This window comes from Hydra vulgaris, chromosome 02 (assembly GCF_038396675.1).
Source record: "Hydra vulgaris chromosome 02, alternate assembly HydraT2T_AEP".
NCBI lineage: Eukaryota > Metazoa > Cnidaria > Hydrozoa > Anthoathecata > Hydridae > Hydra > Hydra vulgaris.
Window position 1 is genome coordinate 41,460,520 of NC_088921.1, and position 60,948 is coordinate 41,521,467.

Genomic DNA, 60,948 nt, shown 5'->3' on the forward strand with positions numbered 1-60,948 from the left:
TTCTGACGACACTCTTCTTCTTTATACATATTTATTTTCTGACCACACTCTTCTTCTTTATACATATTTATTTTCTGACCACACCCTTCTTCTTTATACATATTTATTTTCTGACCACACTCTTCTTCTTTATACATATTTAGATTAATCTATTTAATTTTTACTGACCTAAAAAATCAAACTTAAAATAATTATTGTAAACTAATTTACTATTACAACAAATGGAACCGTTCAATTGTTCCTTGAGCTACTAAAGCTGGGTCTCGTCAAATCTCCACCTTATAGAAATTACTAAATTTTATTGTAGATTTACATAACTAAAAAAGTAAAAAGTATATTTTTTGGATATATAGTTATAATCCTTTGTCAGTGACATAAATATGGTAAGTACGTTATCAAATATTGTTATTTTTTCAAATCTAAATATAAAAATATTTTTTTTTGAGAAAAACTACAATACCATGTATTTTTGCTAAAATATATAGGTAAAAATAAACATCCCAGAAAAAAAAATTTCAAATTTTTTTCATTTAACTTTACCCCTGGACCTGCAAAATCGGCTGTTTTTGATGGTTTTTGAGAATTTTTTTTCTAAAAAAGTGCTTTAGGGGGTAAGGATAGTGTGGACCTGTTGAGCTCAAATTTTTTGGGAGTTGTTTTTCCAACATTTGCCCCAAAGCTAGAGTGTATGGTATTTTAGATTTGAAAATTTCCTCAAACTGACTACCCCTAATATATATATATATATATATATATATATATATATATATATATATATATATATATATATATATATATATATATATATATATATATATATATATATATATATATACATACACAGTATCGGACAAAACAAGTGCAACCAAATAATGCTAATTTAGTTTCTTTATATAAAAGTGCTGCATTTTTTCAATTTAGAGAAATAACTATGTAACTGTTTAGAGACAAAGTTCTTCAAGTTTTATTCATCACAAAGTTCATTATTTGTACACAAAAATTAATAAATTAATCAAAAGTATTAAAAAAAGTTGATTTCCTTCTGGATAAAACAAGTGCAACTCGACAAAATGTTGACCAAGCTGTATTTCGCTATCAATATTTCGTGGCGAATCCTTTGTTGTCGATCACAGCCTTGCATCTTCAAGGCATAGATTCGATCAGGTGATCAATGAAAATTTGTGGAATCACTGCCCAGGCCTTTTGGATTTGTTCAAACAGTTGATCTTTATTACGAACACCTTCACGATTAATTCTGATTAGATCTCCCACAGGTTCTCGATAGGGTTGAGATCCGGAGATTGAGGCGGCTAATCCATCACCGATAAGTGGTTGTCGTGAAACCACTGCTTGACTACTTTTGCAGTGTGTTTCGGATCGTTTTCTTGCTGAAAAACCCATTTTATTGGCGTATTCCATTCAGCATGAGGTAACATAACATCTTTCAGGACATTTTTATACATGGCAATAACGTAAATTGAGGCGTTTTCCGGCCGGTCGACGTACACGGCAAATGTCATCGCTCCCAATGATGTTGAACTTCAATTCATCACTGAACAGAACAGTTCGCCATTTCTGCACATTCCAGTCAATATGAGATGTAGCAAACAGGAGTCTTTTCTTCTGGTTTTTTAGTGAAATCAGCGGTTTCTTTGCAGGGCGTCGAGAAAACAATCATGTCTCTTATATAGTAAAATGAACCTGTGTGAACCTGTTCTGGAAGATTCTAGATGCTTCTTTTCGATGCTTCTGGAAGCATCTGGATGCTTCTGGAAACTTCTGGATACTTCCTTTAATTATTAAAAAACTTCCGTGACGTTGGCACGGACCAGACTTAAGAAAATGAAACAAACCAAAAAATTTGCACTTGTTTTGCACAACGAAATTCTGCCTGTTTGCTGTCACCTGTCAGCTGATTGCTCATGTCATGGCATGCTATGACTCCAGACTCCTGAACTGTTTGCTGTGGTAATATAGTTCGTTTCGTTTTTAAGACATGTAAAATTAGGAACACTTATTAGCATTGTTCGATGTTAGTTGCAAATGTTTTGCAACCAACATCGAACTACAGTGTGTATATATATATATATATATATATATATATATATATATATATATATATATATATATATATATATATATATATATAATATATATATATATATATATATATAAATACTGATTAATATTGATTATTAAAAAAAAGATTTAAGCAATAGTTTTGGGTATATTAATATAAACTCGACTGTAGTTAATTACAGAACTCTTGTGTAGTATTTTGAATAACAGGTAATGAGTTGCTGTCTGCTACAGATGAGTAAAAGTTAAATATTGTCAGAATCCTCGCTTTCCTCGCTTTCTTTTTTAATAACTTTTCCTTCACCGAAATGGCACTAAAACTCGTGCAGCAATTTCAAATTTCCCAAAAAAATTTTCTTGGAGTCTCAAAAACGCCTTTTATGGGGGATTTTCATATTCACATAGCATGGTAAAACCGGCCCTGCTTGAGGCTGTAATATTCTTAGACAAGGCGTTACTTTAAATTTGTTCACTTTAAACATATTTTTTTAGGAAATACGTGCAAATATCAAAAAACACGAACAGGCAGTAGCAAAAAGTCTTGAAAAACGGAAAAAACTTGCAAAACGATTAAATAAAAAAACTTCACGAGGACAACCTGTTATGGCCACACGGATGGAACTGCTATACGAAAAGATTTCAAAACGCTAAAGTTTTTCGTAGTTTCTTAATAAAATTATTTAAGAATATAAAACCGTTAAATAAGTGATTTTTTTTTTCTTTTAAACAATTAATTTAATTTTTTTACATTTTTAATTAAACAATATAACTTGCATTTTTTTCATAAACAAGTAAATTGAACAAATACAATATAAACAAGTAAATTGAACAAATACAATAATTTTTCTCTAACCGAACAAAATAAAAATGATTTCATAAAAGCAGCCTAGAAAGTTTATCTACACAATAGAACAAGTTATTTAACTTGAATATTTTCGAGTGCTTGGTTAAGATATAATCTTTTATGAACTTAATTATGTGATTGATTTACTCTATAAGTTTCTGTAAAGGTACTTTTTGTCTTACGTTCAAAATACGTTGGGTCGTTTGATTTCTCACAAAATTTACAAATCAAATTTTAACGCTTTCCCGTGATCAGTTGCTGTGCTCCCAACAAAAAGATTATAATGGTCTAAGATTTCTTCATAACTAAGGTTATTATCGTTGTTATCGTCTGCACCCTTTATAAGGTGATTTGCTTCTTCCTTTGTTTCACTGAGTTTAGGCAAAACCCAATTGCGCATTTCGTCTCTGTCTAATTTTCCATTTCCATCTAGATCTAACGTTTTGGCAAAGTGTTTGCGATCTTCGACAACCCAATCCGGTGGGTTAGTTCGATCGTCTACATATTGTCCTAGAAACTCATTGAGATCAACCAATCTGGTTCAAAATATTAAAAAATAAAGATTTTTCAAAATTTTTTTTTTTTTTCAATAACAAATATTTTAACCGTAACGTTTTGTTAACAGTTATAATTTTACCTGTCCTTATTAACATCCATTTCGTCGATAATTTCATCTATTGCAATTTCTTGTAAACTTACACGAGTACTTTCTTCCGGATGTCGAAACATCATGTATTCTTCACGGTTAAGCTTCCCGTCAAAGTCTTCGTCAGCGACATTGAATTTATGCTTAGCGCTATTGATTTTTTCTCTCAGCTTCTAAAAAATTGAGTAAATTGTTTTTTACTACACTATTTTACAATTATTTCAATTTTTCCATAAATAGTAATAAAATACTTTATCAATCGAGGCTTCGTCGTCCCATTTTCCGTAATGAGCGTACTTGTATTCTTTCCATGAAATTTGTTTATCTTTGTTATCATCATCTCGATCAATGATCATATCGATTGATTCTCTCATAAAAGATTTTCTCTGATACTCGATCCATTCATGTAGTTCCGTTAATGATACAAAACCGTCGCCATTTTTATCAACCTAAACAACATGTCAAAACATTACCACTACAAAATCACACACACATTCACGCAAAATTCTTATTTTTTAAACAATTATTCCAAATACTAATGCCGCATATATTAAAAATAGTATTAAAAGGTTTTCACCTCTTTTATCATTATTTTTAAGCGTCTTTTAGCTTCACTTGGCTCCAATGTATCAAAGTCGTGTCCGTGGGATTTTCCAAGAAATGCATCGTGATCATAATTTATATTATGCCCTCCTTTTTGGTAATGTTCACTTTCAGAAACTCCGTGTTTATGATCTTCGTGACCAAATACTGCTATAAAAAATGATAAAATGAAAATAGATAAATGCATCTTGGCTTTGTCGACTATTTTTACAATTAGTTAGGTAAGCAGAAGTTTCTTCTGCCACGTTTTTTTTTAAATTATCTAAATAGTATAAGTTATCATCTGTGTAAACACTGTAACAAATAGTATATAATGCAAACAAAATCAATAATATTAAACATTTTTAAGATGTTGGTGTTTTTGTTATTCTAGTTATTGTGGGTGAATGAAACAGTTTTATTCATTCCTAACAATTTCAAATTGTCACTAACAACTAATTATACTGTTGCCATTGGTGATTAGTAATAAAAGAAATGATAACATTTTTTTATTTCTATACCATTGATATACTTTGTGTAGAAGTAAAGAGTAAAAAACAAACAGTTTTAAATAAAGCTAACAATGAAAATAAGAATAGTACCAATAATCAAATATATACATGTGTATGTATGTATGTATGTATGTGAATATATATATATATATATATATATATATATATATATATATATATATATATATATATATATATATATATATATATATATATATATATATTTATATATATATAATGCCAAAAAAATTTTTATGGTACTTTAACAAATTATAAGTTCAATCGTTTGCACAGTAGATGAACAGATAGAAAAAGTAAAAATTCAAAAATATATAAATATTTTCATTTTATTGCATAGTTAAATAAAACATTATCTTTTAAGCGAGCGACATTATTTTGCAAGCAAACTAAGCATTACTAATTTAATATTTTTATGGTCCAAGGCCAGTTATTTAACATTTGATATGTTTTGGCCAATATTTTCCCTTTTATGTTTGTTTTACCGTTAGTAGAAGTCTCATCTCTATTACTGATTTTTAAAAGTTATATTACGTAATTAATTCTATGTAGCAACATCAATAATATTTTATGTATTTTTTATGTACTTTATTCTGACTGATTATTTAAATAATTACGCCTCAGTAATACTTAGATTTATATACTTATATAAATATATGTACAAATTAAATTATTTATTTATAATATTTTTTGTAAATGTATACATGTAGTTCATTTTTTTAATATTGGATTTAAAAAATGAAACACATTGGTTATTTTTTTATATATTATACAAAAAAAAGTTAAATACACTAGGTTTTAATACTTTTAGTTTAGTTGCAAATGTAATTAATTTAAATTTTAACAATAAGCTATCAATTTTCACTTACCACCTTTGCCATATATGTAGGTGGCATATATGTAGAAACTCTAAAGTGTGTTTGAATAAAAAAAACAATGGGTGCAAAAAGAACTGTTTCTACAAACTGCATTAAATAATGAAGGCAATCCAGTTCTTATTCCAAATATAGTATCTGACAGATTCTAATTGATTTTTGATGATTTATGAGTAAAACGAAAAGTAGAAGATTTGCATCACAAGTTCATAATTTTCATCTTTAGAACTATTGTTTGCTACTGGTTGTAGTTTTCATCAAGATGGTAGGATAAAAAAAAGTTAAAGCTGTTTTAAATTTATCAGAATACAAACAGCCAATGCTTCTATTGTTCTTTATTCAACAGAAAAAATATTTGCTCTCATTCTTGATTGAGGATTTTTAAAGCTGTAAACTGTATCCTCTATCAAATGTTGTTTTAGATGCAAAAAAACATATTATTGTTAAATATTATTGTTATTGCTTATCATAAAAAATTTAAACTGCACCATGAAATTGATTTTGATAAATATAATAGGTCAATCGCTTTTATTTAAAGGATATCAAACATGAAACTTTTTCTTTTGCAAACAAAGTTAAGCCGTTTGCTAATCAAGAGAAGCATACAGACATAATAAACTGTATCATTATTTGAACCACAAAATTCATATATATTGCATACAAAATTTATATTACGTATTATATACAAAAAATTTGTTTCCAATTTTTTTTTCTAAGGTTTACTTTTTTTTTTATATATGAATAATGTCTATAAGATAGTAACTATAATATAGTAACTTCAAGAAATAAGCTAGTTTACATGGTTTATGTAATAATTCAAGAAATATAAAACAACTGGTTTCTAAAATTTCTATATAAAAAACCTAAAGTTCTATGTAACCATAAACAAAAACAGAACACATAAGTAACCATAAATCTTCATTAAAATATAAAAGCTCAACTTACTTTAAAACATATATACATATGCAAAGATGTAATAATATTTAAAATGAATAAATATAAAATGATAGGAGGTATAAGATAAAGAAAAAACATTACTGCTTTTGTGTAGTCATGATTTTTGTAGTGGTGGTAAAAACTTTCTCCTCAGAATCGCGTTTATTATTACCAGCGTTTCGAAGGGGTTCAGCACCAATACCTAGTTTATACGGTCAGATCAAAATCATCGTTATTTATGCTTTACCCTGCAATTGACAGAATTTTATGCTTTACCTCGCGAAATGCAGCAAATATATATTATTGCAATGAATAATACTGCCTCTCTTGTTTTTTTTTCTACAAACATAACATTTTTTGTTTAAAGAGAAATGTTACTTAAAAAAGAATAGTACTGAAATAAAATTTACAAAACAATATCTACGTTGTTTTTTAATTTGTTCAAATTTAGGAAGTATTGAGTTGGATTTATAAAAAAGTGGAAGTAACAAGAAGTTAATAAAATTCCTTTGATAATAACATAACAAAAGGAAAGAAACTCTCCGAAGAAGAACTCTCTCAAAAGGAAAGAAACTCTCCAAAGAAGAACTCTCTCAAAACGAAAGAAACTCTCCGAATTTTTTTTGTTCTTAAAAGGTATATTTTTTAAATAACTTGAGACAGTAGAGGATAACACAAATTGTTAGAGGAGAACACAGATTGTTTGAGGAGAACACAGATATTGTTCGTTGAAAGAACTTGAAAGAACAAAGCAATCATATTGTGCTTCAAAGAGAACACTCGTAAAATAATCTTATAAAGATTGAAATTGATAGTGGAGGATGAGTTTTATTAACACATCAAAAGAAATTGATAAAATATCTAGCTCTCCACAGAAAACTAAAAAATTACTCAAGATCAAGAAAACTAAAAAATTACTCAACAGATCAAGATACTAGAACCAAGCGCCTGTTAATCATGGCAACTCCAGAATCCTACAAGAACATAAAGCCATTGCTAAATTTAATAAGCACAAATAATTTTAGGTTTATAATTTCATGCGATCTTAAAATTGTCAATCTTTTGTGTGGGACTCAATCACATTCAAGCAAAACATCCCATATTGTTATTGCAACATTGACTCAAAAAATCTTTCTAACAAAGGAGTTTTAAAAACAATTTGAAGTCTAAAGACAAATCACGACAAATTTGTAGCGTCTGCTACAAACTTGTTAAATAAAAGCAAGTACAAGGAAACGTGAAACTTCTTTGATCATAGCTAAAGATTCTGAACTTGTTTTGGATACCTCTAATGGAGCTTCATCTTCTTTTCGAGGTTGCAAATCAACTTTTCAAGAAGCTTCTACAGTGATGGCCAGAAACAAGAAACTGGGCTGCAAAACTAAATATTGATGCAATCATTTTACGGCGGTCAATTTTCAGAGATTGAATACAGTATCCTAAAAAAGAATGTTAATATACTTCAAAAAATGCCAAAAAAAATCCTGGGCATTCAAGCTATAAGCTTCGTCGAAACACTCTTCAGAAAAGTTTTCATGTTTTGTACTAGCTTTTCTGAAAAAACCGTTCAATCAATCTTGCATGCAATCATGCAATCATGCATCTTTTTGTCTTAATCACATACTATTTTCTATCATGTTCCAGAATTTATTAAATGCCACAGTATTTCACTTATATTATTCAGCGAATAGACGACAAAAGTAATACATTCAAAGTTCACTGGAAAATGTACAAATGATACAAATTCCATCCTGATAATGGATCTAAGCTTTTTTCAGTGATTTTTTGACTTTAAAAGCAAACATTAGTAAAATCATTGAGGAAACCTTTTTAAAAAAAGGATTGGAAGTATATTTATTTTAGTACTTCCTTTTTTTTGGTTTATTTAACATTTGTTTAAAATAACATTTAGAAAAATGTAATGTTTAAAGAAAAAGCATTCTTACTTGAAACTTACTATTTTTGCTAGTTTGAAATGTTTTAAGTAAAGACTTAAAAACTGAATGTTTTCCTAGCAAAAATGAAAAGGTTTGCCAAGTTAATATACCATATGTATACAATCAGCCCCTCAAAAAGTTTTCTTGGCAACCACTTTAAACATTAGTTTTTCATTGCATTATTAGTTTTACCTTTGATGACAGTCTTAACTAAGTCTAACGGTCTAAACTAAACTGAAACATTGGATGCACAAAAATAATAGTTTCTTTGAACCCATCTGCGTAAATATATGTATTTTTTTTTAGTTGATATCTGAAACTTATCTACAACTTTCGGAATTAGTAGGAATACTAAACTTGTGTATTTCTACGGGCATTTGTTTTTAAAAATTACGCTCTAAATATTTTTTAAATCTTTATTTCTTCTTTCTAACTTCTTCTAAACGTTCGTTACGCCAGAATGTTTAAAAGACGTTTAAAAGATATTTAGAACGTAACTTTAAAAAAAAAAAGAAGCCTGTTGCGGTGTTTATAAAAGTGTAAAATACAATGATATATTAAGAATATTCCTTATATATCATATTAAGAATTTTTCTTAATATATCATCGGTTTCTTAAAAGAATACGGTGATTAGAATCTGGGAAAAACCTTTGGGAATCTGGGAATACAAAAATCTTTGGAAATCTGGGAACACAAGGTTGACGGAAGTAATGAGTGCAATAAAGTTTTGCTTAAACTTAATCTATTAATCTAACAAATTTCATTCAATTACAATTTTTAAAGTTATATCTTTAAAACGCTTTATCAAATTAAAACCTTACAACGAAGGGTTTTAAATTGAGCTGTCAAAAAGTGTAAAAAAGCCTCTCCAGATACCCTTTAAACAAATGGGCGGGTACCCGTTAAAAAAATACTTTTTTTAAGTTGTTCTTATAAACAGTCAATAAAAACTTTTAATTCAATGATTTCATTTATTTAGAAATGTTCTTTTTCACTTATTTCGTTGAAAAATTCTACAATTACGTTTTTGAAACTATAGCGTGTCCACTGTTTTGGGCACCAAAGATGCACGCCGTTGATTGAGCACATGCGCAGCAGTCGAGAAAGCTCATTCTGATGACAATGATTTGCAACATGCACATGTTCTTCCGTACTAAGCATAAGTTTCCGTAAAAGCATAATTGTGTCTTCTTTCTTCCAGGTTTTGAAAGATTTTTGTCTAAGAGACAATATAATAAGCAAGTTGAATAAGCTCTGTTTTATGTAAAGGAAAACAACGTATACAGAGTAATATTAATAATTGACAAATAATAAGTAGTAGGGTGCATCAAACGCTCCGTACTTTCAAAAACTGATTTTTCCCTTATTCTTAAAACTTTCTATAAAAAATTTTTTTTTGACAAAAACCATGAAAAATTTTTTTTATAGTTTTTATAAAATTTTGCTTCTTTTGAGACCCAATATAACATACATTTGAAAAACTTTTTTTTCTTCTGTTTAGGGTCTCATTGCAAGTTTCAGACTTGAGGTGGCCCCCCTAAATCTCATTCAATTTTGAAAAAAATTAACAGAGAGTGTCTTGTGAGAGCCAATAGAAAGTTTTAAGAATAAGGACAAATCAATTTTTGAAAGTACGGGGCGTTTGATGCATCCTAATAAGTAGGTATCTGAAACTTAAATAACTTTTCGAACGTGATGCTGAATGTTTTCAGAAACTCTGATAGTGATAAAAAAATGGTAGCTATTGAAATTTTTAACAACAAGATCTTCAAGATCTTCTTTTACCCACCAAGTTAATGAATATACCCGTCGACAGACTTAGTTATAAATTTGACATAAATTTTAATTTTGTCAATAAATTTTTTTCTACTTTATTTTACTTTTTCAGAAACATTCTTTAGAGCTGTCCATTTTTACGTCAACGATTATTAACCTCCCCTACCCTCTCCTTGTCAACAACTTGCCAAACTTCCAGAGACCGCCCTTCCCCCGATGAAATTACGTCAACATTCGATCGCCTCTCACCCCTTTCTTCTCGCTAAATCAAATTAAAAAAAAAAAAAAAAAAAGCAATACTTTAAATAGACTAGAAGTGATTAAAAAGAAAATGTTGAGAAAAAAAAGTTGTTCAAATTTTTACTTATGAACTCATTTTAAATGAATGCACTCATTTAAAACTACAAATGCTTGCTCTGAACAAAAAGTGAATAAAAGCAAAAGGTATATAAAAATAAACAAATAATAATATTATGAAAATAATATTTTTTTATAGCTACAAAGGTTTACTCTAAACAAAACAAAACAAAAAGATTAAAGGGTTCACAAAAAGGTATACACCTTACACGTTTAAATTATAAACATATTTCAAATTAATGGAACATTTCAAAATGTTAATCCATCTCACTTTAACTGTTGACTTAATCCAATTTCATAGTGAACACTAATTATTTTTAATAGTCTATTATAACAAAAAATGCATTTAACAAATTGTATAAACCAGGGGTCGGGAGCCTTTTAAGACGGAAGAGCCAAAAGTTACAATTTACAAAGTTTTTCAGTTTTTAAAGAGCTAATTACAACTATTTCAATATTATATTAATATTTGTGCATGGAGCTTAAGAACAGCATCTTGATATCGAAAGAATCACGCGAGGCTTGCGAGTCGCAGGTTGCCGATCTCTGGTATAAGCGTTTAAATAATATAATGTAGACTTTGACTTACGTAAATCTTTTTTTTCTGCGCAGACTTTTATACAACTTTGGAAAAATATTAGTGTTACGAGTAAACATTTTGTGTGTGCTTATTTAGTTCTGTATGTGTTGAGTCTTTTTAAAGCACAACACGGCTTTTTGAAAAAAGGAATATAAATAGCTTTATTAAACAGTTTTTTAATTTTAAGGTTGAGAGAGTACAGGAAGCTACCTAATTTTCCTTTTTTTTAAGTAATTAAATTTATTAAAAAAGTAACTTTGTTGACATCAACTTGTCTTAACCTCCCTTCCTTCCACTTGTTAACAATTGTCAAAATTAAAAAAACTCTATTTTTAGTTGACGTAGTTAGATTAGATTAGATTAGATTAAAATTTATTAGAACAGTGATACATGTTCTAAAGGACACGCAGGTCCATAAAATATGAAGGACTCTGACAACGTGCCCTACAATCATATGACACATATGCGAGATATTTTACAAAATATATATATATTACAATTATATATAAGACCACAGTTATAAAACAAAAACAAGTTAGCCAGAACAGTATTTTTCAAAGTCGATAGAATTAATTTTAATTTTTATGCTCTTGATATTTTTGGCGTTTACGACGTCAGACGGCAAGTTATTCCACGTATTAACAACCCTGAGTGAGAAAGAGTATTTACGGACATCGAGTTTACATTTTAGTTTGCGTAATTTGAAATTATGTCCTCGAGTGTAAATATAGTTGTTAATTAAAAGAAACTGGATTTATTTAAGTAAATTAAATTGTTCAGAATTTTGTAACAAGTAATCAAGTCTTGCTTAAGGCGACGAATTTCTAGTAGTTCCAAACCAAGAATTCTAAGTTTATTTAAATATGAAAAGTTATTTAGGTTAGCGATTCTCTTGGTAAAACGTCTTTGTACTCTTTCCACTGTTTTGTTTATTTCAGTGCGGTATGGCGACCAAACCGGAGAGCAATATTCTAAGATCGGTCTTATATAGGTAGTGTAGGCCTTTACGATAACACGTGGATCTCGATTTTTAAAACACTTAAGAATTAGATATCCTCGAATGTTTGATGCGCGGACGATATTTGAAATATAATTATTGTAATTTAAGTGAGAACCTATGGTCACACTAAGATCTTTTAGGTTTGTAGACCAGGTTAAATTATGATCTCCTAATTGATAGTTGTAATTTATATCTTTACAAAATGAAGTAGGCGCTATTCTATGAGTAAAGCACTTATTATTGGCTACTTTTAACTGCCATTTTTTTGACCAGAGATAGACTTTATAAATGGCAACAGCAAGATCGTGATTGTGATCGGCATCCTTAAATTAACTAGATAGCTTGATATCGTCAGCATATAACATTGGAGAGCAATTAAGATCTTTTACTATAGAGGGTAGATCATTAATATATAACAAGAATAACGTTGGACCCAAAACGCGACCCTGTGGAACTCCACTAAGGATGCTGGTCAGATTAGATAGTGAATTTCCAACCAGAACTCTTTGATATCTGTTGGAAAGAAATACTGATATCCAATGAAGCAGGTTATCTATTATGCCGTACATTGCAAGTTTTTTCAAAATTTATGGATGAAGTACAGAGTCAAATGCTTTTTAAAAATCAATGTACACCACGTCAGTAATTAAATTGCTGTCTAGAGCTTTATTCCAGTCATTAGTTGACTCTAGAAGATTTGTGCACGTTGATCTTTTTGATAAAAAGCCGTGTTGATTAGGTGTTATTAGACTATTTATATTAAGATAATCAGCGATACATGAACTTACAATATTTTCCATTACTCGACAGCTAGTACATGTGAGGGATATAGGTCTATAATTGTTGGCATCTGATGATGTGCTAGGTTTTAGATTTTTTACTTTTTAATTAACGGACTACCCATTATTTTACATTAGTGTGAACATACACAAGTATTTTTACCATTTCAATTTATTACCTTTTTTACCCACCATAAAAACTGATTTATGCTCATGTATTTTTATATTTAAATACAACAAAAAGCTTCATTAAAACAGTTGACTAAGGCGGCCCAACATTCCAATTACAATACTAGTAATAGCATAAAACCTAATGTCTCACTTTAGCTTTTATTAATATATGAAATTATTTTATTATATGAAATTCTTTTTGTTATATGTAATTATTTTTAGGGCTCTTTAACGCTACAAGACCAATGATATAACAAGACTAATAAATAAACGACATGTCGTTTATTTATTAGACAAGACAATAAATAAAATTTACAAGACAATAAATAAACGACATGTCGTTTATTTATTGTCTTGTAGCGTTAAAGATCCCGAAAAATAATTTCATCGTGTAACTTGGCTTTTATATGCTATTGTTTGTTGAAGTGGTTGTTGAAAAAAAAAATCTTTTTCGTTTGATGACACAATATTTTGGTTTTATAGCTAATAAAAGCGCCCTGTGCAAGTTTTCGGTATATTACAATACCTTTTATTTCAAGAAATAAAGGAAACAAATATTTATTAATTTAGCGATTATTTAACAAAATTTTCTGCATTACAGATTTCTTTCTCATTTGTTTGTCACAACTATTTAAATCTAACAGGTATTTATTTTATAAAAGTATTATTGAGAATAATAAAAATAATAAACAAATATATATCCTACATGGCATGTATTTGTTTTTATCATTATGATTATGCATAATCATGAGGTTATGATATACAATTGTTATAATATAACTTTTTAATAGTTTATTTAGTAGTTGTGTTATGATTACAAGTGCTTATAATATATAGGAATTTGTATTTAGCTATGCGATTAAAAATGTTAAATGTTTAAAACTTCAAGGCTACTTTTTTTTACATTGTCAGTATCTAATATTTGGTCATATGCATACATATTTTACTGAAACTAATATATAAAAAAATATGATAATATTAAAGTCTTGTTTTGTCTAAGTTTTATTGTGTTGTGTAGCTGTTTAAGTTTTTGCAATATAGTACATTGTTGCCTGTCTTGTACCCGCCTAATTGAGCTTTTTTATTTGCACCTAATTCTCAGTTAAGCTTACCCCACTAAATACAGTTTATTTTTAAAGCTAATATAAGAAAAGTATTGACTGTAACACATCAACTTTTATATTTAAGCATATTGAAATATATTTGTTATATACCTTTCAATATGATTAAATATATATGTCAATATTTTTATTGACAAAATATTTATGTTTTTAATAAACATGCCAATATTTTTATCTTTATATATTTTAATATATTTTTGTTTCATATTTTTTTATGTTTATATATTTTAATATTTTTTTCTGTTTTGCTCATTATACTTTTGGTTGTTTCTGTGTTTGTTTGTTTTTCTTTATATTATCTATATATAATTTTATTGCTTCCTTTGAATCACTGTTGAAATTTTTGTTGAATATTTTATTTGTTGTTCTAAAAATTTTTTTATTTTAATTTTTTTCCATGTATAATTTTTTTTTATTTATGATTTTTTTTTTGGTTTATATGTCGTTTTCAAACCATAATAAAGCATTATGAATCATTTTTCGATACTATAATAAAGGCACCTATGTTTTTAAAATTACAGATAAACTTAAAAAGCCAAAATATTATACACCGTGATTTTAAAATAGTAAATTAAACCAAATCTGTGTAAGCAAATTACCTTTTATATTGTTGCCCTTGTCGGAATCTGATTTGCGCTGCCTCCCTATAAAAAGAACAATAATTGCATTTATCAAAAAGCTTAGATTTAGGATTTTTTGAATTTAGATATTGGGTTATTTATAACTTGATTTTCAATCGCAAAAAATTGATCTTAATGCAACATTTTAAAGGTTTATTTTTCTAGCTTTTCTGTTAGCATCAAAGAAAATCATTTATCAATTAGTGCACCACACTATTCCGTGGTGCTCTTTGATAAGACTGTTAGCATCAAAGAGAATCATTTATCAAAGTGCACCACACTATTCCGTGGTGCTCTTTGATAAGACTGTTAGCATCAAAGAGAATCATTTATCAAAGTGCACCCCACTATTCCGTGGTGCTCTTTGATAAGACTGTTAGCATCAAAGAGAATCATTTATCAAAGTGCACCACACTATTCCGTGGTGCTCTTTGATAAGACTGTTAGCATCAAAAAAGAAAATCATTTATCAAAGTGCACCACACTATTCCGTGGTGCTCTTTGATAAGACTGTTAGGAAATTTTGGAGCACCTAAATAATTAATAAAAAATAATTTAAAATGAACTGCATTTCAAATACAAATATAAAATAGCTTTTATATTTGTATTTGAAAAAATTTTTTTTTTTATAAATGTTTTTGTAAATTAAACTTTTGCATTTGTAAATGATATAGAAAAATATCATAAATTTTTTTAATTATGTTAATTTAATCATTTTTTTTTTGTTTTATGCAAATATAACATAAATAATATGTTTCTTTGCAAGTTTTATTTTTGATTTACTTGTTGTTGTTATCAGGCATTGTTTTAAATAAAAAATTCTTAAATACAATAGCCTAATATGAATTTGAGGTCTTTATTTTTTTATTTTTTAAAGACTAATTTCTTTAAAAGTGCAATAATATTAATTACTGCGAAATAAGTTAAATGCTATTTAACTTCTTTTTTATTGCTATAAGAAAATGTTTATTATTTTTTTAATAATAAATAATTAAGTTGTTACATTTTTAAAAATGTTTAGTATTAACAAATTTCAATATTTTCTTGACATAAATAAATTAAAATATGTTAAATTTTTGAATTTTTAAATGATTATTTCTTAAATTTCCAATTGCAGCTTTGCAATTACAAATGATTTTTTATTTAAAAAAAAATTAGCATTTAAGAAATAAAAAATTACGTTAGTTTATTTACTTTGTTTATTAAATGTTTATTATTCTAATAATGATTTTGTTGTTAAAGGGATCCCAAACCTCAGAGAAATGTTGTGTTCATATTAAAGAGAATGATAAAAAAAAAAAATGTTTGGGCTGAATTTTTTTGATTAAAACAAGAGAATAAATGCACACCAAGAAAAACTAACTTTTTTATTTTAGTCAAAGCTTGCCTTCTCTATTTTGTTGTAGGCCAAGAAGTCTTCAGAATATACCTAGCAATCTACAGACTTGATAATTTATTCAAGCGTGTTTTATTCCTGAGAGTTTTAGTACATGATGTCATTGATTTTTTCGTTCGTTTTTAAAAGATCCATTATCTAAACATTTTTTAATCATTCTCTTTAATATAAACACAACATGTCTCGGAGGTTTGATATCGCTTTAAGTCTTTTTTTATCGCTTTAAGTAAATTTTTAAAATTTTTTTTACTATGATCTTTTGAATCTTTTTGAATTTTTAACCAATTGTGTTATACGTGGTGTTATCAGGTTGGCTAACACCCTGAAGATGTTAGTAATTAGCAAAGTGTAACAAACTAACAAAATCTAAATTTTCCATGAAAATTTGTTGTATGTTTAGATCAAATTAATAAACAATATATCAACTTAAAAAATCAAAATAGAATAATAGATAATAAACTTTACCACAAAATTATGAAAAATATAATCAAACAATGAGTTTAACAACAACAAAAAAGTTGAAAATTATAGATTCAAATACCTTAAATAAATATAGTATAATTCTAAAAATAAACATTTAAAAGCGTTATTTTTTATTATAAATGTTAAACAATATAAGTAAATATAGTTAGATATTTTTAATAATTAATTTATAAAAAAATGCTGTTTAAATAATTGGTATTTTAAAAATAGTTAAAATTAAATCTTTTTTTAGACACAGTTTCATTAATTCGCTAAGCTGGACCGATCTAGTTCAGTATTTTTGCAGTCTTATTCAAAGGAGAGTTCTCCGCAACAATATGAAGTGACATCTACATATCAAAACGGATTTATTAAGAAAGGGTTACTAATTTTAATTTTGCATTTATAAATTGGATAGCTCAAAAAAATTATTTTGGATCAATAATTTGTATAAGTTCTCTTGTTTGCATTTTTTTTTAGATATAAACAGTCTTTATTAAGTTCAAAGCATGAAAATCTGTTAGATGACAACCAGAAATTTCCAGTAAATAAAGCAAGCAATTCTAAAAAGTGGGTTTCTCAACAATTTCTGCATGATGTTACTGATCAAAATGAACTTATTTTACGCAGAGTTAGAGGGTAAGTCATATGATTCTATGTAATCTTTTTTATATATTAAAAACTTAAAGTTATAAAAAAATTAACTTTCTCAAAAAATATGATAATTCATAATATTTACATGTAGATATAATTTCTTTTTAAAAAGATTATGTTTAAAAAAATCATGTGAATGCATTTTTTAAATGTCTGATTTTATGTTTTATTCTGATTTAATATTATGTTTCAAATCTTTCAAGTGAAAGTTCTACATACAGAATTTTATTGAAGTTTTTATGTTTAGTAATTTTAATTAAATAATTAAGAAAAAATAATTAAGTTTTTTTGTTGATATCCTAACTAGTTTTTTGTTCTTTGATTTAATAAACCATGTGTATGCTTTGTTTTTACTTTCATTTTGATTATCATTTTATCTTTTTACACATCATTTATATTATCATTTTATACATTTTTATCATTGCATTATAATTTATATTCAGCCTTATTTATTAGGCGGGGTCTAATGGTATTTAATGGTTTCTAGCCAAATATTGTTTTGTATTATCTCTCTCACTTTGTATTGTTGAATGAGTTATGGAACTGATTATGATTTTTTTGGTGTTTTGAAACAAACACAAAAACATGAAAGTTATCAAGTCCTATGAAAATGCATGGTTCAAAGAGTAATAAAAAGAAAATGCATGGTTAAAAGTATAAAGTAAGATATATTGGCTTTCTCCAAAGAAGATTGGATTTGAGTTGAAACATAAATTTAACTCACTTTTTTTTTAGACTTTCCATTATCATTTTTTATTTAAATATGACATTTAAGGATGATCTTCTTGGTGTTAACCTGTTTTACAGATCAGAACTTTTTTACATGGCATGTATATACTGTATTAATGATCCTAATAAAAAAGAAGAAATTTTTAAAAGTTTTAGAAAGTTAAACAAAAGCCATATGCTGCATTGTTACCTAATGAATAAATTACTAAATGTAAAACTAAACAGTGCGCTATTAATTAGTTTTTTTAATGGTTCATTGTAACAACATCAGTTTTTGCTATGTCTAATAAAATCTCTCCCACAACATCTGTAAATATAATGATGTATAACTATATCTGTCCAACAACATCTGTAAATACACTGAAGTATAATAACATCTGCCCAACAACATCTGAAATTTCATCGATGTCTAATAACATCTATGTAAAAAGTAAATGATTACTACAGATGTAGTTGCATTTTTTAATTATTTAAATATAGCAATATCTGTGCAACTACATCTGGAAATTTTAAAGATATAGTTAAATCTTTTCAATTGTGTTAAGAATAACTATATCTGTACAACTATATCTGTTTAATTACATTTGTGAATTCTACAGATGTAGTTATATCTTTTCAACTATACTAAATATAACTACAGGATTTTATAAAATTATTAAATAATGATGTATTATTTAAACCAGATGTAGTTTTATATATGGTTTTTTCAGCTGTAGTTACATCTGGAAAAAATTATTAAATAATAATGCATTATTTTAACCAGATGTGGTTACATATAAATTTTTTTCAGATGTAATTACATCTGGAGAAATTTCTTCAAGATGTTATTGGAAAAGTTACCAAATATAGTTACATCTTCCTAAAGATGTTGTTAGGAGTCAATGAATTTCCTGATGATATTAGACAGGTGTTGTTGGAGTAAAAATAAAAGTGCAAATAATCTTGGACAAAAGTGTACAGATGATCTTAGACTACTCTATTGATGTTGTGGGACAGATGTAGTAATCTTTTACCTTTTTAATTAGTTCAGTTTTTTTTTATTTTTCGTAAATGTTTTCATTTTTTTCATTTTTATTTTAGAATATTAAATAAGTTAACACCAGAAAAGTTTGATAAGTTAAGTCAGGACTTGGTACATATTGGAATTACTAATAAAACTGTTCTGAACAATATTATTATTTTAGTAAGTGAGCTTTAATCTTATTTTAGTTTTAGAAATAGGATTAAAATATTGTTTAACTAAATTTTATTTTTAATTTATTTTTTGTTTTAGATATTTGAAAAAGCTATAGATGAACAAAATTATTCAAGCCTTTATGCAAGACTTTGTCAGAAAATTAATAATGAATTACCTAATTTTGACGATCCACCTACTAAAACCAATGTATGTATTTTTAGGACCTTTAATTATGTTTGTAATAAAAAAAACATTTTAACTTTTTCAACAGAGTTTTGAATATAAATTTTTTAGAGGTTTTTAAAGTTGGAATTTAAGAATATTGTTACCTTGAAAATATAATCTAATAGAAAAATCTTGTTGAGGCTCTCCATCTTTTGTATTGCACTTAATATATTAAAATCTTAAAAATAAAATATTTAAAGTGCTGAGTTAATATTAAAGAAATTGTTTAAAAAAATGTTTGAGCTAAATTTTTTTGATTAAAATAAATAAATGCATATCAATAAAACTAAAAATTTTTCTTGGTCCTTGGAGTCTTTAAAATATACACCGCAATCTGCAGACTGCATAGTTTGTTTTATGTGCGCTTGGTTAATAACATTTTCAGTATATGTTATTGTGGATTTTTTTCTTAAAATATTAAAGTTTTTTTTTCTTCTATTTGCCACAATCAGCAAATTATATTTATTTGTATATTTTCTTACTAAATCCCACAAAGTTTTTGTGGTTCAATCAAGAATAAAGTAATATATTTGGTTTTGAGATTTCAGTAGTGAACTCGTTTTTAACAAGTATAAATCTTTATCTAGATTTTTATATTATAAAGTTACTTTCACATCCAAATGAAATATATTTGTCTGTGTAAGAATCAAGTTTATTTTGTAAAATTCGTATTACTTATTTTATCTACTTAAAGTTTTTAAAGTGAGAAAATTTTGTTTTACTTACCTTTTAATTATTATTTGCGCCTATCCAGTGCCATATCCAGGCGTAATTCTATACCATTTGACCGGTATGGGCGCCCAAATAAAAAACTACAATTTTAATTTTATTGATATGCATATGTTATTTAGTTTTAATCAAAAAAATTTAAAACATGTTTTTAATATAAACACAACTTATCTTGACACGTAGAGATCCCTTTAAAGCCAATTGTTTATAAATATAAAAGATAGTCTTAAGAGGCTGTAAGTTTTAGAAATCTTTAGACGCTGTAAGTTTTAAAAAGTAAAACTTGGTTTTTGTTAAGTCCTAATTTTTGAAAACATCTTGAAAGTTGTTAAATAAAATAATTGAAAATTAATTTTTATTTTGCATTTATTAGACATTTTTACGTCTTTTACTTAACCGATGTCAAGAAGAATTTGAAACAAGGTCTAAAGCTTCTTCTGGTAGGTTTTTTATAATTACACTATTACTATTATATTCTATCAAAAAAAGTTTTTTTCAACAATTAGTTGTTATTTTTTTCAGATGTTGAAAGACATTTTAAACTATTTATGAGAGACCAAGTAAAAGAGATAAAATATATATATATATATTTTTTAAAAGAGATAAAATATATATAAATATATATATATATATATATATATATATATATATATATATATATATATATATATATATATATATATATATATATATATATATATATATATATATATATATATAAAGGTGGTTCTAAAAACAACTTTTTTCGAAAATGACTGCTGGCACCCCCTGAATATGTTGTATATAATTAAAAAAATGCTAGATTTAAAAAATTTTTGAATAAAAAATATTTTAAGAGGTTGCTACCGACCCTCGAACATTATATAGGTTCCGAATATTATTAAAAAAAAAGTTTTTTTTTTTTTTGTCATGTTGGGTCTCAAATTATGTCATGTTGGGTCTCAAATGAAGGAATTAAAAGTGACGTATGTGTTGGCGTAAGAATCACTTTTTTCCTTCCGCTCTTCCCAAAGACAACAAACTATAGATCTATATATATATATATATATATATATATATATATATATATATATATATATATATATATATATATATATATATATATATATATATATATATATATATATATATACATATATATATATATATACATATATATATATATATATATATATATATATATATATATATATATATATATATATATATATATATATATATCATAAACATCTCCAGGTTTTCTTACTTCTAACTCTATCATTTTCTCCTGCTACTTCTGCTACCTCTCTACATGCTGATAACCAAACTACTTAAATCTTTTCTGAATAATATGATTCGTTAAAAATTTGTTTTTAAATCTTTGTCTAAAATTATGACTCCTTTTTTTGCCTTGTTAGAGTCAAACCACACATCAATCTGATCATCATCTTTTCTTATTTGGTAATATACTATACCATATAAATACTAAAGTTTATATTATTTATATAAATATGTAAGGATATTGTATGCCAGCATCTAAATAAATAGCAACATATATGTTTATATCCATTTATATCCATATTATAAATGCATAAATGCGCCTTTTACCTAACCTCATGTATCCAGGCAGGTATGGAAGCTTTAACTCCTTTTCATCACTTTAAAGCAAAGCCTCATTCTACTCCACCTTTTTCACCTTCTTGTGCAGTTGCTATATTTAACCGTAATCATTTTTTAAATCTTTTTTACAAGAACATCTCTCTTCAGAACAAATGTCTTTTTATTATTGCAAGAAGTCAGTGTAAAAAGGTCCTTTCTGTTGCTAAGCTTCATTATTCTCAGTTTACTAAATCTTGTAATACATCTACAATCTTGTAGCAAGGTTCTATCTTTGCTCCTGTATTGATTCTTATCTACAATAAAAAACTTCCAGGCAATCTTACATATAAAGTGGCTCTACTTGATGACAACTCAATTTTATACTTATGTTTTGACAAAAAGTCTTCACCTTTTGATCACTTAGAACAAGCAGCCAATTTTTAATCTGAAATCTTTTCTGTAACAGCTTGGGGCTTGTAGTGGTTTAAGGATTTCAACTCTAAAAAAATGAGCTACCATGTAGTTTGATCAACCAAAACTCTTTCTTGCTTGGCTTGTCATTCAGCAAAATAGCATGTGTGTGTGTGAGCTATTTATCGCAACAACAGCCTAACCCTCTCATAGATTGTTTTGAGATATTAGGGGGGAAAAAAAATACGAAATATAATCATAAAAGATAAACCATAAACCATAAAATATGACATTTGAGTCGTCCAAAAATCAAATAAAATGAACATTTATTACATTGTGATCTTAATTCACCTCCCAAGGCCTAGAAAGCCACTACTGTCGAGGAGGCTACTTCAATTGTGGTTACAACCCTCTCCCAACTTTATAACTTCAAAACATGAACCTTAACAAACAGGCCACTGTACGGAGAAACAAGTTGTAAACAATATAAGATCTAGAATATTTCTTTTACTGGATTTTAAGTAAAGTTAAACTTTTGTTATTAATTTGAGAAAGTATATAGTTTAATTTTATACCTTTTTAAAATGTTTTTTTATTTATTTAAGCTTTTGATAAGCATGAACAGCTCACAGCTGATGAGAAACATGAAAAGATCAAAGCAAAAAGAAAGATGTTGGGAAATATTAGGTTCATTGGTAATGATCTTATTTAGTTATTTAGTAATATTTAAATTTTGTAAATATGTAGATATATTGTAAACATATCTAAATAATATTTTTAGTTTATTTGGCTGTCAATGTAATTTTTCTTTTTTTAAATATTCTAAATTTAGTTAAAGTGTAGAATTTAATTTTATCAACTTTCATTTTTATTTTAATGGATTCAAGTATTTTTTATTTGTGTCCATAACACAGTTTTATTTTTAATTTTGATAAAAATAGTTGTAACTGAAGTTATATTACTGTTGTTACCCTTTAATTTTTTTTTTGTTACTTTCTAAATTTTTGTTACTTTTTAATTTTTTGTTACTTTCTAATTTTTTTTTATTAGCCTCTAATTTTTAAGCAAATATTAATGGATAAAAAAAATTGAAAACCATTTAAAAAAACGTTTAAAAATGTTTTTTATCAGGAGAGCTTGGAAAGTTGGAATTGGTGCAAGAAGCCATCTTGCATAAATGTATTCAACAGGTTAGTTTTTATTTCTTTATTTCAGGTTTTAACAATTTTTGTGATTCTATTAATTAAGATTATTTACTTCAATTGTTTTTTATGTAACAGAAATTCTTAAAATTCCAACTGATAACACAAAAATGTTTATTACAATGAAAGCAAAAGATTTGAATTAAACTCTGTTTTTAACAAAAACATTATTTATTTCATATATTATATTCTAAAAATATGTATCATCATGCATGTGTTGATATCATAAAAACATGCATGCATTGATATCATAAAAATATGTGCATGTTCACATTGTAAATCAAAAAAAAGTCAAACCTATAAAAAACCTATTTAAAATACCTATAAAAAACTAGATAATTTGTTGAACTCTGCACTGTAGTAATGTGTTCTTGTAGTACTGTAAATGTGTAATTATGTGTTTTTATAGCAATGTAAATATGGTGTATTTATGTGTTCTCATAACAACGTAAATATGGTGTAATTATGTGTTCTTAAAAAAATTTATTTAGTGTCTTGCTAAGAAAAAGAAGACATCATTGTCTGATATGGCAGAAGATATTGAATGCTTGTGTCAAATAATGAGTACTATTGGACAGAGATTAGATACAGAAAAGGCGCAAGTAGGTTTAAACTCATATTTTCATAATTCAATTTTCATAAAAAAGCTGTATGCCCTATGTTTTTGAAATCATATCTATTAAAATAAATGCCTCCTGTAAATAATTTTCATGCATGGTTTGTAATTTTTTGAATTTATCTGATATATAGTATCTGAACATCTGACACATTACATTATAAAAAGACAGTAATGTTATATATATATATATATATATATATATATATATATATATATATATATATATATATATATATATATATATATATATATATATATAATATATATATATATATATATATGTATAGATATATGTATATATATAAAAATTGGAGTTATTGATGATGTTCAGTAAAAACCAAATATTGGTTTCAACTTAAAAATAGCTCAGTAGCTCTGGTTTCAATTTAACATATTTATGTTAATTTTTAAATTACAAATCAGATCTGCTGTGAGGAAACCTTTTTTAAATTGAACTAATGTAATTTTAAATCATATATTTTTAAAATAGTTGTTTTTTTTTACTGATAACTTTTTAACTTGTTTGGAGGTTTTTTTTTATAATCAAATACTTAACTGGCAGAGAAATTTGTAGGTTTTTTTATTTAACATCTATTTTTTATTTAACATTTATGTATTTTTTGTTTCAGTTTTTTAGTATAAAACAGTTTATTTTTTATTTATCATTATAATTATTTTTTTAATGTTAAATCCGAAGAATCAATGCTTCATTTTTAACAAATTAAAAAAGTGATTTTATTGGTCTATTTTATGTCACAAAGTTTTTGGTTATATAATTAATACTAAAATTAGAAACTATTTTTGTGAGTTGTAATTTTTGTGAATTGATTGAGAAGTCAAAGCACTCTGCATATGTTTTATTTTGCGTTTCCTTGAAAAAAACTTTTCTTTTTTAAATATTTTTATCCACTAATGATGACAATAGCTGCAGTAAAACAGATTTCTGTAGCTGAATTAAAACAGGTTATTACTTTATATCCACATTCATATATTTTTAAAAAAAAATTTTCATGCAAGATGATATCCAGCATTGTCATTAGTTCATGTTTTTGAATCTTAATTCTGGAATTTAGCAAATTTTGTTTTATACTTTGAAATGTGTAATACATTTTCAAATGTGTAAAGTTTTTGTTGATCTTGTTTTCTTTATTTGACCTTTTTCACTAATTTTCTCACTTTTTAATTTACTTCTTTTCCTATTTTATTTTTTTAATAATTTTAAACTTATTTCCCCTCATTCAACTAGTACAAGGAATCTAGAGCATCTTCTATTTCTTGAATTCCAGTATTTGGAATCCATGTAGAAGATACTCTGTATTCCTATAAATATTTGGCAGTTTGTTTATCCATGAAAACCATGTTAATACCGAAATTAATTTTTAACAAAATTTTTAACAAGTTAAAGTTCAGAACACTTTTTTTCTTGTTTTCAGTTTTAATAATATTTGATATATTTTTTATGGTTATTCATGGTCTCACTTCCATATTATATATGAATGTTATATATTCAGCCCTCGGAATTAGGGTTGGGATTCAGCAATGCTGACCTATTTGCGACCTTAAAGTGTTTCAGGACGGCAAAAAATTGCCGACCTTATTTCTATGTTTTATGGTAACCCCTTTGTGTCAAAATTTTTTTGCCGACCTGATGCTGACATCTACCACTTTGAAGTCAGCAATTTATTGTCGACCTTATATTTTCTAATTCTGAGGGTTGTATATTTTTTATGATTATTCTTCCTTTCAGTTTCAGTAATAATTTTTATTAAGTTTCCAAAAGGAGTAAAATTAGTTAATTTTTTTTTTAAGAATATAATGAATCAGTACTTTGAGAGAATTTATATGCTGTCCCAGTCTGATGAACTTCCATCTAGAATCCGATTTATGTTGAAAGATGTGATTGATCTTAGGAATCGTCAGGTTTTTTTAAAAATTTAAACTTAAAAAGTTTTTACTGAATTTTTTAATTTATATTTATTTTTATATGTATTTAGTAATGAGAAAAATTTAATCAAATGAAAATTTAATAATATATTAAAATATTTTTTATGGCTGAAGCAAAAAAAAGCCAAATGTCAACATGTAAACAATGTCTTGTAATTTTATTTGTTTGTTGACACTTAACTTTAAAAAGTAACTTAACACAAAAAAATTAAATTAAACTTTATTTCCACTTTATGTGAATATAAAACTAAATAATAGTTGTACGTTTTCTTAGTTTAATAATACCTTGAAATAATTAAGTTTGCATTTAACTCTAAGTGTCAATATTGTCAGATTTGTGGGCCTTGACTCACTGTTGACATTTGACACAATGGCATCTTTGTAAACATGTAAATCATGTTTTTATGTTGTGATAGTAAATATAATGTGATTATATCATGATTATTTCATGATATCATTGCATCATAATATTTTTTTGATGTCACTACAGACTTACATCACAATTTAGTGGCAGCCTAGACGCATTGATAAAGATGGTGTTCCTCGATCAGTATCACAGATGAGATGGGAAGTGATGGGAGTATGTTTAAGTATTTTAAAATGCACTATTTTTTTTGAGCTTGTTTGTAAGTAAAATTTATTAATAAATGAATATATTGTATATTTGCACAATACTAACCCAGTGTTGTAGCTAAAGAGGAGGGGGTTGGGCTGATTGGAGCAAAGTCCTTTTTTTTAAACTTTTTTTAATTTTTGAAAAGGCTTAATCCATTTTAAAAATTGTTAATATATTTTAAGCTAATTTGTTAAAAAAACATTTTTGACAAAATATTGAATTCCTTTTTTATACTCACTTGTTAGTATGTCTTCAAAAATGTAAATAAATGTTTAAAATCTATAATATGTTCAAAATCTTTAACACGTTGTGTTTAGTGAAGGCTTAGAGAGAGGGTTTATTTAATTTTCAGAGAATGGGGGAGGTAAAAAAAATAATAAAAGCTTCTTAATCTTCCCTCTTCTTAATCTTTTACAGCTCCACCACTAATGTAAGCAGTAAAAAATAACTTTTTATTGTAATTAAAGTTTCATAAAAATCTTATGGTTTAACTAATAGTGCTGTGTATTAATACTTATTTATTAGTTATGTGCTATAAATACTTATTAGGGTGTATCGAAAAAAATTTTTTTTTAATTTCAAATTGTAATAGAGCAGAAAAGTTGCATAATGATATAAAATAGTAATTGTTCCAAATTTTTTCAAACCTTTTTATGTCTTCAGTTGTTTTTTTTTTAAAAAAAAACATGTTTTCCGTAGTAAATGACCGGGGCTTTGGCCAGGGCTAGGTTTGATAACACATAGCTGCAACCGGGGCCAGGTTTATGACCAGGGCCGCATAAATATTGATAGATCCTATAAAAATGTTATTTTTAATTAAAATTTATGATATGAGTTATAATTAAAAACAATACTTTTATAGGATCTATTAATATTAATGCAGCCCCGGTCATAAACCCGGCCGGGGCTGAATTAAAATTGATAGATCCTATAAAAGTATTGTTTTTAATTATAACTCATATCATAAATTTTAATTAAAAATAACCTTTTTATAGGATCTATCAATATTTATGCAGCCCTGGTCATAAACCTGGCCCCGGTCATGGCTATGTGTTACTAAACCTAGCCCCGGCCGAAGCCCTGGTCGTTTACTAGTTTTCCGCCATTTTTTACAACAAACAAAAATAACAATATGAATATATTAGATATGTAATAGAGTTTAAATATTACACAATGACTCAGTTAGAAATGTTTATAATTTTTAAGAAAATATTTGAGTGTCTTCAGTTGCTGCTAGAAAGCTGGGTTTTTACAAAAAAACACTGTTTTGTGAGTTTTTACCTAACAAGCTCCGCAGCCATAATATTCTATTGAAATTTTAATAGAGAGGAAAAGTTCCTCTGAATAAACTTTAGCTATTACAAAGTTCATTTATCTGATTCATTTGTCTGAAACTGTGTAGAATACAGGCATTATATTTGCAATGTAAGTCTTGCATGAATGAAGCTCTCTACTAACCTAATCACAACTTGATCTGAAGCCTCAGTTACTAGTTTGATGTATCTCTCTACTCCTTGAGTGTGGCATAGAAAATGTTGCACACCTGGAACAAACATTTGTTAACATTTCTATTAGATTTTCATCTTAAATGTGGACGGTATTTGGGAGTTCATTGAGTTCACATTTTCGCCAATGTATTAGGTCTATGTAATCTTTTGCTTTGAAATTGATTTCGGGTATGGAAAATGCGAGCTTTGTTTGCTTTCATAGACCTTGCTTTCATTATTTGTTTTAATGCCAATTTTCTTAGGCAAGTATTCAATATCAAAGCAAGAAGCATGTTTTCCGGATGCACAAAAAAAAGTATTCCTTTGATGGTAGTTTTTATGTTACTACTGACATACCTGGATAAATTAATGGTTAGCCATAAATGTCTAGCACTTTATGTGCATAATGGATTAAATCTTATATTAAACCATATTTGGTAGTAAACTTTAATAAAAAACTCAACAATTTCTTTCAGTTTGTGTGATGGTTTGCTACATCCAACTTAATACTGCAAAGTTTTGCTTGCTGTGATCACCCAGCTGGCATGGTCAAGTTTTCCAGGATTTCGGTTAGCCAAACTGGATGGACAATAACCTGAAAATACTGCAGTGTATATATCCACAGTTAATATTTTTGGTCAAAACTAAGAGATTTTTTGTCCATTTTTGGCAATGTGACAGTGACAGGAACATAATTTTTTTTTTTTTAAACATCTCCGCTTCCAACAAAGCTGCAAACAGCCACTAATTAAAGTTGGAAGTTACTGAAAGAGAAAAGATGAAGATTGTAGAGCAAGATAACGATTGACTGACGACTTAAAAGATTGCAAATTATATGAATCAGGAAAGCAAGATGAAGGATGCGAATTCCAAAGAATTGATGTTCGAGGAAAAAAACTAGACGAATAAGCGTTTTTGGAGCACTTAGGAACAGTCACAGAAAAAGGATGACACTTAATTGAATGACAAGTAACACGAGAATGAATTTTAGTAGATGGCACAAGAGAAGCTAGCTCTTTAGAGCAGTGCCCATTATAGTATTTGTAGAAAAGAGAAAGAGAAGCAACATTACAACGATGTGATAATGGTTAGAGGTTGGCTGCAAGAGCAGGTCCAACTATGTTTACAATGCATTTTTGCACCTTGTCTAAAAGAGAAAGGGCATCATTAGAAGATCCGCCCCAGATATGGCAACAGTATTCCATACAAGGTCAGATTTGAGATTTATAGAGATAGAGAATAGAATCCGAAGTGAGAAAGTGACGAGCTCGATAAAGAAATGCAACCTTAGCAGATGCTAATTTTGCAACTGATTTGATATATGGTTTCCAAGAAAGATTGGAAGTAAGAGTTAATCCTAGAAGATGAAGAGTAGGTGACTCATCGAGTACATCACCGTTCATAAATATAGGAAGATCTAAATTATTGCGATAACGATTGGCTGAGTTTTATCTGAATTAAAGTTCACCAGCCACTGTGAGCCCCATGCTGTAGCAGAAGTGAGATCCTTTTCAAGCTCAAACACCCCCTCCAAGCAATCAGAGGGTGTTGGTTTCTTATCACGACAAGAATAAATGGTAGTATCATCAGCAAACAATGCCACCTTAGATGTGAGAATATCTGGAAGATTGGTAATGTAAATTAAAAAGATTATAGGGCTAAGGATTGAACCTTGAGGAACCCCCGAAGTTACAGAATAAAAAGAAGAGTGCTGTCTATCAAGGACAACTTTTATGCTACGATTGGAAAGGAAGGATTCAATGATCTTGAAGATGTTGCCGGGTACACCATAAGAAGAAAGCTTATGTTGAAGACCAGCATGCCAAACTTTATCAAAAGCTTTTGAAATGTAAAGAGCGATGGCCTTAGCCTCTCCACCTTCATCTAATGTACGATAAAACCTGTCAGTTGTTACTGTTAGCAAATCAGCTGTAGAACGAGAAGATCGGAATCCATATTGATGGTCAGAAAGTAAGTTATTAGATTCAAGATGAGAAATTAAGTGTTTGTTAATTAAAGAATCTAAAACCTTGCTTATGATAGGAAGAAGACTTATGGGGCGGTAGTTAGATGAATCAGATCGCTCTCCAGAATTTTTGAAGATAGGGATAACAGATGCTGCTTTCCAGCAGGCTGGAAAACAAGACTCTGATAAGCACTTGTTGAATAGTTTTGAGAGTATAGACGACAGCTCCGGAGATTACTTCTGCAAGACAATAACAGGTATGTTGTCCATGAAAGTAACAGTTTCAATTGGCAATCGCAGCAGCACAGTGTGAGGAAAACCATGGAGGAGAGTGAAGCTTAACCTGGAATTGTCTAGAGGGAATAAAAGATTCCATGCCAACCTGAATCCACGAAGTTATGTAAGAAGCACATTTGTAGACAGGAAGACGAAAGATTTCTACCCAAGGGCCATCACGAAGAAAATCACGGAAAGAATCCCAGTCAGTGTTACTGTAGTTGTAAGAGGTTCGATAATAGGGGGATTCAAGTGATGAAGAAGAATGAGATATTAGTTTTAGAGAGATCAAACTGATCAGAAGAACCTAAGGGTGAATGTGGAGAAACTGAGCACCGACTAGGATCGGAAGCAAGACATAAGTCAAGTAGTGATTTGGGTTGTCAGGAAAGTGAGTTGGAAAGTTGACTATTTGAGTTAGGGATTGAGAAAGGCAAAAGTTGTGGGCTTTAATGCCTGCAGAGTCACTGACACTAGAGCCAAGCCAGTCAGAGTGGTGAGCATTAAAGTCACCGACAACAACTATATTAGCTGATGGATAAAGAGAGAGGACTTGGTCAATATGATGAGAAATAACGTCAAAAAGAGTGCAGTCTTGAGATGAAGGAGACCCATATAGAACAAAGAGAAAGGCAATAGAGTGAAGTGGTGCTAAACGAAAGCACATGAAAGAATAGTCTGTGGATTCAAACCTAGTTTCACGACAAATGGTTGAATTCTTACGATTTTTTTACTATTAATTACTATTAATTACTATTTATTACTATTTATTACTATTAATTACTATTAATTACTATCAATTACTATTAATTACTATTTTATAATAAAATATTATTAATTACTATTAAATACTATATAATTATAATTACTATTAATTACGATTAATTAACTGTTGGCAAGGTTTAATTATGTTCCTGTCAGTTTCACAATGTTTAATTTTTCTTCGATTAGTCTATACCATCCATTAGGTCCACACATAGATCCATCAAATTTTAATATTAGATGCTGTAGAGGCAGTTTATTTGCATGTAATTGGCAGATAAACCAGTGGACAGATCTTTTTAATTTTAACTGGAATAATGCAATAGCACCATTTAAAAATCCAGTATTGACAACTGTTTTGTCACAACCCATAGCAACTAATTTGGATGTATCATTGTTGTTTTGAGTTTAAAATGTTCTTATACTTGTTTTAATGCTGTATCCATGTCCTTATTCAGTCTCTACATGCCTCAGACACTTAGTACTATAACTACATGTTCTTCTTTAGTACATTTTTGTATTCTTTTCTCTTTGTTAGTATTAATAACAAATGTTGTATCTTGAATATCATTAGATTCCAAATAAGAGTGTCATCAGATTCCAAATAAGAGTGTCATCAGATTCCAAATAAGAGTGTCATCAGATTCCAAATAAAAGTGTCATCAGATTCCAAATAAGAGTGTCATCAGAGTCAGAATGTGGAAATGGAAAATGAAAAATTGAATTCTGAAAGCCGAATTCTGATATTGCTTGAGCTTATATGCCTGTAATAGTACAGGGTGGGGCAGAGGAACTTGCTTATTTGAATTAGCCTTCCTGAAGTGTGATTTGTTGCGATAACTTTAAGGAGGGGCTTAATCAAGAGCGCAAACTGTAAAGTTTTGTTTATATGATGAGCCGCATTAATTTATAATTTTTTTTCTTTGCAGTAGTCATGGAATGGACGAATGTGGAACGTGCTTTTGAGGTTGAGGCATATTTTTCCTGTGGTAAATCAATCATCGCCACACAGCGTGCATTTCGTTGGCACTTCCATGTTGCACCTCGCGGCCGTGTTCCAGGACGACAGTCATTTTGTGGGTGAAGAACTTTAGGGAATCTGGAGATGTGAAGAAGAAGAAGCCTGGTCTCCAAAGGACTGCAAGATCTCGGCAGAACATCGAAACGGTGCAGCAATCCATCTTGAAGTCTCCCCGACGATCTGCCCGCAAGCATGCATCAGCTCTTAGGTTATCAGCTCGTTCTGTTAGATGGATTCTTCATGAGGAATTGAAGTTCCATCCCTACAAGATTGTTGTTGCCCAGGAACTGATTTCTCGGGACTTCTATGCTCGTGAGGCTGCATGTAGGGCCCTTCTCAACTTGCCTGATGACATGCTTGTGTTCTTCAGCGATGAGGCGCACTTTCATCTTTCTGGGGCTGTGAACAAGAAGAACATGCTATATCAGAGCGCTGAAAACCTACGAGAACTTCACCTACGACCTCTACACTCGCAATGTGTGACTGTTTGGTGCGCAATATCCCGAGTTGGAATAATCGGTCCCTGATTCTTCCAAGAAAATGAGAGGACAGTTTCGGTGACATCTGAGCATTACGTGACGATGTTACAGGATTTCTTCCTGCCAAAACTGAACGAGATGGGCTTGGATGATGTTTGGTTCCAGCAAGATGGTGCAACTGCGCATACATCAAGAGCATCCATGGTTTTCCTGAACAAAGCCTTTCCTGGGCACGTGATTTCTTTGATGGGCAATCTTCAGTGGCCAGCCAGGTCCCCTAATCTTGCGCTTTGCGATTATTACTTGTGGGGACATCTGAAGTTCGTCGTGTACCATGACAGACCCAACAACCTGAACCATATCAAGAATAACAATAATAAGAATAACTTGTTGTGAAGCCGTTAACAACATTCCTATTGAGATGCTGGAAAGAGTCGACACCAATTTCCGGACACGACTGACACAATGTATTGACAATGACGGACGTCATTTGCATGATATCATCTTTAAAACTGGCAAATTGTATAATTTACTTGTTCTTGATTATGCTATTACAAAATTCATTTGTATATATTCAATACTTTTGTTATAATATATGTTTCAAATAAGCAAGTTTCTCTGCCCCACCCTGTACAACACTATGTCGATTTTTTAGACAGTAAGGGACATTTTACTTAGTTTTTTTTTGCTTCTTTGCGTCGCAGCTTAGAATTAGTTTTAATATCGATACCATCCACATAAATCTCTGATTGTTAATATTTTGGGCTTTGGTTTGTCTATAAATTTTGTTTTGTTAACGGACTTCATTATATTTTTGTATTTTGGATTGTAATCAAGAAACATTTTCACAGTGCATTTATGAGATACAGTAGGAATTGATGCTTTTCTCCACAAGTATTCTATTTTTGTTTGCCAGGTTTACAGATATTTTTTTCAAAGAAGGTTGTTTTTCACCACTTTTTACTCTCATTTTTTGCATTGAGGAAAGAAAACTTAGCATGACATGTTTGATTGTTGGCAAGATATTTTTATTTAAGTCTGCTGGTGAACTAAAGATACAACAAGTCTCCTTGTTGCCACTCCAGCAGAAGAAAATTTTGCTATTCAAATTTTTTAATTTAAATTTATTTTTTTAATTAACTAAAATAAATCAAATCAGAACTAATAAATTATGTTGTGCCTTAGATAATACTGATAAAAATGGTTTTCTGCTATTTATCCAAATATTTAGTAGATAAATGATCTGAAGTTGTGATGATAGTAAGTGATGTAGTTGGTGACATAATTCATAAAGTTACCATTATAGTTCCATTTTACACACTCTAATGTAATGGTAATAATCACTGCTGTAACCATTGGTTACAAAATGTTTGGCATAAAACATTTTTACTAGTTTTATTCCATTATTATATGAGTGACAACAAGTGAAAGCATCAACAACATAATTAAAATTAATTTATTTTAAATAAGAATTAGAGCCTGCTATTTATTCTTAACGGAAACTGTATTTTTTTTGGAAACATCTAGCCCTCAAGTGGCAACTGAAGACATTAAAATTTTTTTGGAAAAATTGTAAACATTTTTAACTGAGTTCTTTTACAAATCTAGTATATACAGCTTAATTGTATTGTATAAATATTTTTAAATTACTGAAAAAATGTAAAATTAAAACGTTTACATTTAATTTAAAAATATAACTAAAGTATAGTTTTTTTGATTGTTTGTTTTAAAAGTTCTTAGTTATATTAAATATTTTAAGTAGTGTAGAATCGGCTGATTTTGCCGCAAGTGCAATTTTGCTACTTTTGAAATTATATAGAGAAGAAGTTATTTTGGCACTAATATAATTCAATATTTTTAAATTATAATCTACTATTTGGTTGCTTAAATCTGTTGGTTGTTGTGTCTTTTAAATTTGATTGGATGTTTAATGTTTTTAAATGAAATTATTTTCAATTGCTCCAAATGGTCTTATTAATTATTTAGTTGGAATTGGTTAAAACATTTGTGGTAAATTTGACGTAGGCTTGTTTCCAAGTTAAATATTGTTAAACACTTTTCCCACAAAGTCATAAAAAAGTTAACCACAATTTATAAAAAATATTATTTACAATCTTTTTGTTTTTAATATATTTTGACTATTTTTTATTTATTTGGCAACTGAATTATAGAAGAGAAGTTCATGTCTAATTTAATACAAGCAACTGATTTGTAAGAAAGTAAATTTTGTCCAACTTGAGTTCAAATTTATGCAACCAAGTTGGTCAAAAACTAATAATAGCAACAGTAATAAAGCAACTTGTTTTTGTGTGCATTGTAGCCTTTCCTTGTTTTAAATGGGTATGTAAAGTCTGTTTTAATATTGACATATGCACACAATATTTTAATTTAATAAAGTAACACAAATATCCAACTTATTTTACACTAGCAAAATTGCTCCATAAAAGATTGTTCTGTATAAAATATGGAGGAAAATTGCTCCATAAGATTGCTCCATATCAGTGTGTAGAACAAATTGTTATTCATGAAAATGTAAAATAAAATAACATTAAAGGAGAAAAGTGGAAAAACTCCCTTGTTTACCCTATGTTATTAATGAAATAATACAAATAAATACTTAAGCATGTTATTTAAATAATTATTTTTTAGTCAGTACAACCTCAATACCCCTACTATCCAGGATTATATGGAAATGGAATGGTTCCTCAACCATTTTTCAGTAAGGATGGTGAAGTCATGCCTTGGATGAATGATCCTATGTTTATCAGTGGTATGTCAGCTTTACAGTTAAACTCTGTTCAACACCAAGAGTTGACTGATGACAACAAAGATATTTTTGGAAAACCTGTTTACAAAGCTGCTACAGTTAACAAAAGTAAAGAATCTGCAAAAGAAACTATAAAAGCTGACCTTTTTGAACCACAGTAATTTTTTTTATAAATATACATATTATAAATACATAGTATTATAAATAAACTATATATATATATATATATATATATATATATATATATATATATATATATATATATATATATATATATATATATATATATATATATATATATATATATATATATATATATATATATATATACACATACATACATATATAGAGGTTAGCATCAGGTTGGCAAATAAATTTGATATCAAGGTTTTTAAAAGTTTTTGTAAATCATTTTGCTAATAATCTTAATTTTTTGTTCTGTAGTCATGAACTTTTATCAGTAGAATCGGATTTAATAAACCAATCTGAGCATTCAACTTTTTTATTTTTTTTATTTTGTAATTCACCTCCCCAAGGCCGAGAAGGCCACTACAGATGAGTAGGCTACTTGTAGTTATAACCCTCTCTCAATTTTATAACTCCAAAACACAAACCTTGACGAACAAGGCCACTGTGTGGAGAGACAAGTTGAGCGCGGTACTACCAGGGATGTGGTAAGAATCGAACTCGATTTATCCAACTTATCCAGGACTTTTGTTTCAAGCATCTATTGTGAAATAGAAATGTAAGAATCAGTTAGTGTCAAACTGATACTTGTAACTGGGAATATTTACACACATCTGCATATGTTTCATCACTTATTAAAAATCTAGAGTTAAAACACTTGACAAAACACTTTGTTTTGTTTGTCAAGTGTTATTTTTTCGGATCAAATAGGTCATTATTTTGTCTTGGCGAGAGCTTTACATTCTTTTAACAATGGTTCTTTGATTTAAATCTGTCAACTTTTTTTATTTGAATCCGTTGTCCACTTTTTTGCTTGTTTTTCACATAAAGCAAGTATTATAACTTAACTAATATATATTAGTTTTTTGGTCCATCATGTTGAGTATTGCACTCAAGTCACCATGTTGAGTGCAACATTTGTATAAGAATTGATTATTCAGAATAATGCAATCATGTTAATATTAGTAAAAGTTGTTTATCTCTGTATCAAAGTCATTAAGTATGTTTAATGTACATAGCTGTAAGGTTTAAAAGCTTAAATACTTTAAAATTTAAACATTTGTTTAACAACTCAACACTTTAAATTATTTGAATAAGTTTGTTACCTGTTAAACATTTATTAAATTTGTTACCTATTAAGCATTTATTAAATTTGTTACCTATTAAACATTTTTTTAAACAAAGATTTTAACAAATGTAAGGTTTCAATAAATATTTATTGAAAAAAAATTTCAGTTTTTTTTTGAAGCCTTACATCTCCTCCCTGACTGTCATTGGCTTTCAAAATATTTTAACTTAAATAGTCATTCAATAAGGTGGTGAATCGACTCAATTTACCAATTCACAGTAATCTTTGGCTCCAAGATTTAGTGTTGCAGCTTAATGCATTCAATAGTATTTCTAAACTTAAAGAGTAATCTTTGAATAGCTGCAGTTCTAACTTGTTTTCTTTTATCGTCGCTGATAAAATATTTTTTGTGTTATCAAAATATGATTTTTACTTTAAAATTTGCTTCATTGCCTCCTTCAATGTTGCATAAATAACTGTATTTCTATTTGATTAAGCAAAATACTGAGTAATTGGCAATTACAAGTTATGTGCAAGGATGGTTCCTTGCACATAACTTGTAATAAATCACATTATTTGGCAGTTGGTGGCACTATTGATAACCATTTGATTAATGGCACTATTAAGTGCCATCAATTGCCAAATGTGTTTTGATTTAGAACCATCCTTGCTCATAGCATTGCATAACTATTGTAACCAAGTCAATAAGTTATTATTCGAGTTTATTTTAGAAATGTATATGCATAGAATACGGTTTGCTTTTGTGAGACATATTTTTGAATGAAACTACTGCTAAATTAGTTGTCTTTTTGCCAATTTCTGCTTTAGATGATCCAGGGCTAGATCTTTTTCTATTAATCATCCCAAATACATATTTAAATAGAAGTTTATTCAAATGGAGTTGACAAATTAGCGACTGCATTGGTCTATCAAGTTCTGTTTTTATTAATTTTATCAATCCACCAAATTTGCCAGTGTTCACTACTGTTCGATTGCATTATAGAGAATTTAAAGAAACGCTGCCAATTTTAATATTAAATGTAGAATTTCGTGTTTTAGAAGTGTTAGATGATGTACATAGCTGCTACTTGGTTCTCTAACTATATACTTTAGTTATCTCTGTTGTTGTTATTGTATTATCTTTTCTAATATCAAAATCACGACAATGCAATTTCAAATTTTTGGATTTTCTCTTAACTACATTTTTTTGTCCAATATTTTCTTTCTACTTTCACTTTCTACTTTTTTTTCTATCAGCCATATTTGATTAATTTAATATACCTGTCTTATATATGTCTCTTGGAGCAGCATTGGCAATAGCATAACCATCTGCTACAATTATTAATTCATTGTAAAAAGTTCTATTTTGTTTACAATTCAAACTTCAGATTCAAATGTTTTATTCGTTATTAGATTCATATTTAAAAATAAGTTTAATATATTAAAAAGCTGAGTATAGTCTTTATTAAGCTTTTTTTTAAAAAAATAAATTTTTTGTTTAGTTACATGAAATCTAAAAAGTTGAATTCAGCTAACACATTAGTTACTTCACAACATGACCATCTTAAAACTAAAATTGTTTCAAGTAAAGATGAGAAGCATCATAACCAGAGTAATATTGTTAATCGCAATAATCCTTGGAATGTTGATCCATTTGTCCCTCATTACAACAAGCCTGCAGTATTTCCTGTGAAAGACGATGTAATCAATACCAAGTCTACTGTTATTCCCAATGCATCACATGGTAATCTTTTGTTATTATATATATATATATATATATATATATATATATATATATATATATATATATATATATATATATATATATATATATATATATATATTTGTATATACATTTATATATATTTATATATATATTATTTTTATTATTTCGGTTGTTTTTAAAGAGTTTTAGTATTATTTCATTTGAATTGTGTTATGAAACTAAAGCACTTATTTAAACACAATTACCAAATATTTTCAGATTTATGACTTAAATATTTTAGAACTTTTTTTCAAATTTTTTCTTTTTAACCAATAAATCTTTTTAATGTATTAAACATCAACACATTTTTATGAAATTTTTATCAGTATTAATCATAAATGTTTCAAAAACTTTCTGATCATGATTTATGATATGATGATGATTGATTAAAAAAGAGTATTGTTACACTGATAATGCTTGTTTCTTTAAAAAAAAAAATTTTAATGACCATGAAAACAAAATTACTTAATACTATGTACATAGTATTAATAGTTAATACTATGCACAAAACCTGCTATCTGCTGCCACATGAACTAACTCTGCACACTAAATACAACATTTTCTCATTTATTGACTTAATGCTAAATAAGAAATATCATTTATGAAGGAACAGACACATAGATACAACTCAACTTGTATGTGAATGTCTTGCTCTATACCGCTTTTCTACTGTCAACTGAAAATGCATAAATCTAATGTTTCAATGCTTCCAATTACACTGATTTGCGGCTGTCCACATGGCTCTTTTGACTTAACTCATTCAACCTGTTTTCAAATCACTACCAGTATACCTGAAGGACAACAACAAAATCCTTGCCATTCTTGTACACAAATTCTACTCACAAATTCTCCATAATTTTATGTTTATAACTGCAGATGCTCATTACACTTACACTCATGAGGAAGGCATTAAGGCGGTGAAGTTTTACATGGATAAGACAGACAAGCTATCTCATAAATGTCCATCTTACTATGTCATCTCTATTATAATTGATACCATACACTATTTTCAAGTTCAATGATCATAATAATTGAAAATTCCACAGTTCTAGCATGGGAACACAAATGGTACCTTGCATCAAACTTTTTATGGGATGTTTTGATTTATTATTACTGAACAGTCCCATACACCATTAAAATCTACAAGCATTTTATTGACAACTTTTTATTTATTTATTCACAGGCTCCAGAGAAGAATTACTAATAGTCAAAACGGGTAGCATCTCAAAATTGCAAAAATGATTTATCTTGTGTTTTTGATTTGGACAGCAGTCTCTTTTTTAGGGGTTTATCTTGAAATCATTGTAGAGGAAGTCTTTTTGTTTAGAGAAATTAACTAGAAATTACTTAATCGAAATTTCAGAAATAGGAGGAAAAAAATGAAAAATATTAAAAGAAAATATTGCTGCCCCATGCCAAACCCTCAGTTGATGTAGTGTCACTCTTTGCGGAAGCAGGCTATTAGATAGTCAATGTATATGATGAAGCCCCCGGCAGCTGGCTATTTCAGTATGACTCATCATCAAAAGAATTTAAACTGCCCTTTTTTTAAATCATATTTTAACAATGAAAGCAATGCATTATGATCATAAAATGTCCAGATGAAACTCCATCAAACTAGATTATTCACGATAAACTAATCATAAACTAGGTTAACTAAGATTATTTTCATCTTTATATGATTTTCGAGGTTTTTGTTTTTTCATTAATTTAATTTAATTTTTTTTATCGAAGTTCTGTCTAATCATTTTTGAAATAAATGATTTTTCATTTTGGTTAGATAAATTTCAATAGAAATTCATTTTTCAAGAAGTTTTTTATCAAGATAGGTATGCTTTCCTATCAAAATATTCATGAATGACTCTATTATCAAATTCACTTTTGACCATTCAGACAATGTCATCCACTTTTTAGACATTGCTATTTACATAAATTCACAAGGACAGATCCACATAACTCAACACAGGAGACCCACAGACACTCTACTTTTCCATTTTAACTCACACCATCTCCTACTTATAAGAATTAGCATTATTTACTCATTATTTATGTGTTTTGTTACAGTTGCATCATCTTGGAATTTGACAATCTTTTTACAGAACTCAAAACACTCACCAGACAGTTAATTTTTAGAGGACATAAATGGATTTAGGATGTAGGATGATATAAATGCTTAATGTATCATTAAAGAAAACATTTCTAGAGCACTTAGCAAGAATTGATTTCAACTTATCCATACAATAAATCCCCCAAAAAACTATTCACCCTTTCTCCCCTTATTACACTTATTATAATTCGAGTAAGTAATTCATGGATTTCTTTTTATGCAGCATATTATCAAAATACCAATATAGTTATTATTTTTTCTTTTCACCTTCTGATCTTGTAATGTATTTTACATTTCTTTTTTTTAATTATTGAGTATATGTTGAAGGTATTGGGATAGTGATCAGAATATGCTGAAGGTATTGTGATAGTGATCAGAATATGTTTGAGGTATTGCTATAGTGATCAGAATATGTTGAAGGTATTGCAATAGTGATCAGAATATGTTTGAGGTATTGCGATAGTGATCAGAATAAAAAAAAAAGCATAAAATCAAAAGTTATAAATGTATGCAAAAAAATAAAACATACTAATACATATCTCTAAAATAATAATACATATCTCTAACATGATTTTCATTGTTGAGTTTGTTTCTATCATTTGTTGTTCCTGTAACATGTTTAACATATGTGTAATATAAGTGTGTATGTTTTATAGCAGAAGATTTTATTGGTTTTATTTTACTCTTTTTCTTATGTTGATTGTTTAGTTTATTGTAGATTTTGTTATGTCTTCGTTTAGGTTGTTATTGTTTTCTTGATGAGAGTATTGTTATTTGTTTTATGTTTTTCAGCTATCACTACTAGTTGTGTGTGATTTATTTGAATTTATTTACTTTTAATTAATTTTTATAGTTCTTTTGAATATAATTATTATTGATATGCTGACTTTTGCTTTATTTATACAGCTATTCACGAAAGTTTAAACGATTACAGAATTTTAAGATCTAATCTTCGGTTTTTCTTGAATAAAAATCTAACGGAAATAGATATCAAAATAATTTTTTTTTCCAATTTGGTAAATAGTTTATTTGTTAATAGAATAAAAAAAGTAGGTTTCGACTCATCATTGTTTACTCAGAAATTTCATTAAAAGGTAGGTGATACAAATTAAGAGGTGTCACAAAAGTTTAAACAATTTTATTTAGGATCAATTATTTGCTAATTAATTGATAAATCTGATGCGAAAACTTTTTTTATTTTTCAATTAAGTTAAAATGAGTAGTTTACAATAAAAAAATTCATCACAACATCATCAGGCAGCTTTTAATTCATTAAAAATCAACTTGAAATATTGTAAATTTCAAATTAATTTCAATCGCGTGCAAATGGGTCGAAAATCAGTTCTAGTGAGATCAAGTGGCTAGTTATTGATATGGCGAGGACAAAATACTTCACGTTTCTGAATATTGCTTTTGAAAAACCATCAAAACCTGGGAACTTACCGAGGACGTCTCTGACATGCCGCATACTGGGAGACCATCTAAACTCAGCAACTGTGACAAAAGTGGTATATTCAGAATGAGCAGAGAAAACCCCAACTCAGCTACAAAAAGCACAAATCTTCAACGAGTCAAAAAATAATCCAAAAGTTAGCAGGGAGCTCGTGAGATGAACATTGTTGGACAAAGGTATTGGAATGTACATAGCTGCTAGTAAACCTATTCTTTCAATCACGGATAAATGTAAACAACGAGTGTGGTCCAACGAAAGGCTGGACTGGTCTTTAGAACAGTGGGCAAAAGTTATTTGGAGTGATGAAGCTAATTTTCAAGTTGTAAACCGCAAGGAAGAATCTATGTCAAAAGATTTGCAACTGAGAAATATTCAGACAAGTTTTTGCAACATCGTCGACAAGGCAGTGGAGGTTCGTTTGGCATCTGGGGATGTTTTTCTCACAAAGGTGTAGGCTTCTGTGAGCTGTACGAAAGCCAATTAGTCAACACACCTACAAGAACACGTTGGAAACGTGTTTAGTTCCATCAATCAGACACTTGTATGGCAGAAGCAAGCAATTTTCGTGAATAGCTGTAGTTCTCTGCAAAATTAGTTTATATTTATATTTACTTTTGATTTGTGCACAAGTACGTTGTTTGAACTTGTAACCTATCTTTAAATGTTGTTTTTTATTTTATTAGTTTTTAGTTTTTGCTAGTAATCTATTTATCATTATTTTAGTTTTTATTGCTTATTCTTATTATTATACAATCTGTATTTTATATTTTACTGTTGTTTTAATTGTTTAATCACTTTAACATATTTTGTGGGAGGCTGAATAAGGACAAATTTCATAAGTACAAACTGGCATAAGTGCAAAGAATTTCAAAAACTGACTTATGTGCAAATTGGCATAAGTGTGCCAAATGAATTTGCAAACATTGGAAAAGTGCGTAGTAGTTGCAAAAACTGGAATAAGTGCGAACTGGCATAAATTTCCCAAATAAATTTGTAAATTGGCATAAGTGCAAAGCAGTTACAGCGGTGTACCCTCCAGTTTTTTCCCAAACAGTTTTTATTTCTCTTTCGAGTTGTCCGCTATGATAACCAGTAGTCCGGTGTAAAAGTTTTTTTTGTAATATTTTTTCTTGGATGAAACTAATGATTTTTAAAATTTTTAATGATTTTTAGCAAAGCCGTGTACTTTGTTTTCAAGGAACAAATTATTATAAGTTTGTTTGCGAAAAAGCTATAAAAATAGTGTTATTACTTTTAGCACTTATAACTTTTATAATTCATTCTTTGTTCAAACAACATTAGTAATTCCAAACTTTAATCAAAGTAGATAAGCATCTAGAAAAATTAAAGTGGGTATTCAAATATTATTAAAAACTTGAGGAACTTTTACAAATGCACTTAAATAACTTTATAAAAACGTACTTTATGAAAAGTCTAGCACTATGAAAAATGTTACTTATAGTCCCTAAAAATGCATGTTAATTTTAAAATCAACCAATAAAAAGTTTTTATTAGTTGATTTTAAAATTAGCACGCGTTTTTACGGACCGTTAGTATCATTTTTCATAATGCTAAACTTTTTATACAATACATTTTTATAAAGTTGTTTATGTTCCTTAATAAGTTTTAAATATTAATTGAATATCCACTCTATTTTTCTAGATGCTTTTCTACTTCAATTAAAATTTGTGATTACCTATGTTGTTTGAACAAAGCATGAATTATAAAATTTACAAGTGCATTATAAAAGTAATAACACAATTATAGTGTTATTATTTTTATAATGCAGTTAGTTGATGCAGTTACTAGAGTGTTATTACTTTTGTAGTCGTAAGTTTATTGTTTTATTTTTTATAACTTTTTCGCTGACAAATTTGAGTTGACTCGCCCCTTAAAAAATAATTTACATGGTTTTGCATAAACTAAAATTTTGAAGACCAGATATTTTTTCAGATTTTGCATTTTGTGATTGCTTAATTCAACTCTTGAACTGCTTTAAATGCTTTTTAAAGTTTTCTTTGAAATAGTTGTAATATATAGTTTTATTAATAAACACAATTTTATAAGAAACAAACTGTCCTGCCAGGCTACTGACAGGCATTTTTTAAAAATTTTAGTTGCCCTTGAAGAAAACAAGTCGTCCCGTGCCACCGGACAACCATGAGGGTACACCCCTGAGATACAAAAAATGGCATAAATGCAAACTGGCGTAAGTGCGCCAAATGAAATTGCAAATATTAACATTAGTGCAAATTGGCATTTCACACTTACGCCAATTCGCGCTTATGCTAATTCGCACATATGCCAATGTTTGCAAATTCTTTCGGAACACTTATGCCAGTTAGCAATTATGCTGATTCGCACTTATGCCAGTTTTTGCAACTGATTCGCACTTATGCAAATTTGCTCTTATTCAGTCGTCCCATATTTTAGACATAATATCATCTAATTCTTTTTTTTCTGTTGGTTAAATTTAGGAGAGCTTTGAATGTTTCACTTTTTGGTAGTGAGATTTATTTTTTGTAACATTGACTGATATGTAAGCTACAGGTAATGTTCAAAGTAACAAGGGTGCATCCTAACAAGTGCCGCTAATTGCTTATTATCAGGCTCTCCTGAAACATCATTGGTATATATGAATGTATTTTTGGCATTATATGGTAAACTTTTAGGATGAGAGTTCCACCAACAGTCCACAACTTGATTTTAATTAGATTTTACAGCACTGATGTTTTTCATATATCTATGTATATATTTATTGATACATATTTATATTTATATACATATATAAGTATTTAAGTATGTATCAAATATAAATATGTATCAATAAATATGTAAGTGCATTTTATCTTAGCATTGTAACTGTTTTGTTTCGGATGTTTATATAAACATTTTTTATCCATGTCATTGTTACATATATAGTACAATGAGTTATTCATACTCTTACACCATTGGATGACTTTCCTGCAAAACAACATGAAACATTGAAATGACATTTTTCTCATCAAGATCTTTTTTTTCTGCTGGAGTCTATATTCAATTTTTCAGGTTTAGTCTACATTCTGATGTGCTACCCAGATCTCTTTATATTGCATTTATGTCTACATTCTGATGTGCTACCCAATGATGTTCTACTCAGATCTTTATATTGCATTTATGTCTATAAGTATGCGCATGTTATTATTTCTATTATTATTGATATTATTATTATTATTATATATGTAATTTTGATTTTTGTTTAATTCTGTTATTTATAAATTTAGTTTTAAAGTTTTATAATTTTTTCATTTAGATCTTCCTCGTGCACCTGCAAACAAAACAGCTTCAAAAAAAGTTGTTGGCGAGGTTTTTTTTATTTTTTTATTATTCAAATATCAAATAAAGTGTGCACACAAAATAAATATGAAAGAATAAGTCTTTTTTTCAGTGGTTATATTAAAATCTTTTTATTGTTTTGTTTTTTGTTTTACAACGTGTTGTTGTTTCAGAAAAATATGTTAGTTTTTCTATTTAATTTAAAATTCGTTTTAAAAATGACAAAAGAAGAAGAAATAAGAGAAAAAATTATGCACAAATATTTGGAAAATCCCGATAGTAGCTACAATTCGAACGCTAAAGCGTTGTATATACACTGTTAGTCTTGTAATTCAACATTTTTCTTAAACAAAGTTGATCAAACGCAAATCTGGTGGTGGAAAAAGATAGGGTTTTGAAGATATAAAACTATTTAGAAAAACTGTTTAACAGTTTTAAGATTAACCCAAGCCTTTCACTAAGGGAACACGCAAAAATTTATAAACTTTCTCATGGTGTTGTTGTAAAAGTTTAAAATAAACATGGTTTTAATTCTTTCAAAGCACAAAAAGTGCTCAACCGATCTGAAACTTAACAAAAAAGTGCAAGAACCAGCTACAGAAAATTGTATGACAATTTTATTTCTAAATATTTCTGTATTATTGAAGATGATGAAACTTATATCAAGTACAATCATCAGAAATTTCCTGGTGTCATTATATAGCCAAATTTAGAGGAAAAGCAGATAAGAAATTTAAATACACAAAACAAGACAAGCTCGCTAAAAAAGCCTTGATTTGGCAAGCTATTTGCAGTTGTGGCAAAAAATCAGCACCTTATATTTCTCAGTCCACAGTTTCTGGTCTATATGTTAAAGAGTATTTACAAAAAGCTTTTTACCTCTCATTAAATCACACGATAATAGACATGTGTTCTGGCCTGATTTAGCTTCAAGTCGTTCTTGTAAACTAGCTACGGAATAGTATAAAAAAAATAATGTGAAATTTGTGCCTAAAACAGAAAATCCTCCAAAATGTCCAGAATTTAGAGTTGTTAAAAAGTACTGTGCTGTTATTAAAAGAAAAATGAAAAAAACAAAAAAAACTTAGCAGAAACATTAAAGATACTAAAATATTGTTTAAAAAAGCATCAAGTAGTTTTGATTCTTATTCTGTGCATAAGCTTATGCATACCATTAGAGCAAAAGCTCCAAATTTTATTAGATTCCCACAGGAATAATTTAAATTTTTTTTTTTTAGGTTTGATCTCTTTATATTATTATATTAAAGTTATTACTTGGTTCGAAATAAAAATTGAGGAGTACTTTTTTTTAGTTGTTTTTCTACTTTCACATTTATTTTGTGTACACGCTTTGTTAAGTATTAAAATTAATAAAAACATTTTACATTTAAAACAAGATAATAAAATAATTTATTTTAAATAAAAATGAATTTTTTTTTTTGTTAGCTATTGAATCATTCTTGAAGATTTTAAATGAATTCAATGAGATCATTAAAGTTGTTGTATATTTTAAAAAACAAAAGTTGTTATATATTTTAAAAAACAAAAAAAGTTAAATTACTAAAATACAAATAGCAGATTTACAAAGATTTAGTAAAAAAATGTTCTGAAATAATAAAACAATTTTTAATGGGAAATAATAAAGAAATGTTTAGAATTAGTAAAGTTATTAATATCTAATAGCAAAATAATGTTTCAAATATTTTTGTGTTATTTAATACCATGTAAACAATCTAAAATTTTGTTTTAATTGTACCTTGATAAGATTGATATTAATATTGATGATTTTACTATTCAATATTGATGATTTATCTGCTTTATTTTTATGGCATTATATCTTTCATATTTTGATATAATTGAGTGAATGAGCGTTTGGAAAAGACAAACATTTTAATGATTGAAGTGTTATTAAGCATTTGTTATTGAAAGTACAGGGCACGACAAATCTACAAATGTGCAAACGTTTTTTAAAAAAAGGACAGAAAAACAAAAGCCAAGTTTCTTTACCTCTACTTAAGCAAATGTTGATGTTCGTTCAAATTTTTTTAAAACGAACACATAACTTCAGCAATTTTTTTTCCAATTAATTATGCAATTGATAGTTTTTTTATTTATTATAAAAAAAACAATTAGTTACTAAAATTTAAAACACATTTTCAGTTATTGCATATTATTAAGGCTGTTGTCCACAAAACAAAATTTTTTTTGTCAATAAGCATATAAAACACTTCTGCTAATATTGCTGATCAATCAATTTGCTGTAGCAAATTGACTTTAAAAGAAACCAAGCTTAAACAGGATTACTTTCATTAATAGCGTTACTTTTAAGTTATCAAGTACGCTATTAAAGGAAATAATTTTGTTTTAGCATGGTTTTTACAAGTGTTTACAAAAGCCTGCAAAATTTTACTTAAAATGAATGCATTTGCTAATACTTTAAAAGGAACCATACTAAAGCATTGTTTTATTTAAAAGTTTCTTTTTTTTTAATTTTCTCATCGTTTAAGTGAAGTAATGTTCGTTTGCATACTAAAAACAGTTTTAAAAGTTTTGAAAAGAATTTTTAAGTTTAGCTGAAATATATAATCTAATATATATAATTATTTTGTTTATTATAGTTTAATTTATTATTATAGTAATAATATGATATTTTTAATATTAAATACTTAATATTATAAGTATAATAATATAATAATACCATATTAAGAATTTAATAATAACTTAATATAATAACTTATTCAATACTTAATACAATATTATTATTTTTACATATTTAAAAAAAGAAAAGTCAGTACAACTTCTATTTTTTTTTTTAGTTCCCTTTTATTTTATTTCCTCAATTTAATACATTTTTTTATAAGTAAATACATTCAACAAACTAAATTAAGAAAAATTCAGTATTTTATATTAATAGCTAACCATTTACAATCATTAAGTTATTGCATATTATTAAGGCTGTTGTCCACAAAACAAAATTTTTTTTGTCAATAAGCATATAAAACACTTCTGCTAATATTGCTGATCAATCAATTTGCTGTAGCAAAAAAAAGTCTATCGTTATGAGCAAAACCAATCATATTATATAATAACCAATCAATAGTATATCATGTAAAGCCAATAATAAAAAAAGCGAAAGCATGTTGTTTTTTTAAAATGGCAACAATAATAAAAAAATGTTGGTGAAAAAAACTTGGTGTTCGTATTTACTTAGGACTCACCCTGAAAATTGGCAAGCATTAGTGAATTCATCAAACAAAGATGAATTTACTAATGCTGTCAACTCCGATAGTTTCACTTCACAAGAAGGTTTATCTTCTTTTATAGTTGAACCATCTACAACTTATTGCAGTAACAGTTTTTTAACAGAAGTGTTCCTATGCGAAGTTAGCACTTATTTTCTTAAACATTTTAAAAAAATATAATATATGTTTTGTGTATAGATATATTTTTTTTCAAAAGCATACAGCGTAAGCTTATAACTGCCTTTTTTATTTATTGAAAACGAAAACAGTAGCGCAAAGAAGAATTTGTGGAAATCAATATGGCGTTTTGTCATGATGAAAAAATATCGCTTCATGCGATATTTTTTACCTTGTGGAAAGCGGTCTTTAAGTATCATTAATTTGCATGCACTTTGCAAATCTATAAAATATTGTATTGAAATAATAAAAAATTCAATAAATTCAATGAACATGGTTAACATCTAATAATTCATAAACAAGAATAAAAATTTATTTGAAAAAAAAGCTCTTTTATAATTTAATAAAAGATTATTTGAATAAAAAAATTATTTGAAAATAAAACTCCTTTATTTGACATATTCCTCTTAAATTAGACGTTCGCCAATAAATAAAGATACGAACGTTGACATTTATTTAAAAAAAGCGATTTGTCGCGCCCTGAAGTATGTGCACAAAAGACTAATAAAGCTAATAATCATAATTATTAGCATTTGTTATTGGAAGCGTGCACACAATTTTAAAGCTGAATTAAAATATTCTTTTAAAATTGTTTCTGACAGTTTTTGAAATCTATATATTTTTTATTTGTTGTAATTAATTAATATTTATTATATTAATTTTTTATTTGTTGTAATTACTCAGTATTTATCATAAAACAAAAAAGTTTTAAAGCAGAAAATTTTTTTTGTTTGTTATTTGTTTATATTAATATAATTCTTGAACAAAAAATTTTCTTAAACAAAAAACAAATATTTTGTTTGAGAAAAACCAAGTAAATAAAAAGTGGATTGAGATATTGATGGCTGAAGCAAACAGATTTTTTCCTTTAGAGTAATATTCTCGGATTAAATTGTTGATTGCTGAAGGAAACATTTTGTTCAACGAATTATGTTTATCACAGTTGTCTCAAATTTAACTGATTATTTGAGAACTTTGTGTTTTTTTTTTACAGTTTTGATAATTTTTACACCATTTATCAATGCCTTAGTGTTTTGTTAACACAACTGGTCACAAGCAAAAAAAAGATTTATTTTTTTTCCTTTCTATTGGTGGTGTTTTATAACATGTTGTGTTATATAAAAAAAACTTGAAAATTATTAGAACTACAAAATATTTTAAAAAATTAATGCAAATTAATTCTTTATTTACATCAATTTCTCTTAACTCTGTTATTTATATTTTCATTATTCTATTTTTGCATAGACTAATATTACTTTATTTTTGCATAAACCAATATTACTTTATTTTAATATTTATTTCTGGATGCCATATTTAATGTGGTGCAATTTATTAATGTTATATGGTGCGATTTATGTTTGCTGTATAATTTATTAAAAGCAGTGTTTCCTAAAGAACTTAAGATTTATTTTTTTTCCTTTCTATTGGTGGTGTTTTATAACATGTTGTGTTATATAAAAAAAACTTGAAAATTATTAGAACTACAAAATATTTTAAAAAATTAATGCAAATTAATTCTTTATTTACATCAATTTCTCTTAACTCTGTTATTTATATTTTCATTATTCTATTTTTGCATAGACTAATATTACTTTATTTTTGCATAAACCAATATTACTTTATTTTAATATTTATTTCTGGATGCCATATTTAATGTGGTGCAATTTATTAATGTTATATGGTGCGATTTATGTTTGCTGTATAATTTATTAATGTTATATGGTGCGATTTATGTTTGCTGTATAATTTATTAATGTTATATGGTGCGATTTATGTTTGCTGTATAATTTATTAATGTTATATGGTGCGATTTATGTTTGCTGTATAATTTATTAATGTTATATGGTGCGATTTATGTTTGCTGTATAATTTATTAATGTTATATGGTGCGATTTATGTTTGCTGTATAATTTATTAATGTTATATGGTGCGATTTATGTTTGCTGTATAATTTATTAATGTTATATGGTGCGATTTATGTTTGCTGTATAATTTATTAATGTTATATGGTGCGATTTATGTTTGCTGTATAATTTATTAATGTTATATGGTGCGATTTATGTTTGCTGTATAATTTATTAATGTTATATGGTGCGATTTATGTTTGCTGTATAATTTATTAATGTTATATGGTGCGATTTATGTTTGCTGTATAATTTATTAATGTTATATGGTGCGATGTTTGCTGTATAATATGCAACAAAATTTCTGATATGTGTTTTTTTAATTTACTATACAATTTTGTTTTACGTTTTTCTAGATTAGTTTGCGTCCATCTTTTCTTACAAAAAAAGATGAAAAAGCTGTTTCCTTGGAAACTGAAGTATAAATTTTTGTTATTAATTACTAATTTTGTGTTATTGTTTTTTTGTTATTTTTGTTGTTGTTGTTTTTTTTGTCTAAATTACTTTGAAATTTTCAAGGATGCATCTGCAAAGAGATCACAGTTTACAAATTTAACAATAAACGATAAAACAAACAAGTTGAAAAAGACTGGTCTTACCAAAATAGATTTTGATGCAAAACTTGTATGTTGTTTTTGTATGTTTTGTATTAGTTTTCAAACATGCATTTATAAGTTTCTTTTAGCTAAATATTTTGTCATTATTGTGTTTTGTTTTTAAGTTATCTATGATGGAGATATACCAATCTAACAAAAATATAGAGCTACTTTGCAATGATGTTCAATCATTGGCCACCAATATGAAATACCTGAAAATGGTTGTAAAACAGTTGCTTTATTTCCCTTGTACTCATGAGGAATTTGATTGGCAAATTGTTTGTGAAGCAATTTTGGAATGTCAACACAAAGCAATAATTTCTGCAGACACTCTAAATAATGTAAACATTTTGTTATTTTTTTATTTCAGTAAAAAAGTTAACATAGATTGAATGTTAAAAACATCTTTTTTTCTCCTTTTTTTATACTGTCAAAGAACTTTAAAAGTATAGCCAACTGTTGATTGTGGAGTGTTCATTTCCATTGAAATTTGTCGCGCATTAGCTGCTTGCAAAAAATTTTTCACTCTCTGTTAAATATTTATTATGTCCCATTATGAATTAAGGATCGCCAAAATTTTGTAAATTTGTTGTTGTTTTAATAATTTTTTTTAATAAATAAAAAGTTAATTTGTTTCACTTGTGTTTTGTCATGTTTTGAAATATAACGAGCTAAAAATAGTAATTTTGGTTTATAAAAAATTATTCAAAATTGTACTTTCAATGTTTTTATAAAATTTCTCTTTCAATTAAATGTTTTTTTAAAATTCAAATTTGGCTTTCAGTTAAATTCAGTTTAAAAGTCTAAGTTCGTCCTCCAGTTGAATTTGGGTACATATATGGCCTAAATTTGTCTTCCGGTTGAATTCAGGTTTTGAAAAGTTAAATTTGTTAGTTCTTATTATCAAATGTTGGTTGTTGAATGATTTTATAAATACAAAAAAAGAAAATTTTTTAAAAGTTGTTGGAGTTTTTGTTTTTCTTATTAGTTTTTAGTCAATTCTTTTAATAAAGTGCTAATTATTATTCCTAAATGTAATTTTTTATTGTTTTTTTTTTTAATAATTGTAGTATTAATTTGACATGCTTATAAAAAAATGGATTTGTCCGTCAGAATGTTGCACACTTCTAGTAGATTAAATGCACAGCCCCCAGTTAAGTAGGAAGCTGTTCAGAGCTTTTGAGTATACCTTTGTTGTTGCAGTGCTTCATGATTTACTCGGAATCAAGCTCTCCGTTATCTTGGTGTTAATGACACTGGGCTGTAATTTGAAAGTGATCTTCTGCTATTAGTCTTGAAGATTGGTGTTATATTTGACAGTTTTCATAGTACAGGGGTACTATAACACAAGGGTGCATTGTGTTATAGCCTTTTGATTTGCTTCAATTAACTTGCACTTCACTTGTGCTCCTTCTCTGGTTTGACTGAAATTCTGAATTTGATGTAGAGGTTCAAGAACAATTTTAATCATTAGTAGTATAATAAATAGTTTATAAGTAAATGCGAAATTTCTTGCTTATTTGTGTGTTTTTTCCAGTGTCATTGTGAGTTCATAGTTTCGCTTTCTTTCTACTGGAATTAAAAATTTTTTGAAAAATAAATTTTTTTAGTGGTAGCTCAAGACCCTTGCACATCAGGTAGACCTTTGACCCTAACCCTAAGACCCTTGCACATCAGGTAGACCTTTGACCCTAACCCTAAGGCCCTTGCACATCAGGTAGACCCTTGACCCTAACCCTAAGACCCTTGCACATCAGGTAGGTCTGATCAACAAAAAAGTTCTTCAAAAGTATATGGTGTTGGGTCTCAAAAGAAGCAAAGTTTTATAAAAATTTCAAAAGTAATCATTGTTATATAAAAAAAATTATTATTTTAAATTTCACTGCCTGCAAATTACAAATTACATTTTTTAACTAAAAATGAAAAGTATGCATTTTACAAAAAAATTTTATTATAATTTTTTTTTCTCATTAGTTTTTATAAAATGATGATTATTTTTTAAAATTTTGTTTATATATATATATATATATATATATATGTATGTATATATATATATATATATATATATATATATATATATATATATATATATATATATATATATATATATATGTATGTATGTATGTATATATATATATATATATATATATATATATATATATATATATATATATATATATATATATATATATTCCTATAGTGTGACGTCTAATTTACTGTTTGTGATAAAAAATGGCTTTAACAACTCTTCGTGTTCAAACAAGATACCGTATTTTAAGAAATAGAAAGTATAATCTTTTTTAACTTTACTTAATTTTAATTTTAGAAATTTGTGATAACTTTTAATAATTTATAGTTAAGGGGGTATTTTAATAAAATCATCTGGCATTTTTATTTTACATGATCGGCGACTGATGCATTTTTAAAAATTGAAAAAAAAAAACTTTACAAATCTACTTCTACAAAAAATCTTTGTTTTACAGACAGTTTTAAATAGATAGTAAATCACTTCAGAATTTTCTATGTTTAATAAAACTATTGTTCTGTTGAATGAAAAGATGTTTTATTTAATTTTTAAAATTTAATTTAAAAATGTTTAAAAAATTAATTGAATGAAAAAATCTTTCATTTGTGTGTATTTTATTTGTCATATTTTTATTGTTTTATGTTTTTTCTCTTTTTAATTAAGTTCATCAGTGACCATTGTATGTACTATTATGATGTATTATTCATCACATGTTGATCATCATGTGTTGAATAATCAGTGACCATCATGTTTTAAATCAGTGACCCTCCTGTGTTGCATAACACAAAAAAATATAGTTTTAACTTATTTACTTTTCAGATGTTTTTTCAAATGTTTGATGATTCAAAGTTGATGGAAACAGCATTGGGAAAAGAATATGTTTCTAATCTATCATCATTTTTTATTATAAATGTTAGTTTTTTTTATTTTTTTATTTTTATTTATTCCTTTTTACTTATTTGTGACTTATTGGAATTGTTTAAATTATTTGATTTTCCAATAAACAAATTGCAATTTTAGGAGTTATTGAAGGTCAAGAAATATATGGAATATTTTCATGATGGAAAGCATTTTCCTATGCCTTTATTATGCTTATCTCGTGTTTATGAAATGAAAGGAAAGGTACACTATAGGTTTTTATCTTTATTTTGTATAAAATGTAAGGGATATTTAATCATTGGTTATAATTTTTATCCTGTATTTATGCAATAAAAGATATCTTAAAGTATTAATCTATTTGGTAAAAAAAAATTGATCCTAATTGTAGTTATTTAAATTTCATTTCTTTTTTTGCTCAAATATTTTTTATAGGAATTTGCAGAGAATTTAATCAGAAGCTCAGGGATTGATTTAAAAGCAGTGTTTCCTAAAGAACTTAAGTCCGATGATTATATAATGAAAATTGCTCGTGAAAAGGTTTTTGAAATTTTCTAACAACTTTTAATGATTTTATCTTAAATTTAATTATTATTTTTAATTTTCTATATTCTACATTTAGCATTTAATTTTATTTATTTTTAACTAAGGGATTGACATTCTTATTTCCTCACTTATGTCGCAAAGAAGAACTGCTAAAAATGATGTTTGAAAATATGTCAGAAGAGTTGATTGATACTTGGATAAAGGTTATTTGTTGTTATTGTTTTTTTTATTTTTATTATAAATTCATATTGAAAAATTTGTTGCATCATCTTTAATATTGATTTGTTGCAGGAAAATCTTGAAGGTCAAGTTGAGAAAAAGCTGCTTGTTCATGTAATAGTTACCTGTTCAGTTACCATGGCAACTTTAGATACATTGTCTAAAGTTGATGTAAGTCTTAAGCCAGAAAAGGAGTACATTGAAAAAGAGAGAGAGGAGATGTTAAAAATGAAAAATATACTTAAAAGATATTTGAATACAGATACATATTCACAACTGGAAGCCTTGTATGCTGTGCAGATATTTTGCTATGAAAAAGAATTTCCAAAGGGTAATAAATTATTATAATCTATAAAATGCCGGTTGCATTGTTGCCTTTGGTATGAAGACAAACTAAAATATTATTATTTTTGGTATGAAAGTCAATTATGATAATGGTTAGGGCTAAGGCTTCCTGGATTTCTCTTTTTTTTTAATTTCTTTGCAAACTTTGGTCTTTTATAGAGGTTTGCCTTTTTTTTAAAAAAAAAAAAGGAATTTGTTGTTTTATTTTGATTCCTAAAAATTAAAGTTTAGACATAAGTTTATTAAGTTATTACTAATAAACAAATAATAACTTAACATCAAAAATAATACAAATAGATGATGAACAAATAGATGACTTCTTTTTTAAATACTTTAATTTTGATTTTTAAGAACTAAAATAAAATAAAAAATAAACATCTAAAAAAGAAGGAATCTGCTATTTTATTTTGTTTCTTTAAATACTTTTAAAAAAATTTAAATTTATTTAAAAGTATTTAAAAAAGAAGTCATCTATTTGTTCATCATCTATTTGTTCATCATCTATTTGTTCATCATCTATTTGTTCATCATCTATTTGTTCATCATCTATTTGTTCATCATCTATTTGTTCATCATCTATTTGTTCATCATCTATTTGTTATATTTTTGATGTTTTTATTTGTGTGTTAGTTATACTTTGATAACTCACTAACATGTTACTATGATTTTAATAATAATATTAAATTTAACATGTTACTATGATTTTAATAATATTATTAAATTTAACATGTTACTATGATTTTAATAATAATATTAAATTTAACAGTTGTTTGAAACTTTTATCTGGAAGAGACTTACATTTTGATAATTATTTCTGAAATACTATGTTACAGAAAACAAGCAATTTTTTGACAATTTTTTTTAAGATTAATTTAGTTAATTTAATTTAAAGTTAATTGTTAATTTAGTTATTTATCGACTTTCTTTAGATATGTTAATTCGTTTATTTATAATTCTGTACCATGAAGAATTGGTTGACGAAGAAACATTTTTGAAATGGAGAGAAGATATCAACGATGTGTATCCAGGAAAAGGAAAATCTTTATTTCAAGTTAGTTTTTTCACTATAGTTTTTTTTTAAATGCTAGTCATATTTTTAAAATTAATTTTCTCAACCTTTATTGAACTTTTTGAGAAATAAAAAAAATTTAAAAGTTGTTTAAGTTTTAAGTATACACTGTTGAGAAAAATTCTTATAGGAAATCTTTTGGGAGAATGACTGTACTATGACTGTTGATATAACTTGATATAAACATATATATATTCTTACAAAATTTAAAATTTTTCAAAAAATGCATAAATATTGCTAAAGGGATATTACAGAACAGAAAGAAAGAGAAAATTTTTTATTTTGCAAAATTGCACTAAATAAGTAGAATAGAACAAAGTTGGTATCAATAACTTTTATTTAACTTTTTTGAATTTTGTTTGACATCTGCAGATATGGCAATCAGTAACTGATGTTTAATTCATATAATTATAGTCATATAATTCCTTGTTAGTTGCAACTTTGTTTTATGTTTTTGTATAATGACTTTCAACTTTTGCTCAATTGATGAAACTTTGAGTTGAAGTTCTTTTCAACAACTTGACTTGGAGCAATTTGATTAAGGGTTGGTAACAACTTTTTCACACCAGAATGAGGCAATCTTGTGTTATGCTACACATAAATGTCTTGTTATATGTGTGTGTGTGTATATATATATACACACACACACGCGCGCGCGCGCACACACATGATAAGACATATTTTATATACATTATATATATATATATATATATATATATATATATATATATATATATATATATATATATATATATATATATATATATATATATATATATATATATATATATATATATATGTAAAGACCATAACTGTCATTTATGGTCTTTAGTTAAGAGGCTTTTGGGTCAAATTGAAAGAAATAATGTATTTTGATGCAAAAAGTCAACTTTAAAAAGTGAGATTAAAACTTTAAATGTTAAAATTTTCCTTGAAATAATTGAAACTGGCTTGCCTAATCCATCAGACCAAATAAAACGAACTGTTTCATGAGATGAGGCTTCCTTGTTGTCAATGACTGATGATGTAACTCTTTCAGCTGTCACAGAGACATGACTTCTGCTCAAAAAAATTTTGCCGGATATACTTTTGAGCATTTGCGTGGACTCTTGCCAATTTTTGACATGGGTTTAGAGCATCTTTGTTTAACTGTTTTGAATGTTTTGGTTTGTCTAAGGTTTTTAAGTTGGTAAGACTGGATGTGTAGAACTAGGCTTTGCTTTGCTTACTAAACAAATAGAAACTTTTGTAACAGGGCAGGCTTTGATAGTTGAGATTATTATAATAATTAATATTATTATAAGTTATTATAAATTTATATAAATTTTGGCATTAATTTGCATTTGTTTATAGGCCATATATATCCATGCAAATTAAATTGCATTTTTTACAACTAAAGCTGAAGCTAAAAAATTTTATTAAATTACTTTACAAAAAGAAAAGTTTTTTCTTTCAAGATAAAACTTTATCTGAAATTCACCAATGATTTTACAACATCCCTTCCTCCAAAAAAAAATATTTCTTGACATCAAATTTTTTTGTTTCTTTTAAGAGTGACAATGTAGACTTTTGTTTATATTAATTTTTTCTAGGTAGTTATAAAATTACTTATTTTAAATAATTTTTTTTTCTTTATATATGGCATTTGGAGAATAAGGTTTCCCGAAATGTTTTGGGCAATTTTATTCCCCCATCGTTTTATGATTTAAAACATTGGCTTTCATTTTTGTTTATTTTTATATTGTTTATTTGAGCATAAAATAATTTTTTTATTACATTAAACGATAAAAAAAGTATTCAAAAGTCTTTTAAAAATGGTATTAATTACTAAGATTGAAATATATCGTATCTAAAAAATGAAAGTTTTTTAGATTATGAAGTCTATTGATTACTTTTTACAGTATATTTGAAGAGATCGCTATTGATTATTTTGAATCATAGAAGACAAGATTTTTGGCTAAATGACAAATTTTAACATCATATCATTTTTTAATTAAAAAAAACTTAACTATTAAAAATTTCATAGTGAGTTATACTGTAATATTGGTGTATAAAAGTATTTTTTAATGTATTATTGTTTATGAATATGTCAAAATACCTCACCTAACCTAATAGGCATTAAGTTTTCTTAATAAAGTTTTACCCAACCATATTTTGTCATAATTTATTTTGCTCTTTGCTTTTAACTAAACACATAAATTGATGCCTAAAAATCCTCGTAGTTGAATCTTGTAGATTACCCTCATAGTCAAATCTCTGTCTCGATTTTTACAACTTAAAACTAGTTTCTGTACCGATTTCCAGCGGGTGATTATTTTTTCATGTTTTTGATTTTTCATGCATTAATTTTTTTTTGTTATCGCTAATTTTATTTTAACCATATTTGTTAGTAACAATTTATTTTAATCATAAAGATATAAAAGAAATGAAATAATCAATGATTATATAAAATAAACTTCATTGACTTAAAAAAAGAAAAAGCATCAAAAAAAATCGCTTGATACTTATGTCGCTTGATACTTATGTCGCTTGATACTTATGTCGCTTGATACTTATGTCGCCTAATACTTACGGTTTTGTGTACCTGCTTGTCAGTCGGTATATCTTGTTTTTTCAGTTGTTAATTCATGTGTTTGTTAGTTGACGTACTTTTATTATTAAAACCTTTACAATTGTTAGAAATATCTTGATATTTTTTGAGAGCTGGTGCGATAAATTAAGTGCTAGTGCTGCGATTATAGATATTTTAAAATTATGTTTTAGGTAAACAACTGGTTACAGTGGCTTGAGACGGCCGATGAAGAAGAGGATATTGTTAATAATGATGAGGATGTTAAGTGTATAACTAACTCTTAGTTCAAACATTTTTTTTATCCTAACATGTCAAATATTGATTAAATTTGTAATTATAGTCTTAAATATCCAGATTTAAATCTGAGAAATATTTAATATAATGATTGGCCCTTTTTATTTTATTGCCCATACATGATCTAATGGTAAAGTAACATCTTTTTTTAAAGCAAGCTTGACATTTTAATAAACAAAAGAACTTTAAAGTTCTTGCATAAATGATTATTTGAACCCAAACTAATTTATTTGTATAAAGTTTTAAACACAGCTATTTACTGGGGTGAAATTTAATATTTTATCAACCAATAAATAAAATTAAACAAATTTTTGTTATTGGGAAAAAACCAACCTTATTTCTTCAGTAAACTTTACAAACTACAAAAACGTCTAAAAAAACGACGTAAAACTAGAAAAAAAAACAGAAAAATAACTAAACTAGTCTGGCTATGACACGGATTCTTCAAATTACAGACCAATATCAGTTTTACCATGCTTTTTAAGTTACTCGAAAATATAATGTATAATATACTAAACAGCTACTTAACAATAAATAACATGTTGTACAACAAGCAATTAGGCTTTAAAAAAATCATTCAACTGACCGAATTGGTAACTCGTGTAACCAATGCCTTCAATAATGACTTTTTTATAATAGGAGTCTTTATTGATCTGTCCAAAGTCTTTGACACAGTCAACCATGCCATTCTTTTAAAAAAAACTTGAACATTATGGAATAAAACTCTCTTTAAAGTAGTTAATGAAAAAGTAAACGAATTGTTTATTTGTAATAAACTTTTATTAAACATTAACAAAACTAAGTTTATTCTATTTCACAAACCAACTAAAACAGGAAACCTTCCTTTAAAATTACTCAATCAATTAATAATATAAATATTACTAGACAACTGTAAACTTTGTAGCTGTTATTTTAGACGAAAATTTATCATGGAGAAAACATAAGCTCTCTTGAAAGAAAACTTTCAATAAACATTGCAACGATGTATTAGGCAAAACTATTTTTAGATATAAGATCTTTAAAAAGTTTATATTTCTCCTTTATATATAGCTATTTAACTTACGGCAATATTATATAGGCAAGCACCAGCTATGCTTAAGAAAATCTATACTAAACAAAAACATAGACTTGTATTTGGAGCAAAAAGAACGGTGTCTTGTGAGCCACTTCTACGTAAACTCAATGTATTAAATGTGTTTAAAATCAAAATTTTCCTCGGACATACAGTTCATGTATAAAATAAAGTATGGACTGTCTCCAACGATATTCTATCCATATTTTAGAGAAGTAAGCCATAAATACCCCCTTCCCCCCCCCCCCTCCCCCCAAGTTCTCAGAAAATAATTTTGTAACTCAAAAATATAATCTAAAGTTATGATCTTATTCTATTCAGTACCGGGAACCAATTTTGTGGAAAAACTTTCCGCATATTGTTAATATTAAAGAAAAAACATTTCCGCAATTCAAATCTAAATTAAGACGTTCATTAGTACTAACGGATTTTAATATAGTAGATTTTCTCTGTCACTTTTAGAAGTTATTAAACTAAATCAGCAAATTTAAAAATCTAGTTCATTTAACAAAAGAGCAAATTCAATATTTAGAATTTCAATGTCTTTGTCAAACTTTCATTGAAAATATTTACTTTTAAAGTTACCAACAATTTTCTTTGATATATTTTATGATATTGGACCAGAAATTTTATCATTTTAATTTCGAATTATTTTAAAAAAATTTATATATACAATATATATCGAATTACGTTCAGTTTATAACCAAAAACAGAAAATTTTGTCATTTTCATTACTATATTATAATTATTTTTTTCTTCATCTTATTACTTTTTTTGTTTA

General features: G+C 27.3%; 3 protein-coding genes across 3 annotated transcripts in view; 2 read left to right on the forward strand and 1 right to left on the reverse strand.

Annotated features, from left to right (window-relative positions):
- The window catches only part of LOC100209689 (protein FAM133A), an 11,942-nt gene extending 9,158 nt beyond the window's left edge, over positions 1 to 2,784 (forward strand). Inside the window, exon 4 of the mRNA XM_065790952.1 lies at positions 2,572 to 2,784. Within this exon, the coding sequence (XP_065647024.1) occupies positions 2,572 to 2,730 (159 nt within the window). The 3' untranslated portion in view covers positions 2,731 to 2,784. The remainder of the gene's footprint in view (positions 1 to 2,571) is intronic.
- On the reverse strand, positions 2,777 to 4,440 carry LOC100213173 (calumenin-A). Its single transcript, XM_065790951.1, has 4 exons — positions 4,147 to 4,440; positions 3,821 to 4,018; positions 3,561 to 3,742; positions 2,777 to 3,459 (listed from the first exon to the last, which is right to left on the reverse strand). The coding sequence occupies exons 1-4, from the start codon at positions 4,357 to 4,359 to the stop codon at positions 3,144 to 3,146; spliced, it is 909 nt and encodes a 302-aa protein (XP_065647023.1). The 5' UTR covers positions 4,360 to 4,440; the 3' UTR covers positions 2,777 to 3,143.
- A 12,520-nt stretch (positions 4,441 to 16,960) lies between these two features.
- On the forward strand, positions 16,961 to 59,085 carry LOC101237497 (eukaryotic translation initiation factor 4 gamma 2). Its single transcript, XM_065789530.1, has 23 exons — positions 16,961 to 17,073; positions 17,173 to 17,331; positions 19,156 to 19,258; positions 19,349 to 19,459; positions 20,580 to 20,646; positions 22,801 to 22,890; positions 23,327 to 23,385; positions 23,889 to 23,999; positions 25,826 to 25,936; positions 26,469 to 26,540; positions 35,217 to 35,491; positions 38,092 to 38,333; positions 45,207 to 45,259; positions 50,909 to 50,971; positions 51,072 to 51,176; positions 51,274 to 51,489; positions 53,994 to 54,086; positions 54,195 to 54,296; positions 54,486 to 54,590; positions 54,701 to 54,799; positions 54,888 to 55,146; positions 56,090 to 56,229; positions 58,993 to 59,085. The coding sequence occupies exons 6-23, from the start codon at positions 22,866 to 22,868 to the stop codon at positions 59,083 to 59,085; spliced, it is 2,223 nt and encodes a 740-aa protein (XP_065645602.1). The 5' UTR covers positions 16,961 to 17,073; positions 17,173 to 17,331; positions 19,156 to 19,258; positions 19,349 to 19,459; positions 20,580 to 20,646; positions 22,801 to 22,865.
- The last annotated feature ends 1,863 nt before the right edge of the window (positions 59,086 to 60,948 follow it).

What these genes read in the sequence shown, in the direction of transcription:
- LOC100213173 (XM_065790951.1), bottom strand. Translation starts at nt 4,359, where the DNA reads ATGCATTTATCTATTTTCATTTTATCATTTTTTATAGCAGTATTTGGT. An exon ending in TAAAAATAATGATAAAAGAG is followed by an intron (nt 4,019 to 4,146) that starts GTGAAAACCTTT and finishes CATGTTGTTTAG; the next exon opens with GTTGATAAAAATGGCGACGG. An exon ending in ACGAAGCCTCGATTGATAAA is followed by an intron (nt 3,743 to 3,820) that starts GTATTTTATTAC and finishes TCAATTTTTTAG; the next exon opens with AAGCTGAGAGAAAAAATCAA.
- LOC101237497 (XM_065789530.1), top strand. Translation starts at nt 22,866, where the DNA reads ATGTTGGGAAATATTAGGTTCATTG. An exon ending in TTTATGAAATGAAAGGAAAG is followed by an intron (nt 54,297 to 54,485) that starts GTACACTATAGG and finishes TATTTTTTATAG; the next exon opens with GAATTTGCAGAGAATTTAAT. An exon ending in TGAAAATTGCTCGTGAAAAG is followed by an intron (nt 54,591 to 54,700) that starts GTTTTTGAAATT and finishes TTTTTAACTAAG; the next exon opens with GGATTGACATTCTTATTTCC.